General features: G+C 34.3%; 1 protein-coding gene across 1 annotated transcript; it reads right to left on the bottom strand.

Moving 5' to 3' along the window:
- Positions 1-40711: 40711 nt before the first annotated feature.
- On the bottom strand, positions 40712-68230 carry Hpgd (15-hydroxyprostaglandin dehydrogenase). The gene is made up of 7 exons (XM_046427548.2): positions 67791-68230; positions 67390-67513; positions 64283-64389; positions 57499-57595; positions 46814-46890; positions 43502-43665; positions 40712-42369 (listed from the first exon to the last, which is right to left on the bottom strand). Exons 1-7 carry the CDS (start codon positions 67881-67883, stop codon positions 42231-42233), a joined length of 801 nt encoding a protein of 266 aa, XP_046283504.1. The 5' UTR covers positions 67884-68230; the 3' UTR covers positions 40712-42230.
- Between the last annotated feature and the right edge of the window lie 3859 nt (positions 68231-72089).

The following is a 72089-nucleotide window of genomic DNA, read 5'->3' as shown; positions in this document are numbered from 1 at the left end:
GCCTGAGGTAGGCAGAATATCCTGGTGAAAGGGCATGTTGGAGCAATGCGACTTCACTCACAGCGGCCATGAAGCAGAGATGGGAAAAAGGCACCTTTGTAAGAGAAATATTTTGTGAAGGGATATCTTGGTGAGCTTATTTGGCAGGGACACTAGGGCATTGGCAACTGACTTTAATTGTGAAAAGCAAATGACAGGGTTAAGGGGGAGGTTTAATATTTCAAAAGTGCAGTCATTGTGCACATAAAGGCCAAATGACATGATGATTCATTGTGTGAGCAAGGTTTGGAGTATCATTATTGTTCATATTGATAGTGATGGTTTTGTTTATTAAATAGCTTTATATTCCATGTTAATGTTGTTAATTCCATTTAAAAGTTTTCTTTGTTTATAAATTTCTCTTGGTGTTAATTATGAGAGGTATAAGCATACAGGGTTTCAATTCTATTTTTATGTTTGTATGTATTGGATTCAGACCAGTACGTTGTGAATTTTTTTTTCCCAAAAGGGGAAATAAACCTGGGTCTGTGGCACATACTTATAATCCCTGTGACTGGGGAGGCTGAGACAGGAGGATTGCAGGTTCGAGACAGCCTCAGCAACTTAGTAAGGCCCTGGACAACTTATGGAGGTTCTCCTTTTTAGAGAAACACATTACTCTCTCCTAGCTTTAATTAATATGCATTTGTAAATGTTATTACTCCAAATGCATTATGCAATACATTATTATAAAAGAAAAATATTTTTTCTTTCTTTCTTTTGTTGAGTTTGTTTTTTATTGCCACTTTAGTAACTAGGGAGGCTGAAGCAGTTGCTAAGGATCACAATTCCAAGGCTAGCCTCAGCAACTTAATGAGAACCTATCTCAAAATAATTTTTTAAAAATGGGTTGAAGGATATAGCTCATTGGTAGAGCATCCTTGGGTTCAATTCCCAGGAGTGGCCAAAAAAAAAAAAAAAATAGAAATAGTACACCTTAGGTATTTGATCAATAGAGAATAATGCTTTTAGCAGAATTACATATAATGAAAACATGGGTGTTATCTAAAGAGAGATCTCTTAGGTTGCTTGTGGTTTTTTAATATTTATTCGGTGAAAAGCGTTTGATTCCCACAAGTTAAAATAACAACTTAAAGAAGCCTACTGATCATTGAAGGAAACTTATTCAAAGATGGGTCATGAAAATGAAAATCTCCTGTTTAAGTCTAAATCACTTTAGAGTCAGCTGATGCCTATAGCCAGGACTATCTAGTTTATAGTTTCTCTAATGGTTTATTTCTCCCTTTACCTTCCTTCTTCCCTCTTTTCCTTCCTTCCTTCCTTTTCTATTTTTTAGGTACCGTGAGCACCTTCTCTACATGCTTTTGTCTCTTCTGTTTCCTTCTCAATGATTCAAATAACTCTTTTAGTGTTGAATTTAGAACTGCAAAATAACGATTTTACTCATTTTCACCATCCATTTCACCAAGTTTTAATAGAAAAATGTAAAAATCATTTTTCCAGCCATTTGTCTTCTTTAGTATTTGTCCTAACTATCTGCACACATACCTCCTGTGGATGCAGGGTACACACAAATATACTCTAAGGCCTTTAAACACAGAATTCACACCTCAGGCTATCATTAGGAAACATAGTTAGAATCCATATATCCATCTAATGGGAGAAAACTGGGTTCATCTTCAAAATCCTATTGAATATAAGTTTATAACTTAGGTAGCACATTAGAATAACTTGAAAGTTTTAAAAAACATGAATAACTGAACCTAACCTCCAGAGTGGCTGATTTGTTTGGAGTGGTACTTGGGCATCTATCTTTTTAAGATTCCCCTGAGTTTTTAAACATTGAAAATCTCTGCTTTAGATTACTTAGGGCCCTAATTAATGTCAATTGCCTGTACCTTGTAATTAAACCATCTGTGGAACATTCCTTCTGCCAGGTAGCCAAAGGTTATTTCACTGCACATACTGGGCCCAGGAGCAATGATCATCACTTGCTTCACCTTGGATAATACATGCCACAGAATGCATGTTGCTAGTAAAGAGCAACTGCAAGTAAACATGATATACCTAGAGCAGTACTTCAGTGATTGCTGAAAAAAGAAAATATAGATATTGAATAGTTATGTGACACAGAATATGCCTATAATGAGGGTGAAAGAGGAGGCTTTAGATGTAAGTTTTCAGTTCTAAGAATCTGTAATTCAAAGTATCTGAGGCCTAAAGATAGAGCAGCAAGAAAGTTAGAGAAAAGACACGAGCAGAAGGAAAAAGTTTTACATGAGAAGAATAGATTCTTATTCCCCTGTGTTCCTCTAAGGGCCTTTAGCAAAATCACATTTGATTTATCTCCCCGTCTCCCATTGGGTGCAAAACCACTCTCGCTGAGAGGGTTAGTTAGTTCTCTCTTCCCCCTACTGGCAAACAAATACTATGTGAAAATATCTAGATGGATTTCCCCTTTCTCCTTAACTTATTAATATCCTCATTAAGACTCTGTCTTACTAATAGATCCAAGTAGACTCAATATTTCCAAATAGTTTTGCCTTGATGAAGCTGCACCTATCAGTAAATATCTATTTGTCTCTTGTCAATGTGGGAAAAAGTGAAAAAGGGTAAACCTGAGGGAGATAATGTGACTCTGGTGTACTTTGTTAGATATCAGAAGTGGGGCATAATGAGCAAGCTTTCTGTTACAGCTTTTCTTTGATTTCTGTTACAGTGAATGGATCCACCATTCAACCAGAACCTAAAGCCAGAAAGCGACGTGGTATCCATACTCTTCTTCTTTTTTCTCACCCTTGATGTAAATCCATCTCCACTATACTTCCTAAATGCTGTGGGATCTATTTATTTCTCTCCATCTTTACTGTGGAGACTTTATACATGTCTCCATTCTGACTCGTCTAAATTATTATGAATGCCTCTTTACTAATCTTGCCATTAGTTTTCTGAACTTTCTGTGGAGACCTTCTTCAGATAGCAGTAAGAACACCATAAAATGGAAATCTGATTATAGCCCTGCTCTATTAGTTACCTTTTAATATTTTTCTAGATAAAAATTCTTTGATAGGGATCTTGAGATCCTTCTTAAATTCTCCCCTGATTATTTAATTCTCCAGCTTTACTTTTAGTTAGTGTACCTCCTCACATTCTGCATTTCAGCCAAACTCAACTGATTTTATTTCTACAAACATCAAATTCACTTTTAATTCTGGATTTTCATGTATATACTATTCTCGTTTTTAAAAATGTTTTTGATAAGCATGAAGTCAAATTTACAATTTAAATAATCATATGTATTCAACAAACTTTCTCAATTACCTTTACCAGAAATCAAAATTAAAGAGATCATAATATTTTTACAAGTTGATACATTTATCATTTTAGATAAACATTATGGAACCTGTTTGTGACATTGTTACGTTTATTTCACCAGTATAACCAAGACTTAATTGTTTACCAGTCACATAATTGAAGGACTACACTAACACATCAAAATTATAATTGTGTGTGTGTGTGTATGGTACTGGGGATTGAACCCAGGGCCTTGTGCATGTGAGGCAAGTGCTCTATATCCCCAGTCCTCAAAATAATAATCTTTGAAATCCAATTTCTTCATTATGCATTTCCACCAGCATTTATTTGGTACCAGCTGTGCAGTAGCCACTAGAAAGAGAAACATCTCTGTGAGACATTAGGAATGCTAAATAACATTGCTTTGGGACAAATATAGTAGTGTGTGGTCTGCTGTTTAAAGAGTAAAGCTAGAGGGAGATAATGTGACTCTGGTGTACTTTGTTAGATATCAGTAGAAACTGTGCATATCACACCATGGGCAGCTACACAGACATACAGGCATAGGACTCTAGTGGTCACTTTGGTCAGGAGATGGTGCAAAAGGGTAAGCAGAAACATCACCAGCAGCCATGACAAGGCAGCTTGCAGGCCTCACATTCCTCCCCTAAGAGACTGGAGCCAAAGGAGGAGGAGAAAGGTAGAGCTGCTGAGATGGCTTTGCATATGAGGACATAGGGAACACAGCTTGAGCTGTCAGTAATGACTGTGATGTCCCATTCATTTCCTTAGTGAAAGTGAGAATTAGGGAAAACTTATCTGTTACCAAAATTGTAACTTCACGTTTATTTCCAGGTTGTAATGCCCTGGAAAACACTGGTAAATATTATTCTATTCTTTCAGGAATTTTCACCTGAAGTTATAACTTTTGATTTCATTTTCATATACTATAGATATCATTACACATATTCTTTCATTGCTCCTAAGTGGTTAGAATTGGTGAGAAATAATAATTTCTACCTCATAGAGAAATTGATGCAGAGAAAGATATGTTCAGCCATTTAATAGCCTCAATCTATCAGAAATAAAGACAGGTTTCTCCAACTTTTGACCTTATGACCTCTTGACTATGACTATATAGCCCGGCAAGAGGATGGGGCAGAGAAGAGGGGAGAAACCCTAGTCTTGTGAGAATTCTTTGTGAGAATTCCTGAGGAATTGTTGAATCATTTGTTTTGCAGATATGGAAATACTCTAACTTCTCAACATATTAGTAAAAAGTCTCAAAGAGGACAAAATTAGTTGAGATTCCAATTTGTACAGCTCGTATTTCTGTCCAAAAACCCCAATTAAGCACATCATGTTGAAATCATGAAATCATTTCAGGAGCTGTATATCGCTTTTGAGAAGAAAAAAAAGAAGAAGAAGAAGTTTGGCAGTAAATAAGGGAATTTCCTCGAAGTTTCTGAATGCTTATATTATTCTCACAGTAAGTGTACCAATAGGGCACTTGGAACTTGTCTGTTTTTCTGGAACTTGTTTTATTATATGCATGGGAAAAGAGCAAATTTTTATTTGGAGAAAGCTATGAAATGAACAATGGTCATCTGGTGGTTAGAGAGAAGCTGAGTGATTTCCAAGTTAAGGTTTTTCTCTTCAGTCCCAGAATGTTTTACGTGTACATTCTAATGAAAATGACCTCAGAACTATCATTCCAGGCAACAGCAACACTTTCAAGGATTGTGCTCTAAGTCCATGATATTCTAGACTGTCAACAGCAACTCTCTTCATTACTGTTCTTACCTCTGTCCCATCACTTTGTCTGCCTCATTCTTTATACAGATATTTTCTACTCTTCTCCCTTAATCAGAGTAAAAATAATTATTTCCCTTCTGCATTCTTGCTTTTAATTTACTTAATAAATCTTCATTCACTGATTGGATAATAAAATCTATTTTTAGCATAATGAGTATTACCAAGTCACAGAGCAATATGGCATCCTGTATTCTGGGGGCATGCCATTGGTTGTCCAATGTGCTTATAATCTTTTCTATAGAAATAGTAATAGAATTTACCATTTCTACTATTTTTTCTTTTTTTCCATTTTCCCGATTCCTAAGCAAAGTAATTTACCTAATTAGAAAGACTCTGAATCATATCCTGCCTTTTCAAATTTCTGCTTGAGCTAGACTTCTAAGTTTTGTTGTTTTCCAGATAATTATCTACTAGTTGTAGTTACACTTATTACCTTGATGGTCTATTTCAGCTTAAAGGTTAATCTTAAAATTTACACTTTCCAGACAACTATTTTTTTCATATTACACCATAGAATAAAATACATAATTGGATTATAGTTACAAATATAATCTATAACATGGATTTGTGTTCAAATCCACGAATTTGTGTTTTCTCTCCTATGCTAGTGGATGACTGTTTAGAGAAGACTCTGTGCCTTCCCTATATTTATGATTTGAATAATGCTTGATTCAGAATTTTATAAAGAGTGTTTGCCTATAAAAATATTGTGTTTCCAACCTCACAGAAAGATAATTACAGAGAGGTGTACGACACAGCTTCGGCTTTCATTTTCAGATTATGCACATTTGTTAATCAGAGCCAGAAACCAGGATAATGGAAGAGTTTGGCAGTTCCTGGAAAATAATTCCAATCAACATAATAGTTAGCTAAAGGTGAGGGCTGTTACTGGTTCAGTTATTTTTTAAATCAAGGACTATCTTGGGAATATGCTAAACCATTACATAAAAGCATATTTACTCTCCTATTTACTCTTTAATCTCTTTCTTCTCCTCCACCTCCTCCTCTACTCCTATTTCCCTTCTCTTTTTTTCTCTGTTTTAATTACAGTGTCATACTGAATAATTTTTCAGTTCTGTTCTCCAAATTATAGAAATGAGCCATCAGTTTTGGAAATGAAAAGTGGAAAGCATTAAGCATTAAAGCATAGTTATTATCATATTATTTGCTGTAGCTGCTGTGCTCCTTACCAACAGCCCACTTGATTTACTTCCCTAGAAAGTTGAGAAACGTGGCAGGTGGCTCTACAGCTCTCATTCTTACCTAAACTCTTACAAGAGCCAACAATCCTCTGTAATACTATTATACTTAATAACTGTGTAGAGAAATAACCAGCTTACTTATGTTATATTTTCAGGTTGAACTATATCTATTATATGCAAAACACATTTAAGAACTTTTCCTCTCAATACTGTATTATAAAATTAGAGTCTTTATTTTGCTTTTGAGTGAATGTATGTTATATTAGCAATAGAAGAAACCGTGTTGTTTAACTGCATCTATAATATTACAAAGAAGAAAAGACACAGGTGTACACAGTGGCTTGTTGAAAGCATAGGTAGAAAGCAATTACTTGCAGTCTTTCTTTAGAACTATGATACTTCTTTGTAATATAATTAAATATCTTAAAGGAATAGTCCTTCCTTTCCTGAGAGACATCAGTGATTTCTTCCCTTGGCTTTTGGAGCTTTATTTCTTTCCTTTCCCCCCCTTGATTTTAGTGAAAATTTTCCCCCAGTGGTAAGGAACAGCCTCCCTGGGTGTGCATGGCTAACCGGAGGATTAGAGGTTGATTTGACCTCAGAGAGATTGGGGAAGGACAAAGCTGGTTTATTCAACAGAGAAGGAAACCCCTTGAAGGTTGAGGTTGAGATATATTCTCAGCCCTAGTCCCCTTTTCTATAGTCTTTTCCTTGGGGCCTAATGGTCTCATGCTGCACTGTTCTGTGGAAGAAAAACAATTTTGCTACCTCTTTCACAAGGATTATGGAATGTATTACTCTTCATGGATAATTTACTATTTAAAAGGTAATACCATAACATTCCATTCTACCACTGTTAGGCAAGAGTGGAATACTGATTGGAAACATGCACTCAAATTGCCACTGCTCTTTCAAAACTCAGGGTATTTCATTGAACGTGTGACTATCACGAAAGAACGTTAATTAAGTCCAATGTAAAGTGAGTGTGTGTGTGTGTGTGTGTTTGTGTGTGTGTGTTGCTTTCAATTCAGGAAACTCAGAGCACAATTCTATCCAGATTCTGACAACAGGGAAACATGTGGCAAGGCTGAGCACCACTGGCGATAAAAGGACCATTTTGAAAATTCCTTTAATTCCTTGAATTAAAGGAATTTTGTTTTTTCCTTGATTGAGTAATTGGTGAATACCTTGACCTTCCCCCCCTGTCACTGGCAAAATATATTGAACAACTTCACACATTGGGTAATAGTATGGGACAATGATTCTTGAGAGAAAGGGAACAAACAAGGTGAGTCCTACCATGAGACGTCTACCTTGAGGCCCTTTCTAGATTGCTGAAAAAGGAACAGGAATCCAAGCAGAGGCAATGGCTTCATAAATTACATAAATTACACCAAGGAGCCAAAATTAGAATTAATGGGGGATGAAAGGCTTTAATTTATATAGCAAAGCACCAGTGAGAAAGCAGCTGTGCAGAAAGAGTTACAGAAACCTGACTCTGAATTTTAAGCTGGGATGGGATGACATTATGAGACCAGGCAAAGGACTAAAAGGAAACTGACAGATTTTTAAGAATTCACTCAAGGTTGAGAGGCTTTCAAGCTCTAAGTACCCAGAGTTGACAGGCCTCATTAAGATGATCAATAGAAAGACAGAGGGGGGGGGTGAGGGAGGGAGGGAGGTAGGGAGAGAGAGAGAGAGAGAGAGAGAGAGAGAGAGAGAGAGAGAGAGAGAGGAGACAAGATCAGGAACAAATGAAAAGTCATCATTTGAGATCCATCCCATCAATATTGAAAGGATCTTAAGGGAATATGAATAATGTGATGCAAGTACCTTCGATAACTTATTAACAGACAAATTCCTTGGATAACATAAATTATTAAACCTGACACAAGATGAAACAGAAAGTCTGAGTAGGAGTCCGTGAAGTTACCATATTTATAGGTGGTACTTTAGGCTCTTTATTCTCCCTGGTTTAGGCTAAGATAGTGGTGTTCCTTTTTCTAATAAAGCTCAGGCCATAGTAGCAGATGCAGAAAAATCAGATTAAACAGAGATGGTGTTTAGATATGAAGGCACCAAAGTAGAGACTGTGGAGAGAGAATAACACAAGAATTAAAAAAAAAGAAAAAAGAAAATCCTCATGAAAAATCTAAATAATTAAGTGAAGCTTTTGAGGGAGACTCAAAATAAAATCAGGAGAGTACAGTAGCTTGGAATCAAGGCATTATGGAAGAATTCTCTTGAGAGTCAAGAGATAATTCATGATATAATGATGGAAAAGAGGCAGGTGAATCCCTTAAGTAAAGGGCTTGGCTTTGAAAATGGTAAGATTGTAGCCTTCACTGTTTCTTTTTTTTTTTTTTACAAATTTGAAGGAAAAGAAGACAGAGGAAGTAAGTTAAAAATTTCATACTATAGAAGAAAGTCAACTAAGCTAACGGTTAACTGTTTAAATCTTTTCAATAAAATAGTTTCAGTGTAGGAGAAGTATTAGGAATCATTTTGGAAATGCAATGACATGCTTTTAGGTAGACAAGGGAGATCAGAGACCCCTTCCTGCATCTGCTGTTTCTTGAGTACCTTCAGCTCAAAAATATTAACACATACATTTTGGGTGACATGTTCTTAACCCGTTCACTGACATGACTGTGAGTACTCTGTTCAGGGAATCAGAAGGCTGAAATCAAAATGTAGGCAGGTCTGACTTCTTGTCTAGAGGGTCTGTGGAAAAACCCCCAAAACAGGTTCATTCTTGCTTTTGGCACAATTCAGTTTCTTGCGGTTTTAGAACTAAACTCTTTCTTTGCTGTCCATCAGTCAAGGATCACTCAGCATCTAAAGGCTGCTCACATCCTTTGATATACGGCCCTTACATCTTCAAGGCAGAAATGCAGCCATGAATTCTTGTGTTTCTAATCTCTGACTGCAACCTTCTTTTTTTATATATCCACAGCTTAATGGGGATTGTGAACCTGCTGAAAGCTCTATGCTACATTCCAAAGTCCACAGTAAGTCATTTAAGTTTATAGCTCTCCAGCGCGATTTGGTTTGCCCAGTTACTGTGTACATTTGCAGCTGAAGTGCAGCTATACCAATGTGATAATTATGAAAGATGTAAGAAAGAATCCTCTGAGTTGATATTTCCTAAAGAAATCGATGTTATATATCCACTACTCTCTTGATCACCTTTGGATACTTATGATCCAATCTTTGAAAAATAATGACCATTTTTTTTTCATTTTTTAAATTTTTTTTCATTTCGTGTCCTAGGAACATCATACAATAAATACTGGTCTTTTTAATACAAACAGTTCCATCTGTTTTAACTTTGTACTTATGACTCAAACTTTTAGGCACCGTTTAAGCCAACTATGTCAAGGATCATTTGGATTTCTTTTTGCTTATTTCCTATCTAGTGATGGCTTATGAATATGCAAAGATATTTCATTTCTGTTTGCTTCTTTAATCTGATTTTTCAGAACAAAATTTTTTCTTGTTGAATAAAAGATTTTTGAGTTGAGCTGGATTTCACTAGTAATCTTACAAGAGCTTAACTAACTTATACTATCCCTTTCTATAATAAAGATATAGGTTAAAAACAAGAATTATAAAATGAAGGGCTTACTAATTTTAATAAAATTTTATATTATATATGTGGATAAAAATAATGTAATCTTCTATTTTTGTTTTTTTAAAAATCAGAAATCAGAATTTCTGATTTTTAAATTTAGAATATACCATCACTAGATACTTTTTAGAATTTAATTAGTGTAACTAATATCTAACCCTTTGATTTGCCATCTATATAATTCAATCATCTAGATATTAGGCAAATATCTCTAAAATTTGGCAATAAAGCTAGACTTTCCGTGTCCAATATATTAGCCAAGTCCCTGAATTAGTATTGTTTAAAGTTATCTGTCTTTTTTGAGACAACTCTGGCTGAAATGAAACATTTTCTGGTGAACAACTTTCTGGACTTTATGACATTAGTACACTCTGTACTCAGTTTATCATAATAATTCAAGGAATTTAGCATTAGGGAAATGATTGGAAAACTTCAAAATCATGCACTAAAACTTTTTTCCAGGTAGTCACTTTAATGGTATTATCTCTTCAAGTCAACATTTAGTTTATCCCACCTGCCAAATATGTTTATCGTTTTTAAAATGGAAGACTGTTTAGATTAAGTGAACTGAAGAATATTCTTCATCTTGTTGTAATGTCACTGACTAAAGATTAAGAAGGGGTTTTCTTTCCAGGTGAAAGATATTCTTGGACTGACTCTCCTTATCTCATTCCTCAGTGACATATTTATTTCTATGTTTCCTGGACTTCCATTCTTCAGCACTACTCCCTGGATAGTCTCATGTTTTACTTTCTTAAGAATGTGGATTATTGTGTGGGGCTCGGTATACAGGTAAGTAAAAGTAGGTAAAAATTTTAGAAGCAATCTCATTTTGCAAAATGTGTGCAATGCTCAAAAATGCTAGGTCCAATATCTCTGAAAGGTAAGAATTTTAATTTCCCAATAAGAAAATTGATTTTATTCCATTGATTTTCTTAGGAAACACTAACTCATCATTATCTTACATCATCATTCCCTGGAAAATCTTGCTTTCATTTTCCTTTTGAGAAACACAAAATACTCCATCTATTCTGTTTACTTAAGTCAGGTAATAATTGTAGAACTGGAGATACATATCTCTTGTAAGGAACAGGGTGGCCAGGAGAAATGAAACAGATACAGAGCTAAAAATTGTTTTTCCTGCTTTTCTGAGTCAGGTCTCTATGGTTTAATTTTATTACTTTGACTGAAATGCAAATTCCCAGGATACCAGACACACCCATTTTTCCAACACAAGTACAAAAACAAAATTGAAAGCCAGCAATGGTTGACTTTTTTAATTGGCTTACAGTTTGATTGATCTTTTCCCCTTTCTTGTCTATGCTTCCTACCACAGTTAACTTGAATCATCAAAATCTGTCTTTCTTTAATGGGAAAAACAAACATAATAAGGGGAAATTTATTTAAGAGGCTTTCCTATGTAGATAGCTGTCAAGTGACCAGAAGCCCCTCTTGCTGAATGCTCTGAACATCACAAGATTTTATCAATGTGCTTTATTGGTGATACAGCTGACCTTTACTGAAAGAAGGAAATGCAGAGACAGACTCATATCCAGCCCTTGGCCGCTGTTGGTCTTGTTTTCTTTTCTCACACAAGATTAAGGAGTAGGCTTAACTTGAGATTCTGTATTCTGGCAAGCCCCTTGCTGAACTTGGCAGGAGCATTAAACTGTCTTTATTAGAAGCCATTGTAGAATTCATAACCTTCCCAACCTGGCTGCTTTCTTTTGTTAACCTCCCAGAAAGGTGTGGCTTTAAAATGAGGTTGATTCTGGGGTGTAAAGATTAATGATAATGGTTAAGTCTTGTTCTAGAAATGTATATGGAAGTCTTCATTTAAATAAAAACAGATCAATCTGTGTCTTAAAAGTTAACCTACAGAATTTCTATTAAAAACAACAACAACAACAAACAACTAGAGAATTTTTTTAATGAAAAGACTTTGACCATACAGGAACACCAGTGGATTTTCAACAGTGCTGATATATTCCTTGAGAATGGTGAAAATACTTCAGCTTTATTTTTTTTAAAGATGCACATTGTGATAGTTATAATGTGACATTCTGTTAGCATTTTTTAGAGCAAAAGTTTGAAATTGCTCTCTTAAAATTGCTTTCAGTTCCAGAAAACTAGCTTAAGGGAATCTAAAAATCTCAAAAGAGTTCTACAAGACTGAGCTTGCCATTCAGGCATGGGCCTCGTTATCAAGAAAAGATATAGACAATTAGGACATTTTTAAATATCAGTGAGAGAAAGTTTAACATGTGTACAGGATCGGCTTTCCTAAACCTGGATCTTGCTTTTATAGCATGAACTGAGGCTTAAAGACTCCTCACAAGTGAAAGGTTAGATACAACAGACAAATACAGAAGCTTATCTCTCTATCAAGGTGAAAGTAGGAGACAAACGTAGATGAATCCATAGAGACTAATAAAGAGAGATAGCATCTTTTAAGGATGGTTTTGAAAGCCATAAATGACATAAATGTATAAATGACAAGGGATAGAGTAAAATAAAAATCCTGGAAATTGGGCTGGGGTTATGGCTCAGTAGTAGAGTGCTTGCCTAGCACATGGGAAATCCTGGGTTCGATCCTCAGCGCCACATAAAAATAAATAAAATAAAGGTATTGTGTCCATCTACAACTAATTTTTTTTTCAAATTCTGGGAATCATACATTTTTCTGATAAATATGGTTTAAATGCCATTTTGAGACAATCAATTGGTAGTCAAATCATTGTTGATGTATATTATAAATTGTGGATATGAATGCTTGATAGATCTGTTTCTTTATATAAAGTTAAACTATCCTATTTTATTGTTCATGTAAATATCTTTGGTGAGTTGGAGGCATTAACTTAAAAACTTTGTATTTAGTTCTGTATATTGTTATTTCATGGAAATAATTCAGTTAGACTAGAGAAGGGAAGGCACTAGCTTTTTGAGCTCCTATTCTGATTCCATGTTACATTGATAATTTTTTAAAAAATATTTTTTTAGTTGACAATGGACCTTTATTTTATTTATTCATACATGGTGCTGAGAATCGAACCCAGTGCCTCACATATGCTAGGCAAGTGCTCTGCCACTGAACCACAACCCCAGCCCTACATTGCTAATTAACCTGTGGATTTAGTGTACAAATGATTAACCATAGTATGTCCCTTTAAGTCTCAGATTATCTAGGAATGCATTTTTTTTTCAATTGTGTAAAACAGCCTACTGAAAACACAAGTTAGATCCCAGTGCATTCACAGTATCTTCTTGCACTGAATTGTTGAGAGGCACCACACCAGAGTACAGCCCTGTTTTTTTAAGAGGGTAATTTGGGAAATGAAACAGCTTCACTACTCTGCCTGTATTCTTACAGCCATTGTATACTGTAAACAATTTTGTTTATTAAGTCTTACGACACAAACTTCACTGAATGGCTGAACAAACAGCTGGCTGGGCATTTTTTTCTTCCAGTTGCCCCTATTAAGGATATTTTGACTTGAAAGCGGATCCTGTTAGGTATCTGCCTCTGTCAAGAACAAATGAAGTTGGAGCAAACTTTCAAAGATCTGAGAAGTATCTGATTGCTTTTGTAATGAAATCTTGGCTATTTTGTTTTGTTTTGTTTTTAGGTAATTGCTCTGGTATAGACTTCCCTTTCACATAAATCCCCACAAATTAAACTTTCTGTGCGATAAAGAAACCAGAAAAGAACACCTCTGTTTGAGTTTCCTCCATAGAATAATGCATATTTGTTTTATATCATGAGAGGCTGACAGGTTTGGGCTCTGCTTCCAGATGTCCAGATGGTTTAATTTAAAAAAAAAAAAAGAAAAAGAAGAATACATGACATATTTTCTTTTTCTGATCCAGAAAGGAACAGCTTTCTGTCAACTTTTAAGTTATATGTAAATAAAAAAGACTGATAAATAAAAACCCCCCAAAACAGAGCAGATAAAGGCACTCTGCCCAGGGGGGAAAAAGGCATATAATAAAAATAACTTCTTTTAAACAAAGACTGAAGTGTTTATATAATTTACCACAGTTGGAGTTTATACATAGTTCTAGCCTCTGAGGTAATCTCAACTCCAGTACACTTGCAAGCAGCTAGTGTCCAAAGTCTTCACTATATATTGAGAATATCATGTTCTCAGTTAAATCTTAAAAAAGAAAGAAAGAAAGAAAAGCAACAGTATGAATAATTAAGTTAAGACCATGAAGGCTTACCTAAGGACAGATAGCCACCCACACTCACACACATACAATTTGGAGTGAACTTGATTTATAACTATATAAAACTCCTTAACCCCTAAAAATAAAAACTTTCTTTTCTAATATGAAGTTCAGTATTTAAAAATCCTCTTTACCCTGGGTTCAATCCCCAGCATCACACACACACAAAAAAAAAATCCTCTTGATTTTACCTTTTAGCAAGTGTGTGGAGTGTGTGTGTGTGTGTGTGTGTGTGTAGTTTATAGACTTGTGCTCATTCTATAACGTCTGCCATAAATAAGAAAGACTGAGTTGTTGAGGATTTTGCAGTTTCATCTTGGCTAGATCAACAATTTAACAAAACCTATTTTTTAAGAGGAAAAATGAAATAGAAAAACACCTAAAATAGGAATTTTAGATGAAGACTTAAAAATGCAGAATCATACATCATACTACATGAAACCACCATGAAAGTTAAAATATTAAAAGGACATCCATTTGACCTAGGAAATAAATTCTTCTTTCTTTTTAATGATAAACTTTTGTTTATAGTAATTCAAATATGTTCATTAAATTATTGAATATTCTTAGTACTTGAAGATCTAATGTGTGAAGATTCTCATGCTCCTTGACTTATATTGGGGTTACATCCCAACAAATACATCATAAACTGAAAAGATAACAAATAAAAAAATGCATTTAATATACCTAATCTACTCAAGCAACACAACAACACAGTACATTGTGGAATGTGGATTGTTTACCTTCGAGATCACAAGGTTGAGTGGGAGGTGTGATCCTCTGCCCAGCATTATGAGTATCTTACCACATACACTAGCCTGGCCAAAGTTCCAAATTCAGAACTTTGGAGCGCAATTTGTGCTGAATGTGTATGCTTTCATACTATTGTAAAATGGAAAAACTGTAAATCAAACAGTAAGTTAGAAACTATGTATGTATATAAGTACATACAAACACACACCCAGAATCTTTAAACATGAGGGAATATATTCTGACAATTGAACTAAAAAGTTCATGAATGATTTTTTAAATCACACTTTACATGTATTTATAATAGCCAAGAGTCAGGCCTGCCAAATAATTTCAGCTTTGGATGAATTTGTTACCATGAGCAAAGTAATTCTACTGAATTTCCCTGACCCTTTCATGGGAGGGGTAGGATGGACATAGGAGCCAAGGGCAGGCTGGACCAGGGACCTCACAGTCTCATTGCTGATTTGCATTTCTGAGCTCAGCATTAGCTCTGTTGGGATAGTTGCAAATAGAGTACAGACAAAAATAAAAATAAAATAATTCAAATACAAAATAAGACTAAAATAAAATTGAGCCACGTGTATAATCCCAGTGATTTAGGGGGCTAAGGCAGGAGGATTACAATTTTCAGGCCAGTCTCAGAAATTTAGTGAGACCCTTGGCAACTTAGTAAGACCCTATTTATAATAAGATTAAAAAAAAAGTACTGGGATGTACTTACTTGTAAAGCACCCCTGAGTTCAACTCCCAATACAAATAAATAAACAAAAATATAATAAGTTATTTGAGAACTTCCTAAACTCAGAATTTATTCTAAATGCATTATATAAATAATTACAATTTCTCTACATACATACTATTAATTTTATTATTCTAAGTCTTTATATTAAAATTTTGAGGTAAAAATAAGTTATAATTTATAGTAAGTAGAAATTCATTTATTCAGTGCCACCCAGACCTGGCTTCCTGACAAAGGTTTTGATAAGGCCCGCCTTCTAATCTACACATAGAGAAACATACTAAGACTTGGCAAAGGCTATGTAGACAAGTGAACAAACCTAATGTTAGACTCAAAGTCAGCAGTTTTCCCCTCAGGTAACAATTACATAGGGAAAATCAAGGAGCTATTTTTTAAAAAATCAAAATTGGCTCTGTCACAAAGGAGCAGAGACCATACTCAGAGGGACAGCTATCTTAACTGGTCTGACCTTTGGCTCCTTTGGTAATTTTCTGAGGCCTTAGGGCTCTGAGGTAAATACCTTGTGAATTGGCCAATGTATAACCTAGGGAAATGAACTTTGGACAAGCAAGAAGTTTAGGTTCTGGTCTCAGGTGTTGTCAAGTGACTTTAAGAATGTCATGGGATTATTAGGCAATCTATTAACAGCAAAAACAAAAACAAAACTCTAAATGCTTTAAAAAAAGAAAGACATTTTAAGTTCAAGATGTCATCATTGTTATTACTGTAAGAAAATAAAACTCATTGCTACAGTCTGAAAATATTTCCTCTGGAGACGAACTTTCCCAATATTCAAAGAACTGGTCAATTTCTTTGAAAGACTATAGAAGCAGAGGTGATGTGGGAGGAGGTTTGCCCATAGGTCATCTAAGAGCTGCTTCATGTTACAGAGTGGGAAATGATAGATACTACATGTATTTCAGCACTCCTACATTTTATATTCAAATTTGAAACTTGTAATTGAACAACATATACTGTTCATACTTTTTTCCCATTTAAAGTTACCTATTTGTGGGTGGAAGGGTAGAACAAGCTTGGCTTGGTTCATTAAAAGTATTAAAAAGTAAAAAAAAAAAGTTATCTACTAATGTTTGGGTAACTAGAAAGGTAAGAATAATAACAGGTAATGGATCTTTTAATATTGAAAAGTCAATTTTACGAAATAGGAATGTATTTAGTATTTTTCCATATAGATTCTTGGGGATTCTGTAGTTTTACTTTTCTCTCTCCTGGACTGTAGTACTAATTTCTGTGGTGGGACTGGGGCTGTGAATGGGGAATAACAAGAAAACCTAAGTCTTTGTGGTTACTCTGGCTTCATAAACTTATTCTACCAAGCTTTGTCTATTTCTGCCAGAACCCCTGTGGAGGTGGACAGGCTGCTGGCACATGAACTTATCTGAAACCTAGAAGTCTAAACGGTGTAATTTAAAATATTTACTGATTAAACAAAGGAAAAGGTCAGAGTCTCAAAAATAGGAGCATTTGAACTTATTCTACTGATAAATTGGTTTCCTTGTTCAAATGAGGCTTAGATGGTTCTCCTTTCTTCCTGAAATCAAACCATAAAACCAGACACATAGATCCACATTTTTCAGTTCTAAAAATTGGACCCAGTATTATTTTTCCTTTATATTGAATTTTATACATCAAAGTATTTTCTAAACATTATATTATCAAAATAAAATATTAAGCCGATATAGAGTAGTGTGTATTAATACATTACCTCTCTCTCTTACATTCTCTCATTTTTATCATAATTGTAAAGAAATTAAGACACATTTTAATGAGTTTTATTCTGTAGGGGAAAAATATCTCTCCTAAGTGATTTTATAAAGATTTTCTTTTGAGCTACACCATGATACTTGGAAGCTTCCTCGAAATCAAATAATCCTTCATTTGATGTGTTAGAGAAAAGAGCCAAAGATGTAGTAGATAGATAACAGAATGGAAGGACAGAGAAGGGCCTTATTTTTCTTGGAAAAGCAAAGTTTATTAAATAAAAGTTGAACCCACTACAGTTCTATCGAGATACAATTCTAGTACTGAATCATTGTTTGTTTGGTTCCCCCCCCCCCCCCAGTGAAACAAGTAGAAGGTTTTCAAAAGCTGGTTCATTCCCCGTTTGGATGGAAAATGCAGCAGAGAAGTCATGCAAATATCTTACAAGGAGAGATTGCCAGGAAAATCAATGGCTGACAGGAGAGGGTGGGGTGAAGGAAGGGGGAGGGAGTAAGTATGCAAGTCATGAGGTTTGAAATATGGCATCTATTCAGGTTGTTTGCAGCAAGTTCTTGGCCTAAGCACTCTTATAGTTCTAGAACATGTTCTTATTGCGGTGCCAATTGTTGGTGTCAGGGTTCATACTTATATAAATAAGTAGTCCAAGCATTAGGATGTAATTTATCAACATTCTCTACACAAGACTAGCACTGGGGGCAGATATCATAGTAAGTGAGGTTGGTTTGGGGATAATGCTTTTACTCTACTACTATTTCCTCCCTTCAGCCTGTGTTTATGATCTGGTTCCCACCAGAACAGCTTCCTCTGTAAGCTATCATGGTCTAGAAATACTCTTTTCTATGTCTTTGTTCCACCTAATAAAATTTGTATTTGATTTTCTTGGGGCTCTTACCTAGGCTGGAGTTAATCTGAAACACGAATGTCTTCTGAGTTGTTTAGTAACAAATGATAACTTCTGTCTTGTCCATCTAAGATTATAATTTTGAATTTTAAGATCTGTCAAAGTTTGGGCTGATGAAGCTGTAGCTCAGCGGAATAGCGCTTGCCTAGCTTGTGTGAGCACCACATATAAATAAATAAATAAATTAAATAAAGGAATTGTATCCATCTGAAACTAAAAAAAAAAAAAGATCTGTCAAAGTTTCATCTTGAAAGAATGACTAAAGTTGGTTATTTTATAGTGAGCAGTTGGTTAGTACAAAGAAAAGTTTAGAACAAGTCCTGTTCAAATGGCTCATTCCCCTTTCTGGATATATTTTTCTATCAATACTTTTAAAGTTGTCATAAAAAATTTATATAAAGCCCTTGAATTGACTACTATATATATATATACAATATAAAAAATGTAGTTGGTCTTAATTAACTCACTTTTTTTTCACTTGATATTCTTTTTTTTTAATTTAAAAATACTTAACTGACAAATTGAAAATTGTATGTATTCAAATTATAAAACATTATGATTTGCTATGACTATACATTGTGTAATGATTACAATAATCAAATTAATTAACACATCTGTCATCACTCATAGTTACCATTTGTGTGTGTGTGTGGGGGGGTGAGGACACTCAAAATCTGCTTTCTAATCAAATTTTAAGTAAATAACATAGTCTTATTAACCATAGTCACTTGTTATACATTTAATACCCAGAACTAATTCATTGTAGAGCTGAAAGTTTGTACTTTTTGATGAACATTTTCCAATTTTCCCCACAACCCAGTCCCTAGCAACTACTATTCTACTCTCTGCTTCTATGAGTTAATTTTTTAAAAAATTTTACACATATGAAGTATTTGTTGTATTTGTGGGGTTTTTTGCTTTTGGCTTATTTCACTTAGCTTACTGTCTTTCAAGTTCATTGATATTGTAGCAAATGGTATGATTTCCTTCTTTTTTATGACTGAATAATATTCCTCTGTGTGTGCTGTGTGGGTATATGTATGTGTTACATGTTCTCCACCTGTCAATGGACACTTAATTAATTTTCAGATCTTTGCTATTGGTGAATAATGCTTCAGGGAACATGGGGGTAATTCAGGGATCTATGTGAGATACTCATTTTTCTTTTGGAAATATGCCTAGAAGTGGGATTTCTGGGCCTTATGGTAGTTCTATTTTAAATTTTCAAAAGTTTTTATTCGTTTTTTTATAATGGTTTTATGAATTTACATTTCCACCAACAGTATACAGGGTTTCTTTTTATTCACACCCTCCCAACATTTATTATATTTTCCCATTTTGCTGATGGTCAGCTTAACAGGTGTGAGTTGCTATTTTATTGTGGTTTTATGTTTCCCTGCTGATTAGTAATATTGAGCACCTTTTCATGTATTTTTTTTAACCATTTGTATATCTTTGGAGGAATGCCTGTTTGCATTCTTTGCTCATCTTTTAAATCATATATCTATAATTTGCTATTGAGATGTATAAGTTTCATTTTTTTATTGACCTTCTATTAGATCTATGGTTTGCAAATACTTTCTCTCATCCCATATGTTGCCTTTTTGTTTTGTCAATTGTTTCCTGTGCTGTGCAGAAGCTCTTTAATTTGAAGTTGTCTCATTTGTTGATTTTTGCTTTTATTGCCCTGTGCTTTTGATGTCCCAGCCAGAAAGAGTCATTGCCAAGACCAATGTCAAGGAGCTTTTCCCCTATGTGTTCTTCTTTGAGTTTTATGGTTTCAGAGTTATTTAAGGACTTAATCCATTGTAAGTTAGTGTTGTACATGTATTAAGAAAAAGTTCCAACTTCATACTTTTACATATCATTATTCAATTTTCCCAGTAACAAGTTTTTATAACACTATATTTTTTTCCATGGTGCATCTTTGGTACCCTTGTCAAATATTAGGTGACTATATTTATACATAAATATTCATCTGATATTTTTGGATTTATATGATAGTAAGTGAAAATGAATAGTTTTGACTAATATAATTTTCACTCTATTCTAGTATTCATAGGTGCACCTTCCCAAATACTTCACATGTCCGTAAGAATGCTTTCTGGTGCAAGTAACAGACCTTCAACTCAAATTAGCATAAATAATAAACCAGATTTGTTGGCTCATATATATGAAAAGCCCAGGCATGTTTTGATTCAGGCAGTCTTTCAGTTTCATATAATTCTCTTGGCTGTATTCTGTGTTCTGGCTTCATCTTAAGATTGGCTTCCATTATGTACACAAAAGAGTTGCCAAGAGCAGCCAACCAGAGCAACCAAATGCGGGTTGGTCTGGGTTTGGGTAAAAGACCCTACGGAACTACCTTTGTTTTAAGTAGGGTAAAATGATATTGCTTGGAGCTGAGATGGAGTCAATCCTTCAACAGTTCATGGCTATGTTATAGTGGGAAGGGATGTTTCCAAAGTAAGATCCTAGTACAGTCAGTGAGGAGCTTCAGTGTTGGAGCCAGGTACCTAGTGTGTACAAAGATGGTGCAGGTCCTAGTGTTGCTGCCCTCCCCCCACCTCAAAGAAAACAAAACCAAACAAAAAACACAGCCAAGTGTAGGTAGTGAAAGTAGAATAAATTCTGTGTATATAACCAAATATTGTTCACCAAACTCTTTTATATCGAGCTGATTCTTTCAGTCTACATAAAGTGTGACTATTAAAAGGTCTAGAATTTGTTGATTGCCAAACAGAAAAAAATTATGTGACTAATATCTGGTTCCTTTCTCCTCTATAGTAACCAAAGGACAGTAACCAAATCCTTACTCCTTTCTTAAACTGGATATACACACTTACCCATATAAAAAGTTCTAATTACCATATAATTAAATGGCACTTCCAGGCCCCAACCATAGGAGGAAGTTCTGAAATGCCCTAGTTAACTTAAGAGGAAAAGGACCAAGATAAAACCCAGCCAAACTTTTGTATTCCATATGATTTTGTCTAAAATTTACAATGTTCATCCTGAGACTGAAGACAAGGAAAGTATGCTCATACACTTGAAAAAAATGAAATAAAATTCTAAAGAAGGAATAAATTCAGTTATTATCCATAAATCAGCTTACTTCATCATGACCTCTTCTAGATTTTATTGCTACCATGTCTTTTAACAATGATTATTAATTTTAATTTCATGGCCTTATTATATGTCCTTCATTATTGTTGTTTTCACTTCAATGAAAGAAAAAGTAAGAGGAAATCTGTCTTCAATTTCTTCATGCCAGATGATCATATTTAAATAAGGACAACTAAGGGGTGAAAGCTTCAGGGTAGTATTTTCGTGCTTGGTGGTGATATACAGACCTTCAGCCATCATACTCCAATCTCCCATATTATTGCCACCAGAGTCTCAAAAATATCTCTTAACCTTCTTCTGTTACCCGATATTCTTATTTGTACAATCTTCACTCATTTGCTTTTAGACCTTGTCCCAACAAGTTGTTTTTTTAAGAGCCCTTATAACAGCTTACATATAAAAACATTTCTGGCTACTAATATGCAAATTAAATCACTGTGTCAATCTTAGAAAACTAAATATCTGGCTCCTGTTTTATTGGCCCTGGCTGTGCGTCTTTTTTCACTTACACGTTGTGAAGTTCAAATTTTAGAAAGGGGCAACAGGCACAGAGCTGACCCAAAAGGGCAGATATGGATGAAGCATTTTTGTGGAGAATGTGTCGATAAAAGAGCAAGACTTTGCCTCTCTGAGCTGGCCAGGTTAAGAATTGGGAAATGTACATAAGAAAAATTTCATTTCCTTTTTTACAGCTGAGAATTAGGATCTCTTTTGTTTACCAATTAATTTAAGCAAGGTAAATATAATTCCATGAGTTTTAATGGTATTATATTGGAAAATTATGGGATTATGTTGGAAATCTATGGGATTATACTAGAAATCTATGGCTAGCACCTTTCCCCTCATTCTCAAAGGCATTATAGGTTATGGAACCATCCCCCAAATCCCTTCTTCCTGTTTCTGCTGATAGGTTTGGAGACAGCCACCTTGCCTGAACTGGACCAACTGGATCTTCAAAAAGTTTGATAGTGGACACCTCTCCCTTATCACCTCTTCAAGGGTGCAATCAAGTGTTGGCTGAGGCTACAGTGTCACCTGGGTGTAACTAGGGAAGGGTCTGCTTTCTAGATTGTCCATACAGTTGTTTCTAGAACTGTTTCTCAAGGGTTGTTGGACTGAATGCCCCAGGCCCTCAACTGGATGTTTCCTGAAGGTTCTACTGAGGTCTTTGATACATGAACCCTAAAAGGGTAACCCACTTCCTTAAAACAAGCAATCAGAGAAGAAGAGAGGTCACTCAAAGACACAAGTCAATTACAATCTTTTAAACATGGAATTGTGTGACTTTTTTCCTTATGTTTACTTCAGAAACATATTTGTGAGCTCTGTGAAGGCAGGCACATGGCTGATTCATCTTGGGCTCACTGGTGTCTAGTTGAGTGGCTAGTCAATAAGTATATGCTAAATTGAATGCTACTCTATTGATGTTCTTGGAGTTCACAATGTTTCCAGTTAAATTTTAAAATTCACTCTATAAAATCCTATTCAAGATATCTGGACTATTTGAGTTTCCCAACAAATTTCTCTTATATTGGGGGAAACTACTCTTCTAGAAGATAACAGAGTACTAAATTAAGAAAACAACAAAAATGTTTGTCCTTTCTTTAGGTAGTGGGATGGAAAAGAACAGAAAAATATTCCATTTTCTTGTTTTTAATATCAAACATTATTGAAAAAAGAGTTGTTAAAGATAAGCTGAAATATAACAGTTAATTATGTGTTAAATTAAAGGAAGTTTAAAACAGTTATTTTTCCCCTTTTAACTTTTTTGTTTCAAGGAAAATTCTGATTGAAAATTACTGTGGGATGACTCAAACTCTTCCTCTATTTATTATAAAATACTTAAGTGTCCAAGAGGATGTATGTGAAATAAGACGCCAGCATTTGCATTAGAAATCTCTGAAGCATGACCAGTCTTTAAAAGAAAAGAATAAGCTTTATCAGAAACTTCCGTTTCTACCCATTCTGGCTTTCTACTCATCAAACTGTATTTTTGTCTGTGTTTGTGCATGTGTGTGAAGAATTCCCCAAATAGTTATTTGGCTTGTTCTTTTTTTTTTTCCTTAAGTTTTGAATATTTTACAGCAATAACCAAACCAAAAAAATAATGTTTTGCAGTTCAGCATTCTCTATTAGTCACTCACTGCAACTCATAATAAGGTAAATAAAGAGAATGGGAAGCAGAAATCCATGGCTGCTCTGTTTGACTGTGTGGGAAATTATATTGCAATATGGGAGCATCCCAGCAACCCTCTGGTCTGACTTTTGATATTTTAGGACATCAGAAAAATACTGCCCAGCGATGAAGTGCTGTGACAGAAGTGGCAGTTTGGTACGATGGACAAATTCTCATTACAATGTGGTGCATATCAACTAACAAGTAATGAGCATTGCTCTGAACCAGTGTGGTACTGGGAATCACGGAAAGGGCTGCTTCTCTGTCTTAAGTGCTATGATTATAATACAAAAAGTTTATTCACTGTTCAATTGAATCTGAATCAGCAGTGATTACAAACACATGTAAGCAGAAAATTAAATTCAGAAATCTATTCCTTATGCTTTTGTACAGGCTAAATAAGAAACACATATTTGTCTGAAATGTATCCAACTCCTTTCCTAGTATCTTTACCTTATGCCTCACCACACCTTCTGATTTTAATTTTCTTCCATATGAAGGAATCCCATCCTAACCATCTTCTTGCACACTCTTCTACCCCCTTCAATATGGGGAAGACTTGCAGATGAGGGGAAAAGAGTTAAGCAAAGCCAGGGTGGGAGTAGGGGATGCATGTAATTGGATAAGGAGTAGCTCAGATAAGGCCAGGGGTGAATTATGGTCTGATTATGAAAGTCTTGGCATGCCTGGCTGGAGGTCTGAGCTTCAAGCCTCTGAAAATAGAAGACAGAAGTTCTTGAGCTGGGAGTGGCCCAATCAGAGCCACATGTTAAATGAATTATATCAACACTAGTATGTGGGGTTAATTGAATAGGATAAACACTCGAAGCTTCAGAGTAGTTATGACAAAACTCAAAATACACTAATATATGTAAGACATTATTTTGACTTTATGAAATGGAAGTGGGACAGAGTAAAAGGAATGGAAAAACATGAAAATTCTAGAGTAGAAAATTCTAACTTTCTGATTTGATCTAATAAACCTCAAATGTAGCATGTCCACCCCCATAAAACTCTCTGTGCTTGTATTATTCCCATAAACTTACACTATATTCTCACTGATAAAATATCGAAAGTGGAAACAACGAAAAAGATAGGTTTTATCATAGCAGCGTAGTGACCATCAGATAAATACAATAAAATGTACTGAAGAAAACTGCTGATGCTCAAAACATCCTCCCTGACAGGAAATCTCCTTGTTCCCACCCATACTGTGCAGGGACAGAAAGAATGGAGCAAGCCATTAATCAGCCAACATTTCACAAGCCTTTCACCACAAAATATGAATAAAAAGAGCAATGGATTTATCAAAGTTAGTTATGTGGCATTTGTGACTCACTTAAAGGATCTTAGCTAGAGGCTGGAAGTAGGTACCTTGGTGGGCATATCACAGGGTAGCTCCAGAAGTCGCAAATTAGGATCACACACAGCTCTTGAGACAATCCTACCAAAACACTGCAAAGATTGAATATCATATTGGAGACACCAGATATTTAAAAAGTTAGAAAGAATGTAAACTAGTACAAAAATACCAAAGTGTCTCTTTATGACTAAGGAAAATATTATCAAGAGTAGTATTTACTTTGTTCAAACTAAACAGTAAAGGCAGAGTATAGTTCTGTAGGATGGAAACAAAGTTAGAAGAACTTTAGAGCTCATTTGGCCCTCCTTCTCACTAATACAGAAATGCCTTGTGTAAGAGCTTAAGAGATTTCCAAATGGCATTAGCCCCACAAATCTCAATGATCAGTGAATTTTCTGCTTCCAGGACATATGTATTTTACTTGGATTACCCTGTTCTGATAGTATCATTAACTTTCACTTATTCATAGTTCTATTCCTCCAGGAGACAACTATGTCTATCTATTCTCTATTTTTTATGACAATTCCAAGTAATTTGGAGATTTGTGTGTTTCTCCCATTCTTTAATATAAAAATTTAAACTCCATGTTACTAAAGGCCTTTCACAATGTGGTGCTTAGACTGATCAATGCAAAGAAGAGTGGATATATTAAATTCTGGATGTTTTGGAAATTTGTATTTCTTTTAAGACAGGTTAGGAGGAGTTAGCCATTTAAGAGGTGTTTCACTGATTCATTCATTCAGCAAATATTTATTTAATGTACATCATGTTCCATGAACTGTTTTATATGTTGGGATTAGATGGAGACCAAAACAGAGCTTGAAGAACTTCTACTGAATAATGGTAGAATAGAAAAATCTTAATGAAATGAAAATAAGATAAATTCACAAAGGAGCAATACCATGGAGGTAAAAACAAAATAAGAGTGTTTTGATAGCCTAGAATAGGAAAGCTAAGTGATTGGTTCAGAGTGGTGGCCCTGGGAAGACAGACTGAGGAAGTAGCATTAATCAAGCTAATCTTGGAAATCTATGGGAAGAGAGTCTCTACGTAGAGCAAAAAGTGAGCATAAAGGCCCTGAAGAGGTTTGGCACATTCAAGGTTCAGAGAGATTAGTGAGAATACACTGAAATTTGAAAGAATAGAAGTGAAAACAGGTGAGACAAGGGAGGGAGGGTTTTATATTATTTGAGATGAGAAACATAGGATGAGTAATAGAGTATGGGATGTTCTGATGAACAGTGTGATCAACTCATGCAACTTGATTTATGCTGAGGTTCTGTTCAGATAAAGCCACACTAAGTTGGAAATACTGAAAGTTGGAAATGCATTGAATATGCCTAATTTACTAAACAAAATAGTTTAGCAACACATTACATCATAGAGTTTTGGTTGTTTCCTGTGCAATCATGTGGCTGAGTGAGATCTGCACCTTACTGTTGTGATCTAGCATCATGAAAGGGTATAGAATATCATAGTGCATAGCAACCCTCAGAAAAGATCAAAATTCAAAAGTCAAACTATGGTTTTTATTGACCACATGTTTGTTTTGCACCATTATAAAGTCGAAAAGTTCTAAATTGAAAATCAAGGACAGTCTTTTTTTTTTTTCTTCTTTTCTTTTTTTTCCTGTTGAATCTGCACATTATGTGTATCCTCTTCTTTTGGCCTAAGTATTATTATTATTGAAATTTCTTCTAAATTAGTCATTAGTTATATATTGCTTATTTTCTACATTACACTAGGTTTTTTTTGACCTGAGGACATTTAATATTAATTAGTAGTTTTAACCAAATCATAGAAAATACAAAAACCTTAGAATGCTTTAATTCTGTTTAATTCTTTAATTCCCTCACCTGCCTTTTATGTACTTTAATTCTATGTATATTTTAAATCCTAGAAATCATTATCTTCATTATTTAATATAGCAAATATTTATTTGAATATTCTTATCCCTTCTTCTTTTCTATTTCCCTTCATAACTCCCTGAATTTCTCTTCCTTCCTCTTGAAATCCCCCGCTTTTTTTTCTTCCAGAAAAATCCACCCCTCCTCCCTCTTTCCCTTCCCTTCCCTTCCTCTTCTCTTCCCATCCTATATCTTCTTTTCTTCCTTCCTTCTCTGGTAAGAAACCCATCCAAGCCAGATGCTACTAAATAATTTTTACGCTATTGAAATAGTACACTACATTTTAAATGCTTTTGTTGTTCTTTTAGGATTTTCATAGATTTTTCTATGCTCTCTTTGTGTTCAGAGCCCTCCTTTATCAATTAGCATTCGCTGTATAATGAACTATGTGTACATCAGTGGTTTAAAACATTTACTGTTTTCACAGTTCTGTGGGCTGATGATTTGAGCTGGGCTCAGCAGAGCAGGGTTACTGTTTACAATAAAGCTTGGTTAATCTTGGATGGGTCTCACTTGGTATCTGCTGTTAGCTGTTGAGTTGGCTGGGAGTGTTTTAGAATGATTGATTGACCAGAATGTTTGTTTTCCCTGTATGCTGTCTCCTATCCACCAGAAGGTTAACATCAGGCTATTTAGAAGGTAAAGAACTAAATATGTGAAAGCAGAAGTGTGCAAAAACTTGGTAGTTCAACATCCAATTTGCAGCTTAGATTAAGGAGTAATTTCATCTTTCAAGTCTAATTATTTAAGGAATACATTTCACAAAGCTCTAGCTGCCATAGGTAATGATTCTTCTGATGGTTCTGGGCAAAAGAAATTAAAAATGTTCTAGAAATAATTTACCAGATGCTATTAGGACATTAATGATTCCTGGGAAAAGGACAAGATATCAAAATTAACAGGAGTTTGAAAGAAATATTTGAATCTCATTGATGACTTTTTAGGGTTCAGGATTTCAGTGGAAGAGGTAACTGTAGATGTGATAGAAAAATAACAGGAGAACCAGAATCAGGCCTGGAGTCTGATGATGTAAGCAACATCTGGCAATCTTGTTATAAAATTTTAACAGATGAGGAGTTTTTTCTTACAAATTAGCAAAGAAAGTGATTTCTTAAGATGGAATCACTCCTGGCGAAGATGCTGTAAACATTGTTGAAATTACAACAGAGAATTTAGAATGTTACATAAAATAAGTTGATAAAGCAATGGCAAGGTTTGAGGGAATGGACTCCAATTAAAGATCTACTACTGTGAGTAAAATGCTATCAAACAACATTGTAGGCTATAGAAAAAATCTTTCAGGATAGGAAGATCAAATCTATGCAGCAAATTACATTGTTGTCTTATTTTTAGACATTTCTACAACCACCCCAACCTTCAGCAATCATCACCATGATCTGTCAGTAACTATCAACTTTAAGACCCTCCACCAGCAAAACATTACACCTACTGAAGGCTTAGATGACTGTTGGCATTTTTTTAGACATTAAATTTTTAAAATTAAGATATCTACACTTTTTAGACATATTGCCATTGCATACTAAATAGGCCACAATATACTATAAACATAATATCTAAATGCCCTAGGCAATAAAACAAAATTGAAGCGGCTTGGTTTATTGTGATATTCACTTTATTGCAGTGGTTTGGAACTGGACCCACAATATCTCTGAGGTATGCTAGAACTCTTACCACACTTGCTAAAGTCATTATTCACTCTAATAATTCTTGGAAGACTTTGGACTTTCCTACATTGGCTTATACATGACTACATTGGAAGTCACATCCAGTGCAAATAACAATAATTTTATTTTTTTCCTTTCCAATTTTTACATTGATATTTCCTTCCATTGCCTGATTATACTGTATAGACTATTCAGTGCAATTTTGAATATGCAGATAAGTGGGGATCCTGGGCTCTTTTCACAATTACAGAATTTAAAAAAAAACATTTTGCCACTAGTTATGATGATTGCCATATATTTTTGGATGATACTCTACATGAGAACAAGAAATCTCCCTTCTATTATCAGTTCTTGAATATGTTTTTTTGCTCTTATTAAGAATGAATGCCAAAACTCCTAGAAGAAAACTTAGGGTCAGTACTCCAGCATACAACACAAGCAATAACTTTCTCAATACAACCCCTAAAGTGCAGGTTATAATACCAAAGGTTAATAAGTGGGATGGCATCAAATTGTTTCAGTACAGCAAACGAAACAATTATGAATGAGAAGAGAGAACCTATAAATGGGAGAAAAATCTTTCCTAGCCACTCTTCTGACAGAGGATTACTATCTAGAATATACAAAGAGCTCCAAACTACATTACATACCAATCAGAATAGCAGTCATAAATAATACAAAGAATAATAAATGCTGGAGAGGAGGTAGAGAAAAAGGAATACTTTCACACTGTCAGTGGGATTGTAAATTAGTACAAGCACTATGGAAATCAGTATGGAGTTTCCCCAGAAGTCCAAGCATGGAACCACCATTATAACCCAGATATACCACTCCTCAGTATCTATCCTAAAGAATTAAAGTCATCAAACTATAGTGATACATGCATTACCATGTTTATAGCAGCACAATTCACAATAGCCAAACTGTGGAACCAGTCTAGATGTCCATCAATGGATGAATGGATAAAGAAAATATGATGTAAATACAAAATGGGGTTTTATTCAACCATAAAATAAAATGAAATTATGTCATTTGCAGGAAAATGAATGGAAGTTGAGACCATTATTTTAAGTGAAATAAGCCAAATTCAGAAGGTCAGGGGTTGTATATTTTCTATTTTACGTGCAAGCTAGGGAGGAAAAAGGCAAAGAAAGGTGAAGGCAGAGAATCTCATGAAAATCAAAGGGAGATCAGTAGAGGAAAGGATCAGAGGATGGGAAAAATTGAGGGAGGAGGTAAGTGCTGGGGAGTGACACTGGTCAAATTATATTGTATGCATGTGTGAATGTGTAACAACACATCATTATGTACAACTATAATGCACCCATAAAATGCAGAAAAGAAAAATATAAAAAGAAATACAAATGCTGAATTTTATCAAAATTTTCTACATATATTGAGATAATTATAAAATCTTTCTTTTTTATTCTGTTAATGTATTTTTTACTGATTAAATTTGAATATTAGATAAAATTCCATTACTATAATAACCCAACTTGTTCATGATTTTTTAATTCTTTTTTTGATACGTAAGAACTTGTTTTGTTAATTTATTGAAGATTTTTAATTTCATTTCATTATGATAAAAAGTGAGATTGGCTTATACTTTTTTTCCACACAATATCCTTGTCAGGTTTTAAAATACAGATCATAAATTGTCAAGTGTCCTCTTTATCTATACTAAAGAAGAGTCAAAGTAAAGATGGAATTGATTTTTCTTTGGTAAAATTTATCTTTCAAGCCATTTGATCAAGAAATTTTCATTATGGGAAAGTACTTATAGATTAAATAATATGGCTAGTTTAAAATCCCTTTAGTAGTTATCTAACAATTCATTTTTGGTTTCTTCTTTTGTCAATTTTGGTAAGTTGCCTATTTCTAGTTATTTACGCACTTTATGTAAGCAATCAAATTGTACTCTTGTAAAATTGTTAGTAAAATAATTTAACTTTCTTTTTATTGTCTGTAGCACTGTTTTTTTTTTATTTCTGAAATTAGGTTATTTAGTTAATTGTGATTTTTCTTTTATTTCCAGTAGTGTGAGGTGTTTTATTTCAGTTTCATCTAACGTTGACCCCTTAAAGAACAAACCCACAAAAAGTTAAGGAAAAATATCCTGACACCACTTGTTCCTGGTCCTCCAATCTCTTCTGAGAGGCTTCTAATGACTGAAACAAATTGAGTGTTGAAAGACAAAGGGCTTGTCAGTCTTTTTTCCTGGAACACAAAGCAATGTTAAGAGTAGATCTAGAGGGCAAACTCAAGATACTCAATATATTTTGGAAAGCCATTTTATTATACTTTCCAGTAGCTGAGAAACTCATAGACTAAAAGGGTAAAATAACAAATGGTTTGTTGTTACATATTCACACATGCATACAATATAACTATAATTTGGCCAATGTCACTCCCCAGCATTTCCCCCCTCCATTTATTTTTTATTTTTTATTTTTCAAGAAATCTGCTTTCAAATTCTTTCCAATTTTTTGCTCTCAAAAATTGGAAATAGTGCTGGGAATATAGCTCAGTTGGGAGAGTGCTTACCTCACATGCACAAGGCCCTGGGTTCAATCCCCATGCACCACAGAAAACAAAACAAAACAAAAACGGAAATAGCAGACATCACCTCATAAATTTTAAAAACTAATTTGAAGACAGAATACTATACAGTTTTGGTATATAATCTAGAGGAAATTCAAAGAAATGAGTAACACTATCACAGCAAAACTCCTTTCACGCTCAGCTACTCACATGAAAAATGCTTCTTAAAATCTATTACTGCAGTGGGAATAAGTGATATTTATCCTTGAACATATGAATAAATTTGAAAAAAGGCCCATTTATCTTAGTAAGAATGCATTTCTGATTGTATTTTAATTTGCTTTCTAAATAATCTTTATAAAAAGTTAACATAGTTATTTTATCAATTGTGTATTAATAATTTTAATTACATCAGATCCAAAAAGTTTTGTTTCCTTATAAAGTTCACTTGAACTTTATAAGGAAACAAAATATAACATTAAATTTATTTCTGTGTATGTATTTGCTTCATAGAACTACGATCATACAATTATTTCCAGAAAAAAATATTTAGGATAAATTTGTGCTAAATTGTACATGAATGTGAATCAAATGATAAAACAATGTAAAATTTATGACCCTTAAAAGGAGCTAGTGAAATTTTACAGTGGATAATATGATCTATAAAATGTTATAGTATTTGTTTCTCATTGGTTATTTTTATATGCTAATAATGAAAATATGCAAAAGAAATATGCAGTAGTTTAGATCTGAAATCTCTCCCCAAGACCCACGTGTTAAAGTCTTGGTCAACAGCTGGGGCCCCTATTTGGAGGTGGTGAAAACTTTAGGAAGAGGGTCCTCCTTGGAGGAAGTTAGGTTATTAGGATTGTGACCTTGAAAGGGATAGTGGGATCCTGACCCCTTCCCATCTCTCTTTGCTTCCTGCCCACCATGAGGTGAGCAGCTTACTCTACCACATGCTCCATGCCATAATGTTCTGCCTCATCACAGGCCCAAAGTAACAGGGCCAAACAATTCTGGACTAAAAGCTGTAAAATTGTGATCCAAAATAAATGTCCTCCTTTTGTTTATCTCAGGTATTTGTCATGGCAACAATGAACTAACATAAAATACCTACTTTGTGATGATTTAAATGTGTATGTATTACATTTAAGTTTAAAACATGAGAGAAGTATGTCACACATAGATAGCTCTCCAAAAAAAAAAAAAAAGATTCATATTCTCATTGAAAAGGGAAAAGTTGCAGCAGGAAAATGGCTTCAGGTAGGGGTTACTTTTCAGAGCACTATACTTTCACCCTGGCAGAATGTCATGGTTAAGAAGCAGGTGTGCCTTGTTCATCTTGTTCATCTCTAAGTTCATCTTGTTCACCTGAGATGATGTACAATGGTGAAGATATAAAATGGAGGGAACCTGAATCCCTGAATCATTATCTTGGAATGATGCCTACATTATACCAACATTGAATTATTTTACCTGAAAAGAAAAAAAAATTCTATTTGTTAAGCCTCTGAGATTTGGGTCATGATCTCCAATAGTAGAGTAGTCCCCTTTATCTGTGTTTTTGCTTCCCATGGTTTCAGTTACTCATGGTCAATTATGATCTAAAGACGTTAAATGGATAATTCCAGAAAGAAACAATTCATAAATTTTAAATTGCCTACCATTTTGAATGGTGTGACAAAATCTTGTGAACTTCCCTCTTTGTCTCACCTAGAATATAAATCATCCCTTTGTCTAGCATGTGCCAATGTATATTTTACCCACTCATTAATCATCTAGAAGCCATCTTGGCTATCAAGTTGAATTGTAGTATCTCAGAGCTTGTGTTTGAGGAATTCCTATTTTATCTGAAATGATTTTAATATAAGAAAATTAATTTTGGGGGACATTTTGATGTCATTTTCAAGTCTCTTAATTTTTTTTGAGTGTTCAAATATTTGTAGTTTTGCTGTTCTGAGAATTCTAACCCTATTTATTAAGGAAAATACATTTGAAAAAATACATATTATGTACATTAGGATTTTTCACTAAAAATACAGTTGGGGAAACCCAGCTCTCTCTTCCACATTCAATTTAGTGATTTTTCTCCACTAGTAAATAGAGATATCATATAACATTGTAGATTTATTTCTTTTTAAATTTTTTATTAGAGCATTACAATTATATATAGTATTTGGGCTCATTTTGACAAAATCATACATACAAGGAATTTTATTTCAATCACTATTCCCTTCCCCTTTTTCTGCCCTCCTCTTTCCCCCATTCTTCTTCCTCTACTTTATTAAACTTCCTTTCTTCTACATACACATAAAGGTGAAATTCTCTTTGGTATCTTTATAGAGGAATATAACATAATTTTGTTATATTCCTTCTATTTATCTTTCCCTTTTCCTTCCTTCCTCTCTCATTCCTGTTCTGTTTCTACTCCACTGATCTTATCCTATATCTCTATGATATCTGATTCCCCCCTAACCACCCTCTTTTCTTGGTTGGCTCTAGCTTCCACTTATGAGAAAAAGCATTTGACCTTTAATTTTCTGACTCTGGCTTATTTCACTTAGCATGATTTTCTCCATTTTTATCCATTTCCAGCAAATGCCATCATTTCATTCTTCTTTATGACTGAGTAGAATTCCATTGTGTGTATATACCACATTATCTTAAGCCGTTCACATATCGACAGACATCTAGGTTGATTCCATAATTCAGCTATTGTGAATTGTACTGCTATAAACCTTGAGGTGACTGTGGTGCTATGATATGCTGATTTTAGATCTTTGGAATAAATACCGAGGAGTGGGATAGCTGGGTCATATGGTTGTTTCACTTCTAGTTTTTTGAGGAATCTCCATATTGCTTTCCAAATTGGTTGTACCAATTTGCAGTCCTACTAACAATTTAAGAGTATACTTTTACCCCACATTTTTACCAGAATTTATTATTATTCTTGTTCTTGATAATTGCCATTCTTAGCATAGTTTTGATTTGCATTTCCCTAATTTCTGGAAATTCTTAACATTTTTAAAATATATTTCTTGGCCATTTGCGTTTCTTCCTTTGAGAAGTTTCTGTTTAGTTCTTTTGCCCGTTGCACACATTAATCCCTGATTAGAGGAGTAGCTGGCAAATATTTTCTCCCATTCTGTAGGCTCTCTCTTCACTTTCTCAATCATTTCCTTTCCTATGTAGTAGCTTTTTAATTTGAGGGCATACCACTCATTGATTCTTGGTTTTATTTCTTGAGCTTTAGAGGTCTTGTTTAGGAAGTTAGTGACTGCACCTGTATGATGGAGTGTTGATCTTATGTTTTCTTCTAGAATACGCAAGGTTTCTGGTCTAATTTCTAAGTATTTGATCCATTATTATTTTACTTTTGTGTAGGGTGAGAGATAAGGATATAAATTCATTCTTCTATATATGGACATTCAGTTTTCCAAGCACTATTTATTAAAAATGCTGTCTTTTCTCCAACATGTTTTTTTGGCACCTTTGTTATGTATCAGGTGGCTATAAAAATAAGAGTTTGTCTCTATGTCTTCTATTACATTGATCTTCATGCATATTTTGATGGCAATACCATGCTGCTTTTGCTATTATAGCTCTGTAGTATAATTTGAGTTTGGGAATTGTGATGCCTCCTACATCACTATTCTTGTTCAGAAGTTCTTTGCTTGTTATGGGTCCCTTATTCTTCCAAATGAATTTTAGGACTATTTTGATGGGGATTGTATTGAATGTATATATTGCTTTTGCTAGTATGGCCATTTTAATAATATTAATTCTGCCTATCCGAGAACATGGGAGGTCTTTTCATCTTTTGAGGTATTCTTCAATTTCTTTCTTCAGTGTTCTATGGTTTATATAATAGAGATCTGTTATCTCATTGTTTAGATTAATTCAAAATATTTTATTTTATTTTGAAGTTATTGTGAAAGGGATGGTTTTTCTGATTTCTTTCTTGGCTGTATCACTGTTGGAGTATAGAAAAGCTATTAATTTATGAGGGTTGATCTTATTTCCTCCCACCACGTCCTGCGTGGGCGGTGGAAGTGAAGGTGCCTCTTTGATGGAATTCTGAGGTGGGGAGGGGGGTAATAAAAGCTAAGAAAAAGAAGACAATGAAAAAACTACAGTACATAGGAAATAATTTTAGAAAACAGGGTGGGATGACTCTTCTATCTTAGAAATCAAGCTTCCACACTGGAAAAAGAGTATGAGAGTCCGTGTTTCCTTTATTTATATGGGGGAAACATCAAAGGTTTTCCATAGAATGTTTTTCACTAATTAAGGTAGGAGATGGGCTGTCCAGTTTCTAATGGGTTACGCCCAGCTCCAGAGCTACCAGAGAGGTCTCCCTAATGAGCAAAGACAGAGGTCACGTTCATTGTGCAATTCATTGAGTGGGAGAAGCCACAAAAGAGTTTGCAATGCCAAACCTGAATCTCCTTAGCTCAAGGCCAAGTGAAGATGTTCAAATAAGCTCAAATAACTGTGGTATCCCACAGTTTCCTGCTACTTTTTTTATGTTGATTCATTTATCAGCTCAAGAATTCTTCTGGTGGAATTTTCTGGGTCTTTTAGATATAGGATCATGTCACCAGCAGTGATAATTTGACTTCTTTTCCAATTTGTAGTCCTTTAGGTTCCTTCTCTTGCCAGATTGCCCTTGGTAGAGTTTTGAGAACTCTATTGAATAGAAGTGGTGAGAGTGGACATCCTTGACTTGTTCCTGATTTTAGAGGAAAAGCTTTCAGTTTTTCTCCATCCAATACAATGTTGTCTATGGGTTTGTCATATATAACCTTTATAATATTGACGTACGTTCCTTCTATCCCTAGTTTCTCCATGAATGGTTGCAGTATTTTACCAAAGACCTTTTGTCCATCTATTGAGGAATCATATGATTCTTGTTCTTTATTCTATTTTAAGTGATGAATTGCATCAGTTGATTTGCATATGTTGAACCAGCCTTGCATCCCTGAGATACAGTCCACTTGTTTATGTTGTGTTATCTTCTTAAACTGTTTTTGAATGCAGATTGCTAATATTTTATTAAGAATTTTTGCATCCATGTTCATCAGGGATATTGATCTTTAGCTTTCATTCCCAGATGGGTCTTTGTCTAATTTTGGTATTAGGGCTATTCTGACTTTATAGAATGTGTTCAGGAGTGTTCCTTCCCTTTCAAGTTCATGGAATAATTTGAGAAAAACTTGTGTTCTTTTTTTTTTAAAAAAAAAAAAAAAAAGATCTGGTAGCACTCTGCTGAGAATCCATCTGGTCTTGGGCCTTTATTGGTAGACTTTTAATTGCTGTTCTAATTTTATTACTTGATATTGGTCTGTTAAGTTTTTTTTTTTAATATATCTTCCTGGTTTAGTTTGGGCAAGTTGTATGTGTCTGGAAATTTTTCAATGTCTTCTAGATTTTAGAATTTATTGGAGTATAAGTTTTCAAAATAATTTTTAATGATCCTCTGGGTTTCAGACGTGTAATTGCTTCTTTTTCACCTTTAATCTTGTTGATTTATGTCTTCTCTCTCTTTTGGTTAGTTTGGGTAAGGATTCATCAATCTTCTTTATTTTTTCAAAGAACCAACTATTTGTTGTATTGATCCTGTGTATTGTTTTTTATTCTCAATATCATTAATTTTGGTTCTGATGCTTATTGTTTCTTGTTTTCTCCTTTGGTGTTATTTTATTCTTTTTCTAAGACTTTAAGGTGAGGCATAAGCTTCTTGGAATCTCTCTCTTTTTTAAAATATAGGCACTAAATGTAAAGAATTTTCCTCTTACACTACTTTCAGTATGTCCCAAATATTTTGATATGCTGCACCTTTGGTTTCACTTGTTTCTAAGAATTTCTTGATTTCTTCTTCCATTTCTTCTTTGATCCATTCTTCATTTAAAAGAGCATTGCATAATATCCATGTATTCATGTGGTTTCTATTATTTTTCTTGCTGTTGATTTCTAGTTTCAATCCATTATGATCTGATAGAATGCATGTATTCATGTACTTAAATTTGTATGTCCTGTTTTCAAGGCCTGAGTTTCTGTCTTCAAGGGCTGAAGCTCTATTTTATATGCAATCTACTCTGTTGGTGGTACTTTCAAATAGATTTTTAATTTAATTCATTGTATGTTTCATTTCTAGGAGTTCCTGTTGTTTTCTTTTCAACATTTGTATTTCTTTATTGAAGTGATCTTTCATCTCTGCATTTTCTCTCCCAATTTATTCCTCAGATCTTTTTTAGTTCATTGGACATTTTAACAATCAATTTTTTATAATCATTCTCTGGAATTTCATACTTCTTTATCTATGGGACCCTTTATTAGAGGGCTCTGAGTTTTGGGGGGGAATTTGCTCACCAGTTTCCTCATGTTTTCAGAAGTTTCTGGACATGAGTATCAATTGAGGTGGATTCCCATTCTTCTTTTATACACATGTCCTTTTAAAACTAGGATTTCTTTCAGTTTTTGATAAATGTGTAGATGTCAAGGTGGGGGGGACCTGAAGTTCCATTCTGGTTGTTTCTCCTTCTAGCTTGGTTTTTGTTTGGGGGATTTTGTACCCCCACTTCTATTAATTGAAATCATATTTAGGCTCAGGTGGGATTAAAACTTGTGGGGCGAGATTCACTGTTGTTTGACTAGGTTTTGATAATTTCTTGGCATCAGGGTTTCTACTCTGTAATATTGAAGCATTCCAATCATTTTCCAGCCCCTCTTAGAGGGAGGGGAGAGCTAGGAATAGCACTAATGTCAGTAACTGATGGATAAAAATAAATGTCCAGAGTCTACTTTGACATCTGTAACATTAATTGCCATCTATATAGGAATGATGGGGTGTAGGGATTCTGACCGTGGAAATGTACAGAGAAGTGTTCCCCTGGTAAGAAACCCGTCCCCCTGGGGTGGGGTAACAGGCACCCTATTTCCCATCCTTAGAATATCCTGTAATCTCTCTTATGATCTAATAATATAGCTAATGTATGTGCTATGTCTAGCTGGTATGACAATGCCCTGAGAGGCCTCTGTGTTAGAGCCTCATCAAACTTCGACCTTGATTGCAGGCACATAGCTCCTGTGGATAGAAGAAATTGTTTGCTAGATAACTATGATGTTTCATCAAGCTCTGGTGCTTCTGAAGCTGCCCAACTAACAGTAACTTAAACAATAGACTTTCTTAAGGACTGCACAATGCTCCTAACATTGCATATTGTAACTGTGAAATGTAACTACAGAATAAGCAACCTTACTGATACTCTAAGCAATAATGTGGTTATGGTACTAATGACCTAATGTAACCTGTTGGTATAAATAAATGTGGCTGCTTGGACAAAGAGCCACTCTGCCACCTTCCCTGCCTCTGCACCCTGTGTCTCTCCTTGTTATTGTTCCTTTCAGTGGGGTCAATGATTAACATCAGTACTACTAACATAAAACTGTGAACAAGATCCAGCATTTGACATCAAGTGTCTACTATGTCGTACACTGTATTAAGAATCACTTCAACATGAATGGGGAATGAATTGAACAAACTATATAATCCTACTATTTAGTATGATTACAGTTTTTTAAGTAAAGAGAAAATAGAGTGGGAAGGTGTTGGAAAGCTTGAAATATTTTAAAAGAGATCAGAGGACAAACAAGAGATAGGTAGCAGATGTCAGCTAGATTAACTGAAAGTGATAAAATAAAGAAAGTAAGGAAGTGGGGGCAGGAAAATTTGGTTGTTAGTAGGGGAAGAGAGCAAAGAAGGGGAGATAAGAGAGGCCAGAACCACGGTATGGGCAAACTGGCAACTGTAAGAGCTAATCACTTGAACTTGAACGTACTTGAACCCTACCTAAGACAAATCAAGGCTAAATAATAAACAAGTACAGAATGAAGCAATTAATATGAATATAAAATTATAACAACATATATATATTTTCAAATTTATCTGCACAATTAAGTCACACACACATGTACAAATAATCATGCATAATAGAAAAAAGCAAAAAAGTAGTACAATATGATAAAAATGATGTTTGGAATTTTAAGAAAATAGTTAGAAACTTTTAAAAAAGAAGAAATATGAATAAAAATGGGAGTATGATAGAAGAGAAAACAAGTGAGAAAAAAAAAGAAAAAAAAAAAGAAGTGAGGTAAAAGAGAAAACTACCTTGCTGATAAATATGGAGATTGTTTCCGCTGAGGTGGTCAAAACTGTTGTCAGGGATGGAATTTCTATCTTCTTAGTTGATTTTGGTTTTGTACCTTTTGGGTTGAGGGTTGCTGCCTGTCTTTGTGGTTAGGAGGCACAACTGGTTGTAACAGATCTCAGCTTCCAGTCTCCTGCTAGAAGGTGGAGTATCACAATTTGGGTGCTGACAAATTGTGTCCTTCCATGACAGGGGCAGGGAGTATTCTAAATTGGGGATTCTAGTAATTGAGTTTTCATTTCAATTTTACTTTGGAACTCTGGGGGTGGCAGTTTGAGGATCTGTCCCTATTCTCCATTACTGGGGAGATACCAGTAGCTGCAGGATGCCATAATTTCTGGAGTCTCTATCAAACTCCACTTTCAGGGTGTAGGGATAAAACCTCCTCAGTTTTCAGCTTCCTCACTATATACATGAAATACCAGCTACCTGCTCCTGTGTGTCCACTACAGCACCAGCAATGAAAGTGGCTTTCTCCCTTGGAACCCAGGACCTGAAAACTGTCTAAATACAGTTTTCTTTGTGCCTGTTTTGATCTTTCTGTTTCAGGTGTCTTCTGGGATTTTTTTTTTAAGTTGGCTGCAGGTATTCCCTATTTTCTGTCACTGCTATCAATTGTATCTGGTGGCGCTGGAGGTGTTCTTTCCTGTCTGGGACCATAGTGGCCACGGTGGTGGTGGCTGGGGTGGGGTGGAGGTGGTGGGGGTGGAGGCTGCTTTTTCCTCCAAGTGAAGATCAGCATTGTAGGGGCTCTTTTTGTCAGGTGCATGCGCAGATTGAGGCAGGTGTGGCAGCCTGATTTCTCTGTGTGGGGCGCCAGGCGCACGGTTACTGCAGTGGGTGCCCTGTACCGGGGTAGTCTGACTACAGACTTGGTAGACTTTGGTACTGTGTGCTCTGAATACTGCATCCTTTTCCCCTGACCAGCTGTGCATTCAGAGTGTTTCCCATTCCAGGGAAACTAATTGTGGATTTGCTTAAAGTAAACCACTTCCCCTACTGACTCTGTGTCCATTAAAATCAGCCTTCCTCTCTGTGTTAGGTTTCCTCAAGCCAATATTTCATTTCTTTTAAATTATTATTTCTAATCTGCCATTCATACCTTCTCCTTTGTTTGTCTGGGATGTTCAAGTTTCTGATTTTGTGTCTTTATAATTTAAACTTTTTAACAGTTCACCCATTAAATTTCATTGTTTTTTTTTTTTTAAACCCACCTTGCTGAGAAACTCTTCTTGATTTGAGTCCTATGCTGAGGTACTGATGTGAGGTGCTTCTTTCCCCTAATCCACAGTCTTCCTTCCTTAGATTTATTTAAAGCTATTCACAGAAGTTAAAGTTTAAAGAAAATAAGTTTTTACCACATGCAACACACTTTTTTTTTAGCTTCACTCAGTATTGATTTTAAATGTCTATACAGTTTATTAATTTGAAAAAAAGTTAACAAAGCATAAAGTACATTGATAACTGCTCATACAAAAATTATAAATAAGAAATGTAAGCTGTAGTTTTACATTGCAGTAGGAAATATGTCAGGTAAACAATAGCACACACCTCTATCATTCACTGGTTGGTTTCTGCCAGAATGTGCAAGGACATTTGGGTCTAATTACAATTTATCAGATGTTCATTGATGTTCATTTCTTGGTGTATGTAAATTACATCATCTGAAACTCTAGTTATTCATATTAAATAACTTCTTAAAAGTGAAGGCAACATTTCTCTAGGGCAAAATTAAAATAGCTGGGTATGATATCATTCCCATGTCTCCTGGAAATTTTCATCAATCTCACAAGGATGGATTTTGTTCCAAACTGGCAAATTTGGATTTAGCAGGAAGAGTGGGTCACTTGTACAATATTTCTTTGAGGAAATGACTGATTTTGGAAATCTTGTACTCTCATAGTTATTAGTATTAATCACTGATTGTAAAGAGCATTGCCCAAAGCAGGTGTATTTAATAATCTTCAAATACACCTCTGTGGTGGTGTGAATTTCATCATATATACACAAATATTTTTGGTGCAACAAAATTGGTTTCATCTCCTCATAGCTATACATAAAAGAGTGATAATTTATGGAGATAAGAGTAAAGGGGTATTATTGAAAGATACACACTTTTAAAATTAGCACAAATCAACAAAGAGCTAATCTGAAAAAATTACATTTGCATTTTTCTTAAAGAGCATATATTACATAAAAGTTTAATTTTTTTTTACTATAAGTGCTAAATGTTTCATTTCCTGAGATTTGTTGGAATTAATCAAAGGTCTTAAAGTATGCAAAGAGGAAAGAAATGTTTTCCCTCAATTTCAGGCTGAACTGTGAATCAACAATCTCCATCAATTACCTTCTGTCATTTTTCCATGCATCAGATTTTTCATTTGTGATATAGTCACATTGAAATTTATTTCTTAACTACTCATCCTAAATTATGTTCAGCTTAAAGATGGCATGTAAGTAAAAATTACTAGTACTAAACCTTTGTCATTATTAAGTAGCTTTCTGCTTTTGAAGTGCAAACATAGAAAATGAGTTTTTTTACATCTGTTTTGATTTATATAACAATTCAAGTATCTCCTTTAAAAGGATTTTCTAAAAACTTTAATATTTATGAACCACAGATTTAAATAATATTTTCTGGAAGGCAGAATATTCCTTGAATATCCTTTGTTTTAATCCTGACTTACACTATACAGTTTAAAAACCTAGCTTTGGTTTGAATTGTACTTTTTAATAGTTTATCATAAATTTTTATCCACAGACTCAGTTAATCATTTAGAAAAAACAATATCTGTTGTGTGAAGGAAAGCTTCAGACTATAACATTTCATTTAAAAAGCTATATTCAAATAAAGATGTGGTCTGAATGTAAGTCATTTGTACTTATTTTCAGTTATGGCTGATAACTAAAATGTTCATTGGGTTTTGACATGAGATGGAGTTGTATCATAGTCCTGAAAATGAATTCCTTTAGAAGTTGTGATCTTCATTATAGCACCATTGAAAGCATCGTCTTCAATGAGTGTTAGTAATCCATTGGCAATCATTGATGGGCTAAAAATAAAGGAAATATTGATATTATGAAACTGAAGAATGAGGTATATTGTCACTTCAAGTTATATCTTGAAAAAAAGTCTATGACCTTGAAAGTATAATAAGGAAATATATATTATTAAATTATTGCTACCTCCAATTTTTATTCAATTAGATACTAACTAAATTATAAGATAAATTTAGTAGTAGATCCCATGCCTAATGTTTTGTAATTTGGGCAGGAACTATTTGTTGTCATTATTTATATTGAGAAGATAATTAGTTTCTCATCTTTATCATATAAGTAGATCTTAGATTTATCAGATACAACTTTTTTTTTTTTTTTTGTACCAGGAATTGAACCCCGAGGTGCTTGACCACTCAGCCATATCCCCATCCCTTTCTATTCTATTTTTAAAGTTTTGAGATAGGGTCCTGCTAAGTTGCTTAGGGCCTTACTAAGTTGCTGAGGCTGCCTTTGAACTTGTGTTTCTCCTGCTTCAGTCTGGTGAGTTGCTGGATTACAGGCTTGAGCCACCACACCAACAAGATACAAATTTTTTTAAAGGGAAAATATGATGAATTATAAGTCGCATTTATTGAACATCTTATTTTTTACCATTTGCTAGCTATTTTAAGTACCCTTCATTTATCATCTTATTGAAGTCTTTCCAAAGTCTCTAAACTTGTTTTAGCATTATCCGCATTTTACATGCCAGAATATTGAAGCATCTAGAGGTTTGATGGATATGTTGATAGTCAGTGGAGGAGTCAGGATTTGATCCCAGTTCCAAGTGAAAGCCTCAGCCACTCTTACTCAGAAACAATTCATTGTGTGTGTGTGTGGGGGGGGTGGTCATTTGTTTCTATGAAAATGTTTAATTATGTGACCATAAAAATTTCATAAGGGTTACACTTAAATATTGCCTGAAATTTAGGTAGACAATGTATAATTTCAAGGCAAATTTCATAGTGTATAAACACATTCTATTCAAAAATTGAGAAAATCATTTTCTTTCAAAGAGTTTGTCAACCCAAACTTTGAAGCTTGCAATAATTTCTCAAATTTAAAAGCTTACTCTTCCCTTTTATTGCTTGTCTAGACAGTATTTTGCTTCATTATTTAAAAGAAGAGAAATATAGTTTTACTTACTCCAAAATTCCATAGAATTTCATCAAGTCTTTGATGTGATCTTTATATTCTATGTATTGTCCCATGTTTTCTTCTTTTTCAATGGATTCAAGGATGGGCGTGTTGACAAAGCCTGGACAAATGGCGTTCAGTCTCACACCACTGTTCATAAGGTTAGCAGCCATCTGCCAATTAGAAGCAGAAGCCAAATTGAAATTAAAGTTATTCAACATATTGATATAAAAATTGCTAATAAGATATCCTCTGACTTGTAACTACATAACAATGACTGGTAAGCAGAAAGACAGGAAAAGAACATATACCTAAGTACTGAATTAATTCCTGCAGATCTTACCTAATTGCTTTTTTTTTTTTTTAAGGCAATATTACTGGACAATTCCTGAAAATACTTAATTCTCTAAGATGCTCTTATCTATTGAAGTCGAAAGAACTGGAAGCTAAGCAGCTGAGTCTTAGAATTGACATCTACAGCTTTCTTTCAAGATTGTGATTGTACAACAGAAAATATTTGCTTAGAAATACTTTTGTGGAAAATTTTAGGACCTTAATGGATTTTAAAGATACTTTACATAACTTGCACTATCTGGAAAACAAGTGGTATTTTCAGGTTAATATTTATTGGCTTAATTTTCAACCTATTGATTTACCTGAGTCATTTGTAAAATAAAATACAGTTTATTCTCATTATTTATTTGTGAATTCCATATTTGCACATTTGAACACTTGCTAAAATTGACTTATCATTCCAGTGAGCAATACTTGTGGAGATTTTGTAGTCACCTGTGGACATCCTCGAAGCAGTTTGGGGTCACAAATGCATATATTCCTGCTAAGATTAAGATTCACCTTGCCCTGTTTTTCTTTTATGCCTTTTGTTGGTAATTATCCTATTTAAAATGGCCCTCAAGTACAGTACAGAAATTCAGTTTAGTGTTCCTGTGTAAGAAGGCTGTGGTATGCCTTAGAGAGAAAACTTGTGAGTTAAATAAAGTTCGTTCAGGCATAAGTTATAAAAGTACATGAAAAAATGCTCAACATCTCTAGCTGTCAGAGAAATGCAAATCAAAACCACCCTAAGATACCATCTCACTCCAGTAAGATTGGCAGCCATTAGGAAGTGAAACAACAACAAGTGCTGGCGAGGATGTGGGGAAAAGGGTACACTTGTACATTGCTGGTGGGACTGCAGATTGGTGCAGCCAATTTGGAAAGCAGTATGGAGATTTCTTGGAAAGCTGGGAATGGAGCCACCATTTGACCCAGCTATTCCCCTTCTTGGTCTATTCCCTAAAGACCTAAAAAGAGCATGCTACAGGGACACTGCTACATCGATGTTCATAGCAGCACAGTTCACAATAGCAAGACTGTGGAACCAACCTAGATGCCCTTCAATAGATGAATGGATTAAAAAAATGTGGCATTTATACACAATGGAGTATTACTCTGCATTAAAAAATGACAAAATCATAGAATTTACAGGGAAATGGATGGCATTAGAGCAGATTATGCTAAGTGAAGCTAGCCAATCCCTAAAAAACAAATGCCAAATGTCTTCTTTGATATAAGGAAAGTAACTAAGAACAGAGTAGGGACGAAGAGCAGGAGAAGAAGATTAACATTTAACAGGGATGAGAGGTGGGAGGGAAAGGGAGAGAGAAGGGAAATTGCACGGTAATGGAAGGAGACCCTCAGGGTTATACAGTGGAGGGGGTAGAGAGAGAGGAGGGGAGGGGAGGGGAGAGGTGGGGAGGGGGGAGGGTGGAGGATGGGAAAGGCAGCGGAGCACAACAGACACTAGTATGGCAATTTGTAAATCAATGGATGTGTAACTGATGTGATTCTGCAATCTGTGTATGGGGTGAAGGTGGGAGTTCATAACCCACTTGAATCAAAGTGTGGAATATGATATGTCAAGAAATTTGCAATGTTTTGAACAACCCACAATAAAAAATTAAAAATAAAAAAAAGATGTTAGCCATGAGTTCAGTGTTAATACAAAATATAATAAGTAAGGTATATTTAAATAGAAATCATGTATAAAACAAGGTTATTACTGAGTGTTTGATAAAAATGTGACCACAGGCTTTCTGGAACTTAATCCTTTATCTCCCCTAGAAGCAATGGTCCAGCAGTCACTAATTCAGTTGACAAGCAACTTCACAGAACATAACTACTGCAAATAATGAGAATTGTTGCAAATGTTTGTGGTCTAAATGTGAAGTTTCTGATCTTTTAGATTTACTTTGTTTTGTCTTACTGCATTTTTTTTAAAAAAAGGTTGAACTGAAGATTAAATCTTTGCAAACCCAATAATAATTTCTAATTCATTTAAATTAAGAGTGTGAGAACTGTTCATCTTTGCCTTTGAGTGAACACTTAACTTTCATAAATATTTTTTCTAGCATTTTTTATTTTGTTAACATTTTTCTTATCTTTCTGGCTCCTCTGTCACCTAGAGGAACCACCCAGAAACCTTGATTGTTTTTCCCTCTGTTATGCTTGTGCTTTTTAATACATTTTCTAAATAGCAGGTGGAATGATTTTCTTAAAATGGAAACATAGTCTTATCACTCTTATGCATAAAAGACCCACCAGTAGCTGCACTCAAGAGTAAAATCCAAGCTCACACTGTCGGCTTTTAAGTCCTTTTTGGTCTGCTCTACTTACATCTCTGGGACTGTCTGATCCTAACATTCTCTTTCCTTTCTAGGCTCCATTCAAGCTGCCCTTATAAAAAGGCAAGCATTTTCACATTAGGCTATCAAAGCATGTGGTCAGTTAGGTCTAAAATATTTTTCTAAGCTCTGAATACCCTTCACTGTAGGCCTCCAAGGCAACACTGTCCTTGAGTACTCCATCAAGTAAATGCCTGATCTGATTCCTCCTTCAGCCCCAAACACGGACTATTTTCATCATATCTCCAGGGACAGGCAATGTCTTCATGTTCTACTTAAGAAGCTTGAATTTGGTAATGCTGGAATTTGGAGTTAATTTTGAAAAACAAACAGTATTTCTTCATTATTTATCCTTAAGGTATTTTTCAATAACATACCTATGTTTAGAATCTACTTCATTTTAAAACGATGTACCTTTTATTTAGTTCTCCACATGAACTGAAAACTATTTTTTTATGTAATAAAAGTTGAAGTAAAATATTATGCTTTCATCTTTAATCTAGATGTACTGAATTCTTAATTTATTTTCCTCTATACTTTATAAAGTCTGTGTTCATATAGATGTATAAAGAAAAATATCAACAACTAAACAAAATATAAAAAAGAAAAAGAGATATCGTTGTTATTGCATCCTCACCGCTGCCGAACGTGTGAATCCAATTATGCCGTGCTTGGAGGCACAGTAGACAGGCTGCTGTGCAACAGGCATGAGTCCTGAAAAAGAGGAACGAGAGGCTTAAATAATTTGATTAAAAAATGAGACTATATCCAATAATGACTGTGCAAGTACACGTTTTATGGCTATTTCAGTTTAATTTGGAAAATACACTAAAATAAAACCTGGTGACTTTGTAAAACTCAATAGCCTTAGCACAGCTTCTCTCTGTGACCTCTGTGGTCCAGAATTTATGGTAGGTAAGTTACATCTTCGTGCAGCCAAGAGTGATATGTAAGTTTTTCTGCTTCCCTGGCTTTCTGGAAGTCAAGGAAAATCAATTCCATTGAAAGCAGAGAATCATCTTTAAAGACAGTTAATTACCATCTAGTTTTCCGTTTTTAAGTCCAAATTTTCAGAAAAGTATATATTCAACATTTTTTTTTTTTTGTGGATGGGATTGAATCCTGTAGGGAGGTCTACTTCTGAACTACATCCCCAACCCCTTTTATTTATTTATTTATTTATTTATTTATTTATTTATAGACAGGGTCTCCCTAAATCCCCAAGGCTGGCTTTGAACTTGTGATTGTCCTGCTTCCTCCTGCCAAGTAGCTGGGATTACAGGTGTGTGTCACCACACCCAGCTATATTAAATGTTTTTAAGGCTTCCAAATAGTTGAAGGATTTTGAATTGCTTAAGAGGGACTTAGAGATTATAGTTCTTCATTATAAGTTAGTATGCACTTCCCTGTCACCAATGCCTCTAAGAGTTTAGTAAAATTAAAAATAACATCTTTTGATGTAGGTCTGTAGTATATGGGTAGGCTCTTGTTCCATGACTTAAGAGAAGAAGAAATAAAAGTTTATGTTCTTATTTTATTTCTTGTCATAATTATATAGTCAATAACAGAATATAGATTGTTAATTTTCCCCAGGTATATAATAGTAACTGATTAAATTCATGGTCTGTACAAAACCAAACAGCATTATAGTATATTCAGTGTCTTTTCTCCCTTAATTCCTGGTCTAGTCCAATCATTTAAAAGGAAACCAAAGGACAAATCAAAACAAAACAAAACAACAAAACACCCTATTTTACTGCAGTAACTATCAAGCATATTTCTTATTTATTGTCAAGACAAACTATCGAATTTAACTTTAGAATCAATTTTATATTTTAGTTTCTAGCTAATTTCTTAGATTAACTTGGCTTAACACTTCTTTTGTAATTTGTAATTTCTCTGAGTGGTCTCTGATTATTATGGTATTAGTAACAAATGTCATGCTAATAATACTAAATTATTCTGCTGAGTGTGTTCATCTCCACCCAGCTAACTAGTTTCAGAACACCACCAATCAGTTGAGAGTGTTGTGCCAAAGTTCAGCAATAAATGCAGACCTTAACCACTCCCTGGGTGCCTTCCAGGTCTCAATTTATAAAGTATGTTTGCTCAAGAGCAGTTTAAATCCCTAAGGATGGTAGATCACACATGATGTGTCTACCCAGTGACCTCAAAGTACCATAACATGTTGGTTTTCTTGCTGGTGTTTTGGTTAAACAAAATGTGTATGTTAATTAGATTCATAAGTGTCAGCAAGAATTTATAATGTCTCCACAGGATTCAGAGGTATATTAAGAATATGAGATAAAAAAATAATAGATACAGCCAAACGTTATTGATTTTTATTCTTATATATTAGTCCTTGCTTTACCCATTCTTTAAATGTTTGTGAATCAAACGTAGTGGTTGTAGACAGTGTTCACACACTGCAGGAACAGTGTGAATCTCAATGAGAGATAAACTAGTTGACAAAGTGGCAAAAAAAAAAACACAAGAACATTGTTCATAAATGTTATCAAAGATGGATTATGAACAAATTTTTGTTACATATATGAAAATTATGAACTTCTGAACCCAAGTTAGTTCAAGGAGTCTCAGAGGTGAAATAAATCAAACATTGCTTTGTTGGTTCTGGAAATAAGCAAATACAAAATATATAATACCTTTACTTTAAAGTAGAATTATAAATGCAACCAGAATGTGAAAGAACTTATTAGCATTTTTAAAATGGCACTTGGTTTTATGAATCTTCTAACATTCTAATGACATTTTCATTACTTTTCTACAAAATGTTTCCCCTTGCATTGCTTTCATTTTCTAATATTAGATCAAAGCTTACAGAAACCAATTTTAGACATTTAGGAACTAAGCTTTCTTTTAAAAATTTTATAGCTTTACTGAAATATAATTGACATATAAGAAAGCTGCATATATTTAAAATGTGCAATCTGAAAAGTTTTGACATGTGCATACACCTGTGAAACCATTACAATAATCAAGATAACACATATTCACCTGAAAAGTTTCCTTGTACCTCTTGAGAATACCTTCCTTCTGCATTTCCATTTTACCCTACCCAACCACTGATCTACTATGTTACCATGGTTCATATTTTCTAGAACTTACGTAAATGTAATTTTATAGTATAAATTCTTTTTGGTTTAATTGTTTCTCTTACAACAATTTTGAGATTCATTCATGTTGTAGTGTGTATCAATAGCTTAGTATTATTCTGTTTTTCAATTATCACATTTAGTCAAGTTGTAGTTAATTTAGTTAAACAGAGTATTTTCCTTTAACATCCCAAACATGTATATTTCATCAGGCTAAATAGGGAAAGAAAAGAGATTTTTTTTCTTTTTTCTTTTTCACAACAATTTTAGTTTCCAGATATCCAACATTTTCTATCAGATCTCAAGATCAATTTTTTTCTTTCAAAGTGTATTTCTATTGTGGTTTAGCTTAAGTATTGGATAACCATACTTCCATTATTTATCTTAGACCCGCAACATCAGCATATAATATTGTTCCTATGTGCTTTAAATAAAATTGTGTTCTGATGTTGGTAATAAGGCTCAGCACATTGAATTATGCTGGATGGGCATGGTATGACTCTGGGGACATCTTTTTAGTGTAAATCATGCACCCTAAGGTTTCTAAAGTTCACAACCTACAGGATTACACAAGGCAGCTATCTCTAATAGAGGAGGATGACTGAACAGAGAGAAGGAGGAACAAGCAGAGGTAAGAAAAAAAAACAAGCTAAGTGCTATATCATAGAAATTAAGGATGAAAATATTTAAGAGGTTTAAAGTGGTCATTAGTATCAAGTGCAGAATCAAATGAGAATCATTCTCTTTGAATAGGCTTCAGAATTACCTGCCTAAAAATAATACCTCTTCTGGTCTTGTACCTTTATCCAGCTACCACCACATTTTTCTTTAAAGGAAAAAAATCCTCAAAAGTTATTACATTCATTGTGTCTTCTTTCCTTACCTCCCATTTATTCCACAACTCATTCTAATAAGGCTCTCTTTTGAACACTCAATAGACTATATGTGTGTGTGTGTGTGTGTGTGTATGTGTATGTGTGTGTTTATACAACCACATATACATACATACATAGTTATTTCATCAGTTGGTGGTTTAGTGTATATATGTATATAAATGTATATAATATATAAATGTATATACATGGACATATGGTTTTATATATATATATATATATATATATACACATATATACACACATTTGTATATATAAAGCACATAAAATACCTCAAAATTACTTACATAATTATAAAGTATGTATACATATACACAAATACATATAAACATGTAACACATCCTCCCTCCCACAAGCCCCTGGCAACCAGAGATCTTTTTATTATCTACTTAGGTTTGCTTTGTCCAAAATGTCATATAATTAAAATCATACGATATGCAGCCTTTTTCGGATTGGCTTCTTTTACTTATTATTATGCACTTAAGATTCTTCCAAGTCTTTTCATGATTTGATAGTTCATTTCTTTTTGGTGCTGAATGATATTGCATTGTCTGAATGTACTATGGTGTCTTTATCTACTGACTTACTGAAAGATGGCTTGTTTGCTTCCAAGTTTTAATAATTATGAATAAAATTGCTTTAAACATCCATGTACAATTTTTTTGTGGTGCTGGGGATTTAACCCAAGGCCTTGTGCATGCAAGGCAAGCACTCTACCAACTAAGATATATCCCTAGCCCAATGTACAAGTTTTTGTGTGGACATAAATTTACAGTTCCTTTGTTTAAATGCCAAGGAATACAACTTCTGGACTGCATTGTAGAAATAGTTTTGTAAGAAATTGCCAAACTCTCTTCAAAAGTGGCTATATCATTTTGCATTCACACCAACCATGAATAAGAATCCTAATGCTTTACATCTTCATCAGCATTTGGGGTTCACAGTGTCTGAATTTGGCCATTTTAATTGTGTAGAGGGTTATCTCATTGTTGTTTTAATTTCCAATTCCCTAGTGACATATGATGCTGAACACATTTTCATAGGATTGTTTGCCATCTGTATAGTATCTTTAATGAAGTGGCTATTACCCATTTTAATTGTTTTTTTTTTAATTTCCTTTTGCTGAGTTTAAGGTTTTTATATATTGGACAACAATCATTTATTGGATATGTCATGTCTTGGGTAAGTGTTTTCTCCTAGCCTGGTTCGTCTTTTTATTCTCTTGGTAAAAAGAAATTTTTTAATGACCAAACAGCATAAGAAATGACATTTTGATAAAATGGTAAATTCCTTTTATATGCATTTAGTTTACTAATGTTTTCATTATACCCTGTACTTGATGGCACTAACTATAGTACTGAAATGAAATCACTCCTATTAAAGTTTTGAATTCGCATAGATATATTTTAAGGAAAGAAAACTACCAGAAGACATGACAATAAGTAGTACAAATCTCACTCTCTAGAGCTAAAGACAGAGTGAGAGGTTCATTTCTATATTAGTCTAGTGTTAAAATTCTTTCTACCCATATTTGTAAAGAGACAACTTTAATCTCTATATCTCATAGAAGGTAAAAATCTTAAAAGGTTTTATACAAAAACTGCAATCTCCTCAGAAAGACAACTACACTGAACATGCAAACATTTGCTTCTAAATGAATAGAAACCATGTGAAATGAACTATATAGAAATACTAAAAAAAAATTCAACTTAGGAAAATAAATTGTGAATCTAAGGAAGCTGCTTATTGGAGCTCAGCAGCTGTGCTTTTTAAAAGCAGGAATAAAAATCTCCCACACTTTTTTGAAACCAAAAAAGAATCTGCTTACCCATTTCTCTATTTTTAACCACCACTTCTCTAATATGAGGAGAAAGGGAGAACTAGTGGGAACTATTCACCTATGTGCATGAAGCTGGCCAAAGTAATGCTGGACTTCCTCATTATGTTATATTCCTCCTAACAGAACATCTGTTCTGATGATACTTTTCCACTTCATTCTTAAATCATCCATAAAGTTAGGCTTTAAAGTGTGACAAAACACTAAACAGTGACATAAACTTTCATAACCAGTATATCTTTCATAATAAAAGTCTTTCCAGAATGATAAATCTAATGGTACTTTCCAGTGATAATTCTCGAAAGTTGTTCCTAGTGTTCTTCCAAATTCCTCCTTCCTAAAATTTCATTCATTGCCTGTGCTAATATCAGAGGAAACTGAGATGTCCTTTCTTAATCACTCAAAGAATACTAGAGGCTAGCTTCTTAAAGTTTGGTCCAGGTATCCGCATTACCTGGGAGCAGAATTTCAGGACCCACCTCAGTCCTAGTGAGAATCTGCATCTAACCAAGTCTCTGGGTAATGTTCATGCACATTAAAATTTAAGAAGCTCTGTTCTAGAAGACTATTTCCTAATAGGTCTTCATTTCTGATACTAAGAGAAGCTAAATATTTTATGCATACTTCAAAAGGCTTGTTAATAAATATTTAACCTTTATTACTAATTCTTCTAACATGTGTCTTCCTAATTATTAAAAGAGCAAAATGAACACCAGTCTCCATGGAATGGCATAGAGAACTAAGCCAGTACTAGCAGGAGTGGTGGCTCATATACTCCTGACAGTTGGCACCTGAGCAATTAAGACCCAGACAGTACTAGAGTAGTTCACCCATTCCATTTCATATGCTGAAATATAATGAAATAAAATCGCTTTTATTACAATTGTGCTCATTCTTATTATGCTTTTCAAGTTATGTGACCTATTCGGGATTAACTGTAAATCAATCTATATTGTAGAAACTTAAAAAATAATTTAATGCACTATCATGTAAACAATATTTACCACAATGCCTGGATCTTGGCAGTTGCTAAATAAGTGTTAGGCCCCTATCATTATAAGGTGCAGCTGTGAAACCAATTTTTCTTTTTGCTTTTGGCCTGAAAATAAAGAAAAAGTGATCAATGTTTTACTTTGCCTAGAATTTCTGGTTTGTTGGGACATTTCAGTGCAAATATTGTTTTTTAGCTGTTGGAATATTTCTAATATTTCCAAAGACCTTCCAAATTAAATAAGCTTCTATTTCAATAATTTATGCCATGATGACTGTTTAGTTTTGCAGTCTTGGAATTACATAATTCTTGGGATAGAAACTTGCCTAATTACCTTTATATCCTCATTTCCTTTAGGCAATTGTTAACATATATGTTAAACCTGAATTTTTAATTTTAATTAGTAACTTAGTTCTGTTTTAACATTATGTACAAGCTAATTATTTTATGTAAAACTCATAATACAAGTGGACATATCACCGGCTGTTATTTTGGCATGATAAAAAAATTTCTATAATTTTCAAATCTTTTCTTGATTTGCTAATGTTTTAAATTCTGTGTAAATAATACCCTCATGGTATCTCCCACAAAATATCACTGAGTGACTTGTTTCTGAGACATAGTGAATGTTCCTAGGGAAAACTAAAGCTACTGAAGTAGCTGAGTATGTAGGCAGGTTTGAAAAGGACTGTTGGGTAAATTTCTTTTTCTGTGATAATTATGTTTCTTTCCTGTAGTTTGAAGCAACTAAACATGTAAGAAGCATATTTGACTTTTATGGGGTGTCTTAGAGGATAGTCATTATTTATCTGCATTAAACCAGACTGCATTCTTCTCTGTTGTTCCTTCCAACTTTTTTTTTTTAATAGTTAAGGACAAATGTGACAAAAAGAGTGCATGATTGTAAATTGTAAACAACAATTCATATGTAAGAGTCCATGTGTTCAACAATAATGAGAACAACTTCTGGACTCCAGACCTGAGCACAGTCATCCTCAGTATGCTGAAGAATCTCTCTCCACTTTACTAGTCTGTTTGTTAAATCCATTAATTGCATTTGAAACTCTGTCTGCGTCAGTAGCCTTTACTCATTAACTTCTCTGCCCAAACCAGTATGTCAACTTAGGTTTTACTACAACAGTGAAGGACTCTGCTGAATCAATCAAAGGGATCATGAGGATAGACCCTAGTAGAGCTGGATACTGCCAATGGCTATGCCTTCACTAGAGTGAGCAGGAAAAAAAAATCAATAAAGAAGGAAGTTTTGGAAAACAGAAAACAAACATGATAAGAACTTTGGCTTTGATAATCCCTCAAAGATTGTTTTGGTCATGTAGCCACTCCTATGTGCTGTGACTCAAGGGCATAAAATTGTTGATACCGTTTCTAAGAAAATGATAAAGACTGAGGTGTCCTTTTCCCCTTCTTCTATTAATATTATAGTCTGAATTTTTTTATCAAACTAATATCACTATGGGAAGAACAGAGGTTCTTGATTAATGGACAAGATACAAGGCAATTTGTTTTATGACTCTTTGTGAGATGAAGGCACATTAGTGAAAGAGAGGTAGTAGGGATCCTACAGACTGGCCTCCAGAAACAAGGAAACAGAATATAGACAACATACGTGCGAAGTTCGCACTATGAAGGGAGGATGATAAGGACAAACTAAAAAAGATAACAAACCAAGCATTTTAGGGGGTTGCCTTGCATGTTGGGACACAAATTAGAGGAAGAACAAGTTTGGAACACTATAATATTAATTATCATAACAATGCCAGAAAGGTAATTTGAAACCAAAGCAATCTTATCATTGAATTTATACTAATTCATCATTTTATCTACATGAATAAAGACTCATACATGCTTCCAAATATTGAGTCTGAGACAGTTAAGAAATTTAACTCCCAGAGGTGGGTAGTATGGTAAAGTAGACTTTTAGACAAGAAAACAAAATGGACAATAAATTGTAAGCCTTAAATTGCTCTTTTCAAGGCCATGTTTGAACTTTTGACTCTGGTAAATTCCTCAAATATTTGAAGGACTTTACAATGTAAACACAATGGGACCAAAGCTTAAGATTTTATGGAAGGTTTAATCATGAGAACACATACATTGTCTTTAAAATGGTACCTGGTTGCTATAGCTTGCATATTGAATGTTCCCCAAAGTTTCAGGTAGTAAAGGCTTGATCTCCAGGGTAGTGCTATTGGGAGGCAGGGAAACCTTTAGGAGGTAGGGCCATTTGGGAAGGTCTTTAGGTCATTGGGAGCATACCTTTGAATAGGATTGTGACATTTCCAATCCTTTCTTTCTTTTGCTTCCTCGCTCAGGATATAATTGCTTTGATCTACCACTCGTGTTATGATGTGGTGTCCTTGTTAAGAGGACCAAAGTCAAAGACTGCCTTAATTTGGACTAGATCTCTAGAACTTATCTCTTTATAAGTTACTTATTTCAGGTATTTCATGATAGTGCAAGAAAGCTAATACATAGGTAAATAGTAAGTGCTCAATAAATGTTAATTATTATCATATCTTTAAATATTTTCATTGTATAAAAGGCAGTAGTACTACATTGCGTCCTCCTATTATTCTTCTTTAAAGCAAGTAAGCCTCCTTGCATGGTGTAGAATCTTTCCCAGAGAGTCCTAAAATGATCCAGTCCTGAGGCTTTCCAACTGTTCCCAAGAATATAATCAGTGCCTCCAGTATAGGAGCTCTCTGTATAGTGTTCATGGCTCTCTAAGCTTTGCTAGCCCTCATAGCTTCATATAAGAATCCATAGAATTATCTTTGGATAACAGTCCTCAGGTTTTTGTACATTTACATTTCCAAGAAAATATTAAATATTTCTTCTTAATTCTCCAATAATTTGTATGAATTTCTTATAATTTTAAAATAATTTTCTTTTAGAATAGTGTAAATTTAGCTGTGAAGTAGGGCTAAGCCAAGAAAGTGAAACTTCGTCTTCTCTAGAGCTCACATCTCTCAAGTATTACTCATGCTCTTACCTTTTATTTGAAATGTTATAATTTATAAGTACACATCCTACTAGGAAAGTAACCAGATTATCCAGAATGATTTATAGAATTATGTTTGTAATAGCTTTATGGATGTCATTTTGACTTGAAGCAACACAAAAAATGAGAAATTATTCTATTTTTTCAGAACTTGTAAAGAAGGAGTTCTCTAAATGTCTCCTGGCAGCAGTGGCTTAAGGCCCATGTGACAGAGATTTTTAGAGACATGAGGAACAATGCTCAGAACCAGACACTGATTTAGTCACAGGTACCTCCAAACTTGACTCCCCAAATACCACTGGGGCTTTAAGAGAACAGGGTGGGAGGCGGTGGAGAATTCCTACTCTGAAATCTCCACACTAACTAAAACCAAGCAGGCAATTTAAGAAAGCCTCTCTATTTTTGGACATGAGTAGTTCATATTTGCTTTCTAATATTGATCAGGTTTCTTAAATTTAATAATTTCACTCAAACTCTTCAAGAATCATTAATGATCTTTTCCTAGAGTTTTAAAAGTAAAGTCACTTAGCTAAGTTGCTCCAAAGATTTCTGTTAGCAGTTTATAATTGCCATTAAGGAATAAGATATCAGCTGATATTAAATCATACTGTTCTTGAATGAAATATTGTCTTGGATTGCTTGCAGGCATCAATCCATCAATATTCTGTGTGACAGATGATCAACACTCCACTGAAATAATTTGTTTTTTCCTTTGCACACAGCTAGAATATACGGCCCAAAATGTGATCCGTGAGATCAAGTTCATAACTGGAACATGAGCAGAAGTGAAGTTTTCCATTTCTGTGCTACAGGTTTTAAAAGAGTAACTACGCCTCCTCCATGTTCTTTTCCTCTTTCTGCTAGAGAGAAAGGACTCCACCAATTTCAGAATAGCCTGGAAGGCTCAATGTTGAAGATGTAGACCTGTCACCCAAGTTTCACAAATGACTACATAGAGTGCCCTGCAACAAGAATCTTGTCATGGGCTTTTACATGGGAGAGAAGTAAGCACATACAATATATAAACTCTGATATGTTTGGGGTCTATTTATTAGAGAAGTTTAGCACGTCACTATATATATAATATTTTATAATTATATACTTTTACTAAAATAATAGAATAGAGATAGTTTAACTTCATTTCAGTACTTTCTACTTTGTCAAAGTTACTTTTACTTGCCTTATTGCTTAGGAGTATCACAATAAGCTTTAAAAAATATTAAACCTGGGGAAAATTTATAATTTTTAAAAAATACAGTGCTAAAATGAAATAAAAATATGCAACTTAAAATAAGCGTATAGTTCAAATACTTACTATTATGCTGTAGAAATATCCGTAGAAATATAAAAATACAAAAATTTAAAGTCTTAATTTCAAACCTGAGTGAATAAATATACTTTAAAGATCTACTTGCATAGTCAAATTAGCAATAAGAAAACATAACTCTTAATATAATTGTCCTTACCTGCTAAAGATGACATATTGATAATGATGCCACCTTCACCTCCATTTTGCTTGCTCATGTAATCCAAACCAAGATAGGTTCCACTGATAACAGAAACCTAATCAAGAGGGATAAAAGGAAAAAGCATTATAGCCACTAGCCTTTATTGTATACAAAGTTGTTATGTTTTCATACATCCAGTGAGGTTTCTGCAAGTGCTGTCAATAAAAGGTTCTGTTTATTTGTTTTAAAGGTACTTATTGACCCTGGATTCCCTCTTTTGTTTGCCTAACAGTTTTGTAGTCCATCATGTTTCTACAGAACTTTATTTCACTTAGTTGCCCAATATGAAATTTTATTATAAAGATTGGATTCAATAGGGTTTTGTAACTTTAACTCAATTTCAGTATCTTTTGAGAATTCTATGCTTTCTTTTTCTTTTATTAATAGTGGCTACAAAATTTATTTACCTTCTCTCTCTTTGGTTCTCATATCCAAGTATGAGATATGCCCATTCATCTGCACATTCAATTCTCTTGGACCTTAGAATATAGGATAGTGGCTACTCTTGATTTACTATAATTTTCATTTTCTCCTCTTTTCTTTTGAATAAAATCCCATTTGTTCTTGTATCTACATTGTCTTCATGCACAGTAGGAGGAGTTGGCACTGGGGCACATGTCTATAACTTGATTGCAAGTTTGAGGTTGGCCTCAGCAATTTAGCAAGATCATATTTCAAAATAAAATAAAGGTCTGGGGATGTAGCTTAGTAGTAGAGCACCCCTGGGTTCAATCCCAGTATTATCACCACTATAACAACAATAACAACAACACCCCAAAATAGTAGAAGATGATCTCTCCAGCTTCAGTGTATAAGCTGATTAATCTAATTCAGTCACAGAAGTCCCATTCTTCCTGACAATGGCTGGTTTGAGACTGCATATAACCCAATTCTCAACAGAGAGACCTGAGTGGCTGTCAGCTGGAGGTGGGGATGGGAGAGAGGGGGTGGTGAAGGATAGGATGCTGCGGGGAAATTTTTTGTTGTTCTTAAAATTGGGAAGAAATACTTACATTACTCCCTATGCATTGCTTGTATATGTGTGATGAATGGAACAGACAGTCATACTGCTAGCATCAGGAAAAAGAAGCTAAGATAAAAGATGGCAGGTGGGTGAGGAGAAAAGACACTGGGTCCTAACACTATCACTGATGTTCAGTATTAAATAATCCTGAACTCTTGGGTTGTGTGAAATCACATCATTGTTTTGTCTAGTTTGAGCAGAGAGTTTATGTTTGGACACATGGTCTTTAGTAATGTTTATACGTAATTTTATTCAACACTGCTTATAGCTATCTTCTTGGTAGTTTACTAATTAGCTACTTACCTCCACCTGTAGGAATTCTTCCTTTTATTCTACTATTTAAGAATTCACTATTACCAGAAATGACCTGTGATTTAAAACTGATATTTGAAGCCTTATTTATTTATTTATTTTTTTAGATCTAGGAAGCCTTCTGTCTTCAAGCTCAGACTTTTAAAAAGTGAAAATTCTCTTTGACATCTCAATTTCTATTTTTCCGTCCTTTACAATACTTCAAAGAAAATGATTTAGTAGGTAATGAGTCTGAAACTGAGGGCACGTATTTGTGTTTACCTTCTTTTTATTTTAAAAGGTCCTTTTGGAGTTTTCTTGACAAGTATTCAGAAATGCCTCTCCTTCCTAAAAGTAGTTCTAGAACAGAAAACCCAATTGAAGATTCTATTCACTTAAGCTATGTGTCAGTTTGAGATGAAGTGGGCTTAGGGAAAATGAATAAAATCTTTCACATGATTCCTTTGAACAGTAAATAGAAGGCAAAGTTTATATAAGAAGGAAAAAATGTAGACGGCTAAAATTACTGAAGTCAGATTCTGTTAGTTTCTGCCCAAGTCTTCAGCATGTCTGAACAGAATTTCTGTTTACATGCATTGGCACTAGGCTTTTATTACCAAGTATTCACAGCCTTACTCCATGATTTTGTGTTTTCAACATAAAAATGCAGCCAGATAAAAAAAAATTTGGAAAGATTTAAACTTTATTTTACATTTTTTTGAAACAGAATTTATTTTTACCTCTTTGGTAGAGGAGAACAAGGGACTATTTTTCTCTTATCATTTGAAGAACTGAATCTACAAGACAGGTCTAAATCTTTTGGTTGTGATATTTTTCACCTCTTTTTGTTTACAATAACATTCTTTTCTCTTACCCCAGATCATACACATGTACACACACGTACACATGTACACATGTGTGCACACACACAAGGAGTTGTTAGAATACCATAGAATAAAATATTTTTGTTAAGAAATGTTTTTTTTTGTCCTTGTGCAATGTTTATATATCATATGGATTGGGTCATTACAATATCACACATCTAGAAAAAAATTACAGTCATTTTCAGATACAAACACACAAAGTAACTTGAATCTATGGCATCATTTTAGTCCACTTTGTGAAGGTAGTTAAAATTCTGCACTTGACTCTTAAAGAAAATATTATATTTAATTTCACATAGAGAGTAAAAAATTCTTTAATTATTGGCAAAACAATTAAATCAACATGTTTACTCTATGTTTTTGGTTAATGAGATAACTTTTAGCTGTAATACTGAAATTTCATTGCTTTGAATTCCAAATCTTGTTTTTTTCCCCACTAACTATAGCATTCTATAAATTAAAATCACTCTCATAAATTCCCTTACACTGGGAATAATTTTCTAGTAGTAAAGATAAGTGGCCAAATGGTAACAGACTATTTATTGAACTCTCTTGTCAAGTATCATGTCTTCCTATGATACACAGATGTGCTCATGGGCACATGTGTGTGCATACACACACACACACACACACACACACACACACTTTTTTTCCACTACTGATATTTCTAATCTGTCATTTCTTCATTTCCATTTCCCCTATCTCATCTCCTTCCACTGCGTAGTTCCTCTTAGTTTATTTATAATTTTGCACTGTACTTTACTTGGAAAATATTCAGACATCTAAATCATGCGGCTTTGATTTTCAGAATCCTTGTATTTTGTCCAGTTCAGTTCTCAAACAATATTAATTATCATTATTTCCTGAAAACCATTTTCATCCTTTTTTTTAACTGTTTAAATTTTCCCATTTCTTTCTTATTTTAGCACTTAACTTTACTCTGTTCCTTCTTGCTACTTATAATTTAGCAAACTTGTCCCAAGATAGGTCAAATGCATATTTCAATATTACAGAGTAGCAATCGCAGGAAATAAATACTAATTTAATTTGCAATCAACTGTGTTAAGAAAAGGGAGCAGCACATGTAAGAATAATGTTCCTATCCATTTCCTCAACTACTCATTAGAGGAGGGCAGAGGAAGCTCTCATAAAACTCAGATAGTGAGAAAATGTATGTTTTGATATCTGAAGGGGAACACAATTTGCTGAGTAAATATTATGCAGTAGCATGGTGCTAGATGCTTCACAAAAACTATGGTCTATTTAAGCTTAGCCATCTTCAGAGGTAAGGAGCTTATCTTCCCCCTTTTACAAACTGGGGAATTCTATATCAGAGAAATTAAGTAACAGTTTATAAGGTTCAGGACTGAACTTTAGTTTTGACTAATTCCAAATTCATATCTTTTCCACAGCAAATCTTTAAGCAAAACTAGTTTAGTTTGGGGGGCATGAGGAATCACCAGCAACAGCCATTTATTTTGTTTAATTTTTACTTGGATATGCTAAAGTACTCAATATATGTTCATTATAGGTCCAAACTAGATTATAATTTCCACCTGAATGGGGCTGAATTATTTTGTTTCATTAAAGTTTCAAAAAGTTAAAAATTACATTATAGAATTACAATATTACACAATCACCAAAACTCAAAGTTAATTTTACCTCTGCCAGAGTGACTTTTAATAGCTTTGCAAAGGCTCATTTTTTTCCTGAACATTCCTTGAGAATTCTGAGCAGTTATAAAGAACACCGCTGCTTCTAGCTTCAGATTGAGGAGGAAGCATAGAACAGTCTAGTGAAACAAGACTGGGAAGAGGTTTAGTGTATCTTCCTTGTGGGAAGAGTAGCAGAATGAAGAATAAGGAAGGGGTAAGTTTGGTAAGTAATGAAAGTGGAAGGACAGATGACACTGTTTGGCAGCACTGATCTATTAGGAAATCACCTAAATATTGTACTAAAAGAGGGAAATGAATATCCATGCACATAAGATATATAATGGCCGTTTATCTAATAAATAGTAATTGAACTTCTACTCTGTGAGAACACAAAACAATAGTTCTTTACCTTATAAGAGTTTGTGGTTTTTACTAGCATAAATTACATATGTATTAAAAGAATTTTAATAAAATTTGTAAATTTTATTAACATATATAAATGTTAAAAAAATTTGTCCCATGGGATCATAGAAATATGTTGTATAAGATTTCAGGAGAGGGAGAGATATGGAGTAGGGGGGTATACCTCAATGTTAGTATGTTTAACATATTCAATTCCCTGGATTCCATCTTCCACTAAAAAAAAAAAAAAAAAGCCAAGGAAAGATATGTGGAAAGATATGAGGAAAACTCCATGTTATGCTCAGACATGGGAATTAACATGGAAAAACATGCAAAAGAACAAACATGAACATAAGACCAGGGAGGCACAAAAACATACAAGCAAAGATTACATAACTACACACAAATGTTTGCATTACTCTGAGATAATAAAGTTGAAAAAAAGAAGGATTCTTTAGACTCTGATTTACGTTGGCAATGGTTGTATGTAGCAGGGGAAGTAACAAATTTTGAAGCTATGAGTAGTAAAGGTTATGCCTTGTTGTAAGTAAAATTAACTAAATGCCATCAATCACTAAAGTTAAGCAAAGAACTTGTCTATGTCAGAAGAGTCCCAAGGAAATTTGGGACTAGCTTAATTTCGATGGGGAAGAATCCAAGAGAGTTAGTTGTAGCCAAAGAGATCACAATAAAAATTCCTGGTCTGTAAGAATTTCCTATTTACAGATGATGTAGGTACTTTCCAGCTTAGAGCAGGTGCTTATTCATTCTTACAGACTTCATTAGAGCAAATACGCTCTCTTAGCTGGATGAATACAAATCATTTGAACCCAGATCTTTGTGATAACTACCTCACTATTTTCATGTTTCTCTCTTTAACTCTCATCATTGCACACTGTTTTTGACTCAGAAAAAAAAAAAAAAAAAAAACCCAGGAGGTGTTCATTATGAATGCACTGTAAATAGGATGTTTATACTCTGATAACCTCTATTTAGAATAATATATGTAGTGATTACTGATAAAACTATTAAAAGTATAAGTAGTAAGGCTGAAGGGAGAATAATATTGCATATTTTTTGTGATTTTTCACTGGGATAGCTAGATTTAAAAAAATTCTTGTCATTTTATGTGGTTTGGGAAAGTGGCATAAGTTTATAAATCATTATTTAAAATTGCTGTGGTTCTTAACTGGCTATATATCCAAAATTTTTGTTTTATCAGGAAGCAAAGGATGTGAAGAATTATGGTTTTTAATGAGCCAGGGGTAGCAATTAAAGATTTAAAAAGTATGATACTTTTAGCAACAAAAAGTGATTAAAGCTATCCAGTGGATTTAGGAAAGAAATGAAAACATTAAAAAAGTACATATTAAAGTACAAAAGAGAAAAGTAAAAACAAATATAAATGGCTTAAATTCACAAACATAAAAATTCATTCCTAGATGCAATTTAAAAAATAAGATCTCACAATATAATAGCAGCAAGAGACAGATGTAATATAAATGTTACTTTTATCTGCAAAATAAAGGAATATTAAAAGAGATATTTAACCAAATGTGAATCAAAAGGAAATCATGAGATACTAAATTTTACATCTGGAAATATAGAACAGATGTAAAATATTAGACAGCAAATTGAGGTATAACCTTTTAAACACAAATCAAAGATTAATAAATTATAATCACTAGCAATTAGCAATTTAGGCTCTGTATATTATGAGTTTTTATAATATATAGAGTCTAAACTGACAGAATTACTTAAAGAAGTAGGCAAACTGACATTTGTCATTTGAAATATTTGTTCAGAGACTGACAGATCCAGGAGATAAAAATTAGCCAAAGCATAGTTGAACCAAATAGAAACACTATACAAAAAGAAAATTATTAGTTACTATTATTTACAAGCAGGGACATAAATATTAAATTAAATTTAAACTAAGAAAATTGTTAGTTAGCAAGTTGTTTCTTTAAAGCATCAAGTAGTAAATATTTTAGTCCTTGCAAATCATAGGTCTCTGTCTTAATACTCAACTCTTACATTAAAGGATGAAAGTAGCCATTGACAATACATAACCCGAATAACTGTGGCTGTGTTCCAATTAAACTTTATAGATGCTGAAATTTGAATTTCATATGCTCATGTATTTCATATTATTATTTTTAACCATTTAAAAATCATTTTTCTCTTGAAGGTCATATAAAAACAAGATGGCAGGCCATTTGGGTTGTCGATTGGAGTATGCCAACCCCTGAGTTAAACCAGCAACTTTATTTTTTCCTATTTCCTGCTAATATCTTAAGACAAACTTATTTTCTTAATTATGCCTCTAATGTCTTCCTATTTGTAAAAGGAAGCTTTCTGTAACTTCCAATTTTCTATGTTGCAGGTCATTGTTTTGTTTCTCTGAATGTAACATGTTTTATTTTGTCCATAAGCATCATGTCATTAAATAGTTTCAGGCAATCAACATGGCTAAGATAGCTTACCAAATTAATCTGCAGAGTTTTTTCCCAGTTTTTCTCATTATTCACTCCAGCATTATTGACCAAAATGTCCAATCTTCCAAAATGGTCTACGACTTTTCTGAAAGTATCTAAAAAAAGATATAGATATTTTTTATTTTCCATAAACACATTTAAATCAGACCCAATGCCATGAAATGAATTTTTCATTTATCCACCCTCATAGAAAATTATACTCATAAGCTATGACTTAATTCCTTGTTGGTTGTATGATAGACAGACCAGCAGTATCAGTTAGCTTTACCTGGAAGTTTATTAGAAATGCAGAATTTTGTGGACACCATATACCTACTGAGTCAGTATTTTACTTTAACATATTCTTAGATGAATTATATGCACACTAAAATTCTATAAGTGGTAACTTAATGGAATAAGTTTTAGAGAATCAAGCATCCTAAGCTAAGAACTCTTTGAAGTCAGTTTTGACAGATAGCATCGCTGTATTCCTAAGAAGTTATTGCAGCTCCATGGCATAGAGTATAATAGACATCCTTTTAAAATAAGGCATATTATATTTATAATACGTTATATTAATACCAGTTTTCTTATTTTCCAAATCCATTATGATAGTTTTAGGGAGTTTTGATATCCTAGTAAATGAAAGTGTCCTTCTCATTCAGTTGATTCCATTAGGTTAATAAAACCTCCACCATGCATACTGTTTAAGTTTTTCTTTCTCATTTTAATACTACTTTATATTATTAGTTTGTATAAAAGTATATGTAACCAGGGTAAGTCTGCATAGATTCTAAGGCCTGAATGCTACTCATTACATCATCTAACCAAATATCCAATTCTTGAAAAAGCTCTTTACCAGTCCAAACTAGGCTTTACCACCTTAGTACTGAGAAATTCATTATTTCTCAAAGCAGACTTTTATGTAGCTCTATTGATTTAAACTGCCTCTGTAGGCCTCCTACCATTCATTCTAGTTCTATTACTTGAGACTATAGATAACATTTGTGGTTGTTCTTCTCATATGTCTAGACTAACATATGAGTTCCTTTCAAAAAGTAGATCATCACAAGCTTTATTTTGATTGAAACCAATTCTTAGAATTAACAACTACCAAACATTTGGGAAGACATGGGTCAGTCAGTTCCTCTATGAATAAATTACTTTGCAAGTTAATTGCTAAAGACATTGTAGACTTTCTGATACAAGCCCTTTTATACTCACTAAACTAGAATGGAAAAGAACAACAAAAATAAATAAAAACTTTTTCATAGAACTTCAACTGTTTCTTAAGACCTCAAATTAGATTCAGAAGAGGTCATCCAGGAAATATTATTTCTTTATCTTCTCCCTTTCTTGCTAAGTATGTTATATTCTTTGTTATTCTACAGACACAGCCCCACTTTATGGGAAATTAGGTTGTTAATGTGTGTGTCTATTTTTCCTTAATTTGCTTTCTTCATTCTAGTCTCCAGTAAATCCCTTATACTCTGCTTTCACCAATGTATAATTCTTCATATTATTTCTGACATCACACTGAGTTCTGGGCTCAAGTGACTTATATTTTATATGCTATGGTACTTTGTATAATTTTACCTAAACTCTGTGTTGCAATCTGTTAATTTATAAAATAAGTTATGTTTATATCAATTCCCCAAATCTTCAGCTCTGCATTTAAACATTTTAATGTGTCTAAACAGTTTTAAAAGCTGTAGGCAATGTTAAGTTTTGAAACTGACAGAATCAGTGCCATAATTTCCTTTGATACAAATAAATGATCATGTCCAGACAACATGTAGATTTCTTGGTACAAACATGCCTCCTCCAGTCAATTATTATGTCGTTTCCTCCTCAATCATTTATCCTGAAGGCATGTATTTACAGCCTAGGGACTAGTTTTAAATACTGGGAAACAAAACAATTGAGGTTAAACATAATGTGTGAAACCACATAACTTGAGACAGAAATGGCTTTCAGATTATCTATATTGTTTCCTATTCTACCAGCATGAATGCTGGGATTTGACATGACTCTATCCTTGAATCAAAATATAATGTGCAATCAACACAATTATCTTCTGGCAAAATATGTTCTACCAGCACTGTGTTTATAGACCTGTTCTACTCATGCCTGTAATCTATATTATAGGTCTTTATTATTATTTTCAGATTTTGATGATAAAATTTCCTTTAAAACTATTTTCCTTAACTTTAGGTACACTTTCTTTAACACACCAGTCCATTTCCATTCTTATAGAATATACCAAAATTTTAAAAGGAATTCACTCTTTGGTGTTCCTTTTAGTAGGAACATGAATGAATTTTCTGGAAGCTTTCTGACCACTGGATTAAAAATATGCCTAGTAATTGCTCAGTATCTTTAAATAAAACTTTGTGAAATACAAATATTTTATCTTTCTATTTTTTTCCTCCAGGAATTTTTTTTTCATGCAAATCTAGCATTCTATACAATGGAAGCTGTTTGTTTAGTGTCTATACTAATATTATCCCTGATATTTCACAAATAGATAAACAGAAAACACTGACGAAAAGCTGATAGAGACCTTTCTTCTGCAACTCTAACATTGTGTTGTTATTAGTAAGTACCACTTCATGAGGGTGGGGGGACAAAATGCCTGGTTAAAAGCATCTAGCACATCTGTAACCATGATTCTAGAATTTGTGTTCTAATAGGTTTAAAGAAAAAAAAGGTGACATTTGATTGTCATTGAACTTCACATCTTCCAGCTCTCTAAGAGAAGTTGTTTGCCACAGTTCCTGATTTTAACTTCGAAATTCTGTCTGCAATTTCAATTATTTAATAATTACTGTAGCAGAGCTGTGTTTGGATATACAAAGAAGTTTTGATTACATTATGCGCTGCCAAATGACTAAACTGAAAAGATTTCTCAAGCCGGTTTGCCTTTCCTTGGTTTTTATGGCTATTGGGTTGTCAATAGGAAACATAACAGTCTAACCCACATTTTGGAGCTTGCTGCACTAGGTAGCCAGACGGGCTGGCCCTCTGCCTTGGCTGGCTCTCTTGCCCGCGTTGCCTTCAGGTTGTTGCTTGTTCAGGGAGTGTTCCCAGTTGATGGATTGATTCCCCTGACTTACCTCTCAGTTGTTCCTGGTCAGCCACATCACACTTGATGAAGAGAGTCTTCTGAGGTTCAAACTGCTCGTCTAGGGCAGCTTTACAGTCCATACCTGCTTCAAGATTCCAATCCACCAGCGCTACCTATAAACAAGAGGAGAGGCATCAAGGTCCTGCGCAGCTCATGAAATAGACCAAATAAATAAGACGCTCCTCTCGTAGACCTGAAATAAGGCAGTTAAAGTTCGGATTCTTTACTGGTAGCTTTCGAGGTCTGCTCAAGGGTCTCAGCCTGAGCAGCTTTTGGAAATGGCAAGGCATGCACGCCCGGTGCTCCTCGAGATCTTCCCTGGCGTCCCCCAGGCGGTGGGCGAACCTTGGAGTGGGCAGAGAAGTTTCAGCGGCCCGGAGAGGCGCTTACCTTGGCGCCCTTGTGCAGCAGCGCCTCTGCAAAGGCTCTGCCTATTCCCTGCGCTGCGCCGGTCACCAGCGCCACTTTGCCGTTCACATGCATGGTGTGGTGGCAGCTGCAGCGGGCGGTGGGCGAGCTCCGTGTCTCTGCTCGGCCGCAGCTTTTATGGCCCCCTGCGCGCTCGCGTGCTGCCTGGCCCCGCGGTCTCCTGCCAGTGGGCGGGGATGAAACTGTCAAGCCAGCGCCGGGGAACCCGCACTGTGTCACCTGCCCCTGAGCTCTCCCGGGCTCCGAGCTTCGTGATCTTTTCCCTCCAGACTTGCAGACTCCGCGGATCCTGGGTCAGAGACTCCCACCAGTCTCTGCACTAGTGGAGGAAGAGCAGAAAAGTTATTTCTCAAAGAGAGTTTCCTTCAGTGTCCTAAAGACCAACCCCAGAGAAGAGAGAGCTAGACTTGGGAGCTTAAATTACTCTCCGGCTTCCCAACAAACTAAAACAAGCAGAAGAGCAAAATTTTGCTCTTTTGTCTCTTATGTTTTTGTGTGAGTTCCGTTTCATGACCATTAGGGTGGAGGTGAGGGAAAGAAGACATAACTAACAACGTGGTTTTTAATTTTTTTTTTTTACTTGCGTTTTTGACAATTTGTGCAGATAATGGAAATAAGTCAATAGAACTCTGAAAACCTTGACTTCTATTATTTCAAGCCTGGAACTTTAAGAATCCTGTTAGCATTTGTGTTTTGGATCACAGTCAATTGTTCGTCATCTTAAGTGCACCACAAGAACTGTCATCATCTACTCGCACAGAGCTTCTGAGTCGCTGGCGAAGTTTTGCTTTAATGGAATGAATGCTTACTCGCTGAATCACACTGGCTTTTAAAATACAGGACAGAGGTTCTTTGCCCTCCAGGAACTTAAGTCCTAGCTTTGTGAGAGATGGATTCACCTAGCGCTAGTCTGCTAATTGGTCTCTTTCTTAGGTTAACAGTGGCAAACTTCAATTTTAATTTTGCCAGTTGTATTGATAGGCATTTATTTTCAGGAAAAAAAAAGAAAGAAGGGGGAAGGGAGGGAGGGAAAGAAAAGCTCTTGAGGAAAGAGATGGGAGTTAGGCAAAAGACTAACAGTGAAAGGAATCCTTTAAATATGTTCTTTGCCTGCTTGCAGGAGACCTTGGGGAAGGCCAGTCAATTAAGGAAGGGGAAGTGTTTGGGGAAGGCTTTGTAAAATACATATTGTTGGCAAGCTACTGAAGCAGAAGTCTTCAAAGCTGATTTGAAATTGGGTCTCCAAAAAATGTTGAGAAATTAAGACAGGAAGATATTTATATTCTAGCATAATAAGTTAAACTGTAATATAAAGGGCCCTCCCTCCCAGAGAGAGAGAGAGAGAGAAACAAATGAAAATCCATCACCTCTAATAACACACATAGAGCAAAAAAGAAAAGGACCAGTTCCTTCTGGTGAAAGAGACAGAAAAGGAACTGCTGGAATGACACAGGAGTGTGGAGACCTGAGTTTTGTAGCACTGATAGGGAGAAATAGTTTTGAGAAGAAAAAGTGGTTAATAATGCAAGGTACTTTGATGAATACAAGGGGAAAATGGCAAAATATTTTGAATTTGCCAACACAATAATTATTGTAAATTTAGTAAGCACAGAACCAAAAGTCTGAAACTTAAAGAGAAAGGGCTGTTGATAATATCCATATTGCTATGGATTCAAGACTAACATTATGGGGAAGGAAATAGATTGCATAATTGAAAAGACTAGAGGGCAAATAAATAGGTTACCTCTCTCTTTTTAAGAAAGGACTGGAGGATTCATACTAAAAAAATAAAAGACTGGAATTTAAGATCAGTGATAACTGAATGAATGAGAAACAGTTTGGGGGAAGGTAGTAGAAAAAAGAATTCAGACAGAAGGGGTTTGGATATTGTCTCTGCTACTGACCAACTGTGTGACTTGGCAAGTTGCTTCAACTCTCTGTGCTCAAATTATTTATTAGTAAAGTAACAATTAGGTAATGTTTATAAAGCATTGTTACAGTGCCTGGCACAGAGTAATAACACAATAAATATTAGTCTTAACTAATTGTTTCTGGGTTATTAATAAATCATACATGTGAGATTGAGAAAAATGTGAGCAGCAGTTTCTTTAGTACACTGGAAGGACTGGGATCTAGGGCAGAGTTAGTTTATTGTGGTCCCTTTCTTTCTGAATTTCCATTACTAACTGTTCAGACTGTTATAATTTTTCCTGTGATAGCAAGAGCAGTTAGTCTCCTGAATTATTCTTTGCCTCCAAGTTTCTTAAATTCAATTCAGCTTTCATATTCATTCCGGGAAAGTCTAAAACAGATCTGAACATGTTTAGCCATTCTCATGATTACAATTCTTAAATCTCTAAACTCCAGGGCATTGCATAGGAGACATTATATGCCCCATATCTTTCTTGTAGTCCCTCTTTTATTTCCATTCTAGGAGGCAATATCAGTTACAACAAATCCCTCTCACTCTACTTTAGGCCTTTGCCACACAAAACCTGCTTACCTGAGTATTCTTCCTCTCTTACCTTCTCCACCTGTTTCCCTATTGAGCTATCAAATTTTTACTGTGGGAACACCAATCACAGTGATGTAATTCTCTTATAATGTCTGAATGCTTTCACAGAGGGTTGTCTTTTTCTTTGAATATCTTCCAGTAGCCAGTTCAGTGAGCCTGTGTGCTCAATACATGTTAAATGAAGAAATGTTTGGATAAGCATACGTTTAAGAGAAGATAAAACATGTTAACTAGATGATGAGATTTCCCATATACTGTAATCATCTTTTATATTAAGATTAGAAAAAATACATTGTTATGACATTTTTGAAGAATGTTTCAAAATTTATTGTATTTTATATTAAGGGTAACTTTTGAGTTAAAAATATCTACAAAACATTATGTATTTTAAAAACAAGAAGAATGGCACTCTTTACCTAGTAAATATATTCCCCAGCCTTGTGACTTTTTTGAGGGGAGGGAATGGGTACAAGGGATTGAACTCAGGAGCGCTCAGCCACTGAGCTATATCCCTAACCCCCCCCCCTTTTTTTGGGTATTTTATTTAGAGACAGAGTCTCACTTATTTGTATAGCACCTGGCTGTTGATGAGGCTGGCTTTGATCCTCCTGCCTCAGCCTCCTGGGCCATTGGGATTACAGGTGTGCACCACTGAGCTTGACCATTATGATTTTTAATATGCATTTCTTAGTTTTATGGTCATATAATTATTTAATTTACAGTATCTATTTATTTCTATAAACACAGTAATTCATCATTAAAATGTAATTTATAGTTAAAATTAAGTTCAAACTGAGACCATTCATCATTCAGATGATTTTTATGAAACCATTACTGTTTATAGAATATATTTGATTTAGTTTTTTGGACAAAGTTCTCTTAAATTTAAAGCAAATTAAATGATGCAAAATTAAAGGATTGATTATTCTCTGAAAATAATTACAAATACTAGGTATTGGACATTTACTAGGGACAGATTACAAGCACAACCTCAGGAATCAGGCTGCCTGAGTCTGAATATAGCTCCAACACCTATTACTTGTATGATCTTGGGCAAGTTACTCAACATCTCTGAGTTTCAATTACTTCATTGGTAAAATCATCATCATAATAGAGCCTATTTCATAAAGTTGTTGTGAGGACTATACTGAGTTAAATAAATACAATTCAAGGACTAAAACTAGTGATTGGCACAAAACAAATGTTATATAAATGCTATTATCATTAAGCACTACACATATATAATTGCATTTATTATTTGTAACCAAACTATTAGGTAGTTATTATTGTGGTCATTTGACAGATGAGGAAAACAGGTTTGGGGAGTCTGGAAAGTTTGGTCAAGGTCACTTATCTAGAAAATTGAAGGAGGAGACTTGACTCAAGGTGTGGTTGACTCCTAAGTATGATGGCTTTTTTTTTAATTAAACTTTTTATTTTGATGTAATTGTTCCTGAGAAGTACTTTTAGTCATGTCTGAATACTGATTTAAGAATATAAGTCAGCGGATTTAAATTCAAATCAGAATTCTTTAATCTTATATATGTTCTCTCATACACACAATGGGTTGCTGGCTCAATTTAGACCTGCTAACAAGCCCAATCTTAACTTGATTTGCTCTATATCCCATGTCCAATGGTGAGCACAGGCATCCCAAAATGTCCTACTAATAAGCTCAGATTGAGAGAAGCAGATTTTTTAGCTGATATGTTTACTTAATTTTAAGTGATCACATAAGTCTATAT

The sequence above is a fragment of the Marmota monax genome, unplaced genomic scaffold, assembly GCF_021218885.2.
Source record: "Marmota monax isolate L192 unplaced genomic scaffold, Marmota_monax_Labrador192_F-V1.1 WCK01_AAM20220418_F8-fsc00159, whole genome shotgun sequence".
NCBI lineage: Eukaryota > Metazoa > Chordata > Mammalia > Rodentia > Sciuridae > Marmota > Marmota monax.
The sequence above is the reverse complement of the archived record's forward strand: the minus strand, read 5'-3'. Positions and strand labels throughout refer to the sequence as shown.

What these genes read in the sequence shown, in the direction of transcription:
- Hpgd (XM_046427548.2), bottom strand. Translation starts at nt 67,883, where the DNA reads ATGCATGTGAACGGCAAAGTGGCGCTGGTGACCGGCGCAGCGCAGGGA. An exon ending in AAACTCTGCAGATTAATTTG is followed by an intron (nt 57,596 to 64,282) that starts GTAAGCTATCTT and finishes CCTCTTGATTAG; the next exon opens with GTTTCTGTTATCAGTGGAAC. An exon ending in AAATTCTATGGAATTTTGGA is followed by an intron (nt 42,370 to 43,501) that starts GTAAGTAAAACT and finishes CTTTATTTTTAG; the next exon opens with CCCATCAATGATTGCCAATG.